The sequence below is a fragment of the Felis catus genome, chromosome B3 (assembly GCF_018350175.1).
Source record: "Felis catus isolate Fca126 chromosome B3, F.catus_Fca126_mat1.0, whole genome shotgun sequence".
Taxonomy (NCBI): domain Eukaryota; kingdom Metazoa; phylum Chordata; class Mammalia; order Carnivora; family Felidae; genus Felis; species Felis catus.
The window spans coordinates 14,729,665-14,801,753 of NC_058373.1; the positions used below are offsets into that span (position 1 = coordinate 14,729,665).

Below are 72,089 nucleotides of genomic sequence, written 5' to 3' on the forward strand. Positions count from 1 at the left end.
CTTGCTTCCGATTCAGAGAACAGCTTCCACAAGGTGACGGAAACCTAGCTCCCCTAAGGAAGGGCTACTTTGGGATCAGCTAGAAATTACCCGGACAACCCCGGTTCTTAGCTGTCATTCTTTCTTGCAATGTGTCCTCTAATATCTCTGCAAAACCCCCTTCTCTGTAAAGAGGATCATGTCTTTAGGGGCCGGTCTGTCTTGTTTGCTGGGTGTTTACCATGGCAGTCTCTGTGCTTTATATTTCTTTGTGGTTTTTTAATGTTTGTTTCTGTCTGAGAGAGAGAGAGAGAGAGAGAGCACAGGCGCTAATGGAGGAGGGGCAGAGAGAGGGGGAGAGAGAGGATCCAAAGGGGGGCTCCACAATGACAGCAGTGAGCCCCGTGCGGGGCTCGAACTCAAGAGCCCTCAGAGCCGAAGTTGGACATTTAACCGACTGAGCCACCCAGGCGCCCCAGAGTGCTTTAAATTTCTAACTGGAAAGTCTGGGAATTTGGTCTTAGAGTGGAAAAGAATATTGGAACCCTTTCCTGTCCCAGAAAATCTGATACTTCTAAGTACTCTTTGCATTTAGTTTAAGTAAGTGTATTTTTTTTCAACGTTTATTTATTTTTGGGAGAGAGAGAGACAGAGCATGAACGGGAGAGGGGCAGAGAGAGAGGGAGACACAGAATCCGAAACAGGCTCCAGGCTCTGAGCCATCAGCCCAGAGCCCGACGCGGGGCTGGAACTCACGGACCGCGAGATCGTGACCTGGCTGAAGTCGGACGCTCAACCGACTGTGCCACCCAGGCACCCCTAAGTAAGTGTATTTAATGCAATGAAGAAATCGATGATGTTGCTGGAGGTAATGATGATGAGTGGCCCAGTTTCTTTAGCTGCGAAATGAGGAAACATCTATTTTACAGGGTTTTGGGGGAGAAGATAATGAGATGATTCCCTATAAAGCCCACGGCAGCGTCTGGCAATGACTTATTTATTTATGTATTTATTTACTTACTTCCTTATTTTAGAGCAAGCCCGCAGGCACGAGAGTGGGGGGCAGAGGAAGGACAGGGGGACAGGGAGAGAGAGAATCTTAAGCAGGCTCCGTGCCAAGCACAGAGACTAAGGCAGGGCCCGATCCCAAGACCCTGGGTTCGTGACCTGAGCGGAAATCAAGAGTCGGAGGCGTAACCGACCGAGCCACCCGGGCAACGAGTAATTTTTTAAGGGTGTTTTCCGTTGCAGTAGCTGGTCCCTGGAAAATAGATGGTTTGAAAGGAAGAAAGCACTAGAAGGCACTGTCACCACAGTGCCCCTGGAATCACAGAGGGGGCAGCATAATAAAGACCGCGTGGCTTTGCCTGTCTTCAGTGGGCCGTATTACTTAATTTCTCCGCCCCTCACTTTCCCCCCCATGTAAAGTGGAGTTGATAACAGGGCCTGCTTCACAGGGTTATCATGAGGTTGAGGCCAAGTTTTGAGGGGAATGCCTGGCGAACGGTCATCACTGGAGGTAACTGCTAAGGGAAGTCTCTTCCTATTGTGACTTGTTGCACACGTGAAATTGCTTACGGGGAGGCGGTCCCCGTTCTGTGAGGTTTGCTTGGATGCCCAGGGTCACGAGCCCCTCTGCTCTGCACCCCCTTCACCCACAGAGGTTTCTTAGGTATGCGTTCCTTTCCTCCGTCCTTCCATAACTAATCAAGTTCCTGACTGGGCCTTATTCATTCCCGCGGCCCCCGAACTAGCACCCTATTTGTCTACACTGAATGTTGAATGCCAGTAGGAATAGACTAGAACACCTACGGAGTCTGGACAATGGATTTTGCGAATGTTAGGCTGTCTTATCTCCCTCTGTCCCCCCGCCCCACCCCCACACACATATACTTTATTCTTTAGGGGAATTTTGGAAGAGAAGACACATTTCACCTCACGCATTGAAAGGTATTAATAAATCTGTATTCAGACTCCTTTTTAATAAAATTCACATAAGACTGTTAGAGTCCTGGCAATTAAAACGATATCACTGACTCGAATTACTTCACTCTGCCTAATTAGAGAGATAGCTGCATTATTCCAACTTGAACTGCTAAGAAAAACCTCAGGCAGAAGACACTTAACCAGTTACTTGTGTGCGGCTAAGAACAAAAACAAATTTCCAACGACAGGCTCACACAAAACTTCCTGGGTAGACACAGCAGGGCTCCCGTGTGAACACGGCAAAAAGTAGGTTGGACTTCAGGCCTGGGGACTTGGATTCTGGCTCAGGTGACCCTGGGGAAGTCACCGCACCTCTCCGGATCTGATTTCCTTCTTTGCATAGCGAGAGGGCTGACAAACCGGTCTGGAATTCAGGCTCAGGTGGAAAGGCAAATACTGGGGAATAACTTCGCCCTGCTTGGAGGATTGGGGGGGGGGAGGAGGGGGGGGAAGCGATGGGAGCAAATAGCAAGGAGGGCATGAGGAGACGCCTTTCATTAAGTGAGTAACTAAAGTGTCTTTCGCTTGAAATTTCTGGACGAAGTTTCTAGATGCTTCCCAAACCGTGCTTTCTATCTGGATTTTCCCGCACGGCTCCGGGGCATCCTTCAACTGTGCAGCGGACGTTCCCAGGCAAAGCCTTTCAAGCCCTTGGGCTCGCCTACCGCTGCCCTTCTCATATCAAAGGGGGCTTCCTGCTGAGTTTGTTTACACCATTAAATTTCCTCACATGTAAAGCCGGGAGAATTTTTCCAGGTGTTCAAATTCCTGGAGGGTGGGGAAAGTGCCGAGGCCTATATTAGATCAATACCACGCTAGAGTGGAACACAAAGAACCTTTTTCACGGTGTGGCCCCCTCTGGAGATCTCTATTTTGGAGGCTGCCTTGGCAGGGCCCGAGGCCGTCTGTCACTCTCCTGTGACACCGACGGCCCGACCAGGGCGGTCGCGGGGCTCTAGTTAGTGCGGGCGGGGGGGGGGGGGGGGGGGGTGGGCGGGAAGGCGCAGAGTCCCGGCACCGCCTCGATCCGACCTGCGCCACGTGCAAGGTGGCCCCACAAGACTCACCTGTGGGGCGCGCCTGGTACCTCTGGATCGATCGCTGCGGGTCGCCCGAGGCGGCGACGGAGCGCGAGGGATCAAGGGATCGGACCGCACCCCCGCGGTTGAAATCGGAAGGGGAGGCCGTTGCGTCCGCCCCGAGCCACAGGTAGAAATCAGAGCACGATCCCGGGCTTCCCCGAACCAGGTGAAGAGAGCCGGGAAGGTCACCCACTCAGTCACCAGGTGGTGCATTTAATTTAAAAGGACTGTTAACCTTGTTTATACAAAATAACACCAATATGCAGAGAAGCAGTAAATCCATTGTCGTTAAACAGCGGGGAGCCGCTGGCGCTGGCAGCCTGCCCACCGGCGACGTGAACTCGGCTGGCACCGGGCGGGGGGAGCGGCGCGGGCCGGGCGCGCACGAGAAGGCCCGAGCCGTGCCCTCGGCGCCCTCCAGATGACTCTCCGCATTCTTGTCACATATATTTAGAACAAGAGGTGTCCGCTTAAAGAGAAACATTTGCGAATCACTTAAACGCAGGCGCTTGGGAGCCTGCCAGTTTGCACCTTGGGAAGTATGTGGGCTCGGTTTCCAGCCAAGCCGGGAACTCGTGTGCACCTTCTCTTTTCCCTCCGTGTCCCCTCGAGTTGACCCAAGGTGAATGTCCCTAGCACCTTATTAATTTTCTACGCCGGCGGGCTTTCCGGAGTCCAGGCCAGGCTCGCCTGCGAACGCTGACGGAGATAAATGAATGATGCACGGCTACAGAGAGAGAAAGAGAGTGGTGTTTCTTTAAGCAAGGGACAGATTAAAGTTGAATTCCTGTTGACGGAGGCGCTGGTGTCCACATCCTCCTTGTTTACCAGCAGCTGTCCCCGTTAATGACACTCTGATAAGTTGCGGAGGCTGCCCAGCGGTAGGGGGTGACGCAGATAAAGGGGCCTCTGTTTAAATAGCCCAGTCCTCGACCCCGCTCCTTGTAACTTGCCTTCATTTAACAATCGCCGAGACTGTTCGGAAAAGGCAAACCCCGGGTGCAGAGGCTTTTACGCTCTGACTCGCGAGTTCACAGCGTTAAAACCCGCGGCTGCGGCGGCCAGCCCTCTCCCCCCCCACCTCCCCCGGGAGGGGGAGGTGGGGGGGGGGAGGGGCGATGAGGAGTGGGGTCCCCGGCAGGGGCGCGGGGAGGGGGAGAGGCGGCAGGTGGGCGAGGTGAGGGGGTCAGCGCTAGGTGTCTGGAAGAACTCTTCATTTTGTCCGAAAACTACGGACACTTCCCCACCCCCAACAAGTCTTGGAAACTGACCCGTCAGGGACAAGGTTAGCCAGTTACTGTTCTTTTTTTGAGGGCCCATTCAGCATGAGGGTTAGCCGCCCGGGGGGAAATGGCTTTTCGTACTTGGAACAATCTCCCTCTTCAGATTGTAATGTTGAAGGGGACCTTGCCCGGCACCCAAGCTGACAGCTGAGAAAGCAGGTGCCCAGGATACTAAGGGGCTTGGCTGAAGTCCGCTGGTGAGGTGAGCCTGAGATGGGGGCTGGAACCCAGTTCCCCATCAGACAGAGGTATACAAAATAATACACATATTTTATGACATATATCTGTACAACATAGTCCTATAATATATCCTATCTACATCAGCATAGGAAGAGGAAATTTAAATACTATATATATTTAATGCATATATGCATTATATATTATATATATATATATATTTATATAAAATAGGCACAGATCTTTAAATTTCCTCTTCCTCTTCTGCCCAGGCAGACAGCAGCTCTACAGTGCGCTCTGCACTGAGAGGCAGCCAAAACCCTCACCTGGCTCCGATCCCATCCTGGTAGATCTCTGGGCTTCCCTCAAGACCCACCCCCCCACCCTGATTATTTCATGAATACAATCCATCCAAAGATCAACAGTCCTGGAATCCCCTAATCTTTTTCATGTCCTAACTAGTCAAGCAGACGTACCTCCAATAAAGCGAATGCGGAGAACAAATTTATTTCTGCTTTTAGGAAATGAAGATGATGTGAACCAAATGGTCACGTGATGGCTCAGATGATTGAACCAATTTCTGTTCACCTCCGTGTTGTCATCTACGGGATGTTCCCGAACCAACCCAAGAGATTTTGAGGCGGGGGGGAGGGAGTAATTAAAAGCCAGACAAAGTATTTTGAGATGCTCAGAAGGAAGATGTTAACGGTTTTATGTATGTGATTGCTTCAGGAAAGTTCTTTTCTATATCTTTAAGGACAAACCACTCTAATGTATTCTCCAGTGGCAACAATAATGAGATTTCTCACTCGTATTTCCAAACTGTAGACTCCACAATTTTCTCTTTATAATAAGGTATTATAAAATTATTCTTTCTTTTTTAAGAATGCTTATTTATTTTAAGAGAGAGAGGGATAGAGAATGAGCAGGGGAGGGGACGAGAGAGGGAGAGAAATAATCCCAAGCAGGCCCCACGGTGTCAGCATGGAGCCCGACATGGGGCTCAAGCTTACCAACCATGAGATGACCTGAGTGGAAACCAAGAGTCGGACACTTAACCGACTGAGCCACCCAGGCGCCCAATAAAATTATTGTTTCTACAGAATCTAAATGTAGCTTATAATCTCTTTATGGCATTTTTTAAATTATCGGCTGTGATGTGTAGAACCGTGTGCCCCCTAGATGAACATGTTGAAGCCCCAATGGCAGGTACCTCAAAATGGGACTTTATTTGGGGAGGGTCTTTATGGAGGTAAATCAAGTTAAAAGGAGTTCTTCAGGGTGGACCCTAATCCAAGATGACCGGGGTCCTCATACAAAAGGGAAATTTAGACACAGAGATGCATACAGGACAGAAGATGCCTCCCAATGCCCTAGGAGAAGGGCCTGGAACAGATCCTTCCTCTCAGCCCTCAAAAGGAACCAGAGCTGCCTACACCTTGATCTTGGACTTCCAGCCTCCAGAGCGATGAGACAATAAACGTCTGTGGTTTAAGCCACCCAGTCCGTGGTGCTCTGTTACAGAGCCTTGCAAAACTAATACACCAACCAATTTTAGCCATCTCAGTAACTTGAAAAGTCCCCTATCATCAATAGTTTAATTTTTTTTAATTATAAAACAATTCAAATGGCTTAAAATTATTTTTACAGTGTTGCATGTAAGGAAGTCAAACAGAACTGAGAGTTATTATACTCAACTGTATCTTGAGCAGGATTTGGGGAACTTTATATATTTTTGTTCCCTTTAATTGTTTAACCGTGGTTTCCGTGATAAAACTATAATTCAATCGAAGCACAATTTTTATAGTAACCACATTTACAGTAAACATGAGTAATTTAAATGAATACCAATTATAGGGATTGTCCCTCGCTTAGCATATTTCATCAAATTACATATCATAGAAGGTAGAATCTTCTCTACCTTATGAGCAGTGCTATTTGCTGAATTCTTCTCCATCATTTCACCCACATTTTTGATGTATAATATAATTGATGGTTGAGCGGTTTATAGTAGGTTTTATCAAGGACCCAATTGTGAACAGAGATTATAGAAAAGCACAGTCAGTCAAGAAGGTTTGTCAAGTAGGTATTCTGTCTGTATAAAGTCCTAGAAGGAGAGAAAGATGCAGAGGGGGGGCGCCCGGGTGGCTCAGTCGGTTAAGTGTCCGACTTCGGCTCAGGTCGTGATCTCGCAATTTGTGAGTTCGAGCCCCGCGTCGGGCTCTGTGCTGACAGCTCAGAGCCTGGAGCCTGCTTCAGATTCTGTGTCTCCTTCTCTCTCTGTCCTTCTCCCTGCTCATGCTCATGCTCTGTCACTGTCTCTCTCTTGAAAATAAACATTAAAATTAAAAAAAAAAAGCCGCAGAGGGGGTACTTCCTATCTTTGGGTAGCTAAGACTCTAATTGGTGAAAAAGGCCTAAAAGCAAGTCAAGAAAGCAAATTAAAATTACACTTACCAACAGTACCTCATCAATCCAAAAGAAAACAAATTCAAGATAGGGGACCGCAAGTCTCATATACCTTCAATACTAAGTCCCAGATTACACCTGCTACCTAAACTTCATTGTGAAGAGTGCCACCTTTCACTCCCGGAAGTGTTCAGCTTTGATTGAAAAAAGCCTGCAGTCACCCTACCTCAGAGTTTCTCAACCTCAGGGTCTTTAACAGTTTAAGCTAGCTAATTTTTGTCACGGGGAGCAGCCCTGTGCACCTACTGTTCTCTCCCCACTAGATGCCGTTAGCAGTGCCCTCACCCAGTTGTGACGACCAGAACGGTCTCCAGATATTTGCGAACGTCCCCTGGGTGGGCAGCAAAATACCCCCCCAGCTGAGAATCACTGGCCTAGCCCAAGATTATATGAAGGTTAGAAAAGGGCATGTGTAGGAATGATGATTAAAGCATGGAAAACTATCTTGAGAAAGTTCAATTCCAACATCTGTAGATAAGGAACGTGAATGGGCTGAAGACTGAGCAGGACATTCTGCATAGAAAGGGATGAAAATAGAAAAGAACAAGTTGAAAGTCAAAAGTACAGGAGAAGGCAGTAACCAGGAATATAGATTGGGGCATTAAACCAATTAACCAACCAATTTACCAAGCTACAGCTATATCCAGGTACCTGTCAAGAATATTTAAAAGATAACATGTTGCTAAAACCTCTCAGTTGGTGGGCATTCGCAATTCTTGGTATAGTGCACCAGAATTAGGCTGGTTACATCACTGGGCATCTTCAATACAAATAGAGGGGAAGGGTTTGTGCCCGGGTGGCTCAGTCGGTCAGGCATCCAACTCTTGATTTTGTCTGAGGTCATGATCTCATGGTTCCTGGGATCGAGCCCGACATCGGGCTATGCATTGTCAGCACGGAGCCTGCTTGGGTTTCTCTCTCTCCCTCACTCTGCCCCGTTCCCCACGCTCACAAATAAATAAATAAATTTAAAAACAAAGAAACAGGCTTCCTCAAGCTCTTCCTGAGAGGAGAAGAGCAGTGTAGAGCACGAAAACAGAACATGGAGAAAACCTTATTTATTTCGTGTCTCCTGTATCTCAGATGTTTTTCAGAAATGATCTGGTTTAACCCCCCACCATGCTGGCCGGGACAGCATTAGCTTCCCTGGGGCTCAGTTTCCTAAACGGCGGAGTGAAGGAAGGCGGTGTTACACATTTCTCAAGTGGCCAGGCAACGACTCGAATCTGATCCTGCTACACCAAGCCCTGATACGGGACTACCTGAAGCCCCACGTCGCAGGCAAGACAGCAAGCAGAGGAACTTCTGAGTGCAAAGAGAACCCAGCCAACCTAAGAATATAGGAAAAGAGGTACCTGGGTGGCTCAGTTACTTGAGCCCCTGACATCGACTCAGGTCATGATCTTGTAATTCGTGACTTCCAGCCCCGCGTAGGGCTCACGCTTCAGATCCTCTGTCCCCCTCTCTGCCCCTCACCCACTCCTGATTTCTCAAAAATGAAAGAAAAAAATTAAAAGAGAATTAAAAAAAAAGAATATAGGAAAAATGACCTTTTTTTTTTTCATACTGAGAATCTGAAAAAATGGGGAATGGGGTTGAGACTTGCTTCTCTGTACTTGAAATTAATCTTTAATTATCGTGGGTCTCTTCGTCGACATGGAGAGATCTTCATCTGGTTTCTTTCATTTGGATTAGGGGGTTTCTAGACTGGTTGATGTTTAATAGAGGCATACCAGCATGATTCTCAATATTGGCTATGGTGAAATCCCTCAAAAGGAAGACTTACGCTTTAATTTTTTTTTAATCTTTTCTTATTTTTTTAAATTTTTTAATGTTTATTTATTTTTGAGAGAAAGAGACAGAGCATGAGTGGGAGAGGGGCAGAGAGGGAGGGAGACACAGAATCGGAAGCAGGCTCCAGGCTCCGAGCTGTGAGCACAGAGCCCGATGCAAGGCTTGAACCCACTAGGGGTGAGATCATGACCTGGGCCGAAGTCGGACGCCCAACCAATGGAACCACCCAGACGCCCCAACCTTTTCTTATTTCTGAGAGACAGAGAGAGAGACAGAATGTGCGCGAGGGAGGCACAGAGCGAGAGAGGGAGACACGGAATCGGAAGCAGGCTCCAGGTTCTGAGCTGTCAGCACAGAGCCCGACGCGGGGCTCGAACTCACGGACCGTGAGGTCATGACCTGAGCCAAAGTTGAAAGCTTAACCGACTGAGCCGCCCAGTCACCCCTGAAGACTTACACCTTAGATTTCTGTGTAAGACTCTCCCAGGCAAGGATATTCAATATCAAGAGGCAGGCTTTCTTCCCATCTCATTTCATCCTTCCTTCTTCGCTGACTAGGTCACACATGCGGCTAGAGGGAAGTTATCTGGTTACAAGGAGATCGCCATGAAGACACGAGTGGTATCAGTTATTACCATTGCTTGCTTTTCTTGGCCCTCGACCTCCCTCGGCCAACTGGGGGAAAACAAAATCCTCACAGCTCTGGGCTTGTGGGACAGAACTTTCATTTTCACGTACCCATGTGTTATTTGTACTAAGGAGAATTAATACGTCCGCAGACATAGGATACAAGCTGGGCCAGAAACTGTGCTTTCTGCCTGTCCAGGGTGGACCAGCATGGTGCCTTGCATCTACCATTTCGCTGCATCAATCCCCAAAGCCCAGAGGGAGGAGACGTTTTGTAACCCCGTTACGTAGGTGAAAAAAAGGGAAAGAAGATCGTAGAGAAAATAAACAATGGGCTCAAGGTCACATGACTAGGAAGTAATATGGCTACAGCCCATCCCCGGCCGGGTCCACCTGACTTCGGGGTATGTATTCTTTCCACTAACACAAGCGATTCAAAGAGAATTTAGCTATTTAGCTTAAGAAAATGAAGAGACCACCCTCCCAGCTTACCCCAGCGAAGAGAGAAGGTGAACCCCAGGTCAAAGAAGAGGTACCAAGGCTTCCTGGTTCCCAGGCTGTGGCTCGCGTCCACACCCTGCGGTGCACTAAATGACATCCCTCCTAGAGGAGCAGTGGTTGAACATTACCTCGTCGTCTGAAAGACTTAATGACTCTGATTCCAACCCTCAGGATGTCAACATGATGCTAGACCGTGGCTTTAAAGGATCATTTCCAGCATAGGTGATATTGCAGAAAGTTCAAGGAGAAGCAGACGACTTCGCCGGAATCTGAGCACAGTTTTTTTCTTTTTTTCTCTCGCTCACCCCTTCCATTCATGTCATCTACAGAGCCCCTCGGAGAGGGAGACAGCCAGCTCTCCCCAGCCGGACACACTGTTATTCCTGGATGGGACACCTGTCCACAGCCTCGTGGAAGGTCCCAGGAGAGCCATGTGCAAGGGAAGGAGGAGGTTGGAGGGTGTCACATGCTTCCCCCCTGCCCCCCGCTCATCCAGTGCTCTGGGAGAGGGCTTGCGGTGGGAAGGAAGGCGTGCCCCGTCTGTTTCCACCGAAAAACGCGAATGTGAGGGAGTACTTAAATCATGTGAAGGGGGCCCATAAACACGTGAATGGATGCAGGTATCTGCGTATTGCTTCAACAAATACGTATCTACTGTCACCCGAGTGACAGATGGCCTTCTAGGAACAGGGGTTATGGTTGTGAACATAGCACAGTGCCCCCTGCACCTTCTATTTTGTAGGGCCACGAGAGGATCCATATAAGGTCTTTCCAAGGAGGCGACATGAGAGCAGAAAACCAGATAAAGCACAGGAACCACCAGCCATAAGGGCATCTGGGGGAAAGAATGTTCCAGAGAGGGGGGAACCGCCATTACAAATCCCCGTGGAAGGAGGCCATTGGTAGAAAAATGGAGGATGGAGCAGATGAATGGACTACTGGGATAGCTGCAGCATTCATTTTTAACTGCTGTATAGTATTCCTGGTAGGAATAAACCGTGCTCATGAATTTCTCTGCTGACGTACGTTCAGCTTTTTCCAGTTATTCAGTGTCATCAGCTAAGATACGCAGGGTGAAGCTTTCTTTAATGTCATACATCAGGACGTCCAGTTGCTGGCCACCGTGAATGAGATTTTTCTGCTTCATTACCTATTAGGAAACTCTTCTCCACAGTGATTTGCTCTAATTTACCTCCCCTGCCACAGTACATGGAAACCCCCTTTGCCTTTTCCTCACATTTTCTCCACTATTTGGTGCTATCAGATTCCTTCTTTTTTGTTGTTGTTGTTGCCCATCTATTGAGTTTGAAACAATCTGTCTTTGTCATTTTAATCTACATGCCCCTCATCACAAAACAGGAGGAAGGGGTGCGATTTTTTCAAATGTTTCTTGTCGATTCAGGCTTCCTGTTTCACGGTTGCCTTTCATATCCTTTTCCCCATTTTTCTATGGACCATTTCTCTTCGATTAACTTGGAAAACTTTTTTAATGTATCCTTGATAGGAATTGTGAGTATTCAAATCTATACTCTCAGAATGTAGGATTTTAAAAATATTTGCGGATGCCTGTAAACAAAGAGAAGAGTTTTCATAGAAGAGTTTTCACTCCAACCAAATTCAATGATCTTGTTAAGATGTGCTCTTTTCATGGTTTAAAAACTGATTTCCTCTCCTGAGGCCTTAAATATAATCCCTTTCCTTTTTTGTCTAAGGATTCTAAAGCTTTGCTTCCTGCTTTTAGCGTCTGAAGTTTATTTTTGTGTAGGTATATCTATATCTGTTTCCTTTCACAGGAGAACCCATTCTTTGCCGATTGGTGTGTAAAACCATCTCTTAATACTCCCCATATCTGTGTGGGTTTGTTTCAGGGATCTTTATTCTACCACCTGCCTGTACCACCAGAACACTGTTTTGAATACGACAGCTTTAAACTAATTCCATCTCTAACTGGCTGTGTGTTGCTTGTTATTCTCTCTGTTCAAAATCCGAGCTCTTTGGGGGCCATGACTCTTTCGAATGAGTGAACTAATTCCATTTGGACTGACTGTTTCTTGGGTTAAAAAAATATATATATTGAGATTTTTAACGAACATTTTAGGTTCGTTTTGGGATAATTGATCTCTTTAGGAAAATAAATTTTCCCACCTGTGTCACGGATCTCCATTTATTTAAGTCTTTTTGTGTCTTTTCAACACTACCGTACAATAATGTTCACACGTATCGTCCATTTCTTAGATTTATTCTCAGCCCCCTGGTGGGTATTGAACACGGAATCCTGGAAAGATTACATTTCCTGGTTGGCCATTGCTGACACTTAACCACACAATTAATGACACGTATTGATATTTAAATATTGCCCTTGTATCTGTCAAATTCCCACAATTATTTACGTGGTCTATCAAAAAAACTGTACTGTCTGGGGCGCCTGGGTGGCTCAGTCGGTTGAGCGACCGACCTTGTCTCGGGGTCACGATCTCACGGTTTGTGAGTTCGAGCCCTGCATCGGGCTCTGTGCTGATGGCTCAGAGCCTGGAGCCTGCTTCGGATTCTGTGCCTCCCTCTCTCTCTGCCCCTCCTCCACTCATGCTCTGTCCCTCTCTGTCTCAGAAATAAATAAACATTAAAAAAATTAAAAAAAAAAACAACTATACTGTCTGTAATCATGACAACGATTTCATTCCAATAATTTGGTTCATATTTCACTTATTTGTATGATGTGCTGTCGAGGACCTAGTGGCAGTAATAAGTGAACTCATCATCTTATTCCACACTGTGAAGGGGAACATTACTGATATTTTAGCACCACACATGATTTTTTTATTTATTTAAGTGTTTATAGATAAATTTATCAAATTGAGAAAGTTCCTTTTGTTTCCAAAAAACTCAAGGAATTCTGATAATACTTCTGGAACTTCATGTGCCATTGCTGGACTGGTATCAGGCATGTAATGAGTGTGGCCCATTCTCCATCGACAGGACGGTAAACAGTTAACAACGTAAAATGTCTAAATGTTCATAGTGTTTATAGATGATACACTTGCTCATTGCCCTCCTGTGGGCTAATATTTGGGATTTAATGGTGGAAGAATGTAACATTTTCCAGAAAAAGAGTCTCCTTGGGTTTAGAACGGTCTCTTTTGAGCATCATCCCTAGAGAGATGGAATTTTATCTCTTGCCTCACAAAAGCAACGTTGAGAGCTCAAAATGTAGAAAAATTATATATTGGAAAATTTTCACAAGAAGTATGAATCGAGCAGACTATACTAAGTTTAGTTTCAAATCTCTTACTCTGACAGCCGCTCAGAAAAAACTTGGGGGTTCCAGGGGCCTATCAAAGTAACATCCACATTTCTGGATGAATTTACTTTAAATGAGGATATTTTTCAATACATTGGTCGATAAGGCCGAAAATATTTACAAGGCTTTCTTTTACTTAGGTTTTCTTGCGAATCACACCCACTACTCTAAGGGTGAAAAATGACATGTTTTTAAGTAAATATAATTGAAATTGGAAAATGATATAGTAATTTTAAAGCGTTCAAGAAGGCAATATACACCATTTGAAGAAAAGTAAGAAAGAGAGAAAGACCAAATTCCTGGAAATATACTGGGGGAATCCATTGATTCAAAGAAATAACTAACTAAATAATGTGGCTTCAATTGAAGTCAGGAACCGGACCCGTTACCAGAAAAATATTCTGTTTGTCAATGAAAGTGACAACAACAATGACTACAACAACAACCTTAGATATTAAAAAAGGCAGATTAAGGCAATAAAGTATCGTCTTGCCCTTCTTATTTTAGATTACCTTTTGTTTGCTCGATCCAGATATCCATAGGTCAAAGGCAAGTAGGTATTTTGTTAAGTTAGCTAATGGTCCATATGACATCAGAAACATGCAGTCAATTCTTTCATACTTGGGTTCTCAGTGGGAGAAAATATGCCAAAACAGCTGCATGACGGGGATTTTTATTTTTTTCATAATTTTCGCCACTCAGACTGCTTTCAAAGTTTTTGTTTTGTGTACTATGATTCCTACTCGAGATGTCATTACATGTGGTAAGAGCTCAAATCCCAGTTTTATTATTATAACTCAAAGGTATTATGAGTTTTGAAACGGCAGGAAGTTATTAGAAATTTGGATTTTAAAAAACGTTATCACAAACCTCTTTTCATAGCAGTCGTTTAGATTATTACCTTATGGTTTAATTCTGTACTTATTAATGTTTTTGAGAGAATAAATCTTAATATGGAAAAACCTGGGTAGTGGGTCCTGAAGAGTTATATCAAACTGAAAAGAAATATGTCCTTAAAAGCCTTCTCTTCAACCCGTTTCCTGTAAATCAAAATAACCCCAGATACTCCTTGAAGTCATTATCCAGTTAAACTCTGGTAATAGAGATTCCTGGGATTTTTTTTTTTTTTGAGGGATAGAGAGAGAGAGAACAAGCAGGTCAGGGGCAGAGGGAGAGGGAGAGGGAGAGAAAAATCCCAAGCAGGCTCCATGCACAGTGCACAGCCTGATGAGGGGCTCGATCTCGCGATCCAGGAGATCATGATCTGAGCCGAAATCAAGAGCCAGATGCTTAACAGATTGAGTCATCCAGGTGAACTTCCTGAGATTTAAAAATATATCTACTTCTGACTTGAAAAGGGTGTCCTAGATTTAATAGGGTATCATAGGACATAGGCCTGTGGCACCTGTGGTTTTAGCAAAGTTCTTTTTTGCTTATTTATTTAATTTTTTATTTAACTTATTTATTTTATTTTATTTTTATTTTTTTAATGTTTTTTAAAAATTTATTTTTGAGAGAGAGAGTGGGGGGGGGGGCGGTGGAGCAGAGAGAGAGGGAGACACAGAATATGAAGCAGGCTCCAGGCTCCGAGCTCTCAGCACAGAGCCCGACGTGGGGCTCGAACTCGTGAACCGGGAGATCATGACCGAAGCCAAAGCCGGACGCTCCACCCACTGAGCCACCCGGGCGCCCCTTCTGTTCAGCAAGGTTCTTTAAGGGACTAGATGTAAATATCAGTACATAAATAATACTACCAACTAGGGCAATGTAGTTGACCTACCGCAGACTACAAAATGACAATAATTATTACAATAACAGATCACCTAGCCTTACAACAATCCGGTTTTTATATACCTGTTTTACAAATGCAAAAGATGCCTGTCCAAGAGCAGCATGCGCACGGCTCCAGGGCCATAGGTTAACAGGTGGCAATGGAGAGATTTAAATTCAAGGCTCACTCCAGAGCTCTATGCTTAATCAGGGAACCTGAGGAAACCAAGGTCCCCTCATGAAATCATTATCAGCCTCAGGCTCTCCCTCCACACTCCTTCTGGACCCCTCTCGTGTCAGAACTTTCAGTGGCCAGACTGCCTCTTCCTATGACCGCCTGTCCCCCCTGATCCTCCACGGTTGCCTACCTTCATGCCTCTAAACACGTGCTGTTGGGGAGAAAGTGGAGAAGAGGAAGGAAGGAAAAGTGTTCTTGCTGGAGGGGAACAGTCTAATCCTGTCCCACCAATTCTGTAAGACTCAGTTCAAACCTTACCTTCTCCCTAAGCCTTCCCGATTGTCTCTCAGGTAGGCACTGGCCAAAGATCTGCCAGGTTCTGGTCGGCAGACAGCTGGAGCCTCTCCATCCGTGGCTCCCAAGTGCCTGTGAATGGTAAGTTTCATCTCCGCCCCCACACTAGACAGCCCCCCGTCAGGACAGTTACAACGCAAGAAACAAACGTTATCTGTGGCCGTAGTTTCATCTAGACCCCGTCAGCAGCGAAGACGTTTCTGATAACAGTTTTTAAACCAACTAGTTATTTGTACGTTTTCAAAGAAGTTGTAGGTTTATTTTTCTGAGTTCCTTAAGTTCAACTGTTGCTATTTATCTTGAAGTGAGACTAAATATTTTTCGATTTGGAATGACAGGCTGATACGGCCCAAATTCTTTTGCCCCGCCAAATTCCAATTTCTTAGAAGGATGCAGTTTGCAAATTTATTTTGGAAAGGCCAGTTGCCTCAGAAGGTCATTCTCAAGCTAAGTGGATTTATAAAGCCTATTTTTTTTTTTAGGCTGTTAATCCTTTTTCCAATTCCCTAATGCTCATAACATAAAAAAAAAAAAAAGGCAGGCCCAAGACATACCAAAAATAATAACTTAAAGTTTCACGTCTTTATAGACTGTCCCTCCTCTCATTGGTGTTTGGAACACATTTTAATGTGAGAAGGAAAAATAATTCTATCACCAGTGATACCTCGAGTGCATGCAGGGACTTTTTTTGGTGAAGTGCTCAAATAGCTTTTCACTTGGTCTCTAGATGAGCAAATAAAATAAACAGATGACAAGAAGAATATCGGCGTGTTTCTCTCTCTGTGTCAGACACTGGACACATATCATCTCATTTAATCCCCAGAGAAATGCAGTTTTAATTGCCTACCCGGGAACAGAGAAAGCGAAATTTGGAGAAAATGGAGAAACGGGTTGCAATGACACAGAGATGATTAGGATTGAAAGCCGGGTGGTACGTCTCTACCCTTGAATACGGTGCTACGGCAATTATGCCAATAGGGCTTATGCTCAGGGCTGTCGTGGGGAGTGCAGCCGGGGGGCAAACCCTCGCTGACCTCACACCATCAAAGGCGAAGGGTCACCAGCTTGCTGCCCATCTGGTTCATGTCTATCCAGCATGGGATTAGGGATGAATTGCTCTTCACGTAAACCTTTCTTTGAATATTAGATCCACCTAGATGGCAATAAACCTATACTCATCCTTTCAGTTTAAGGAATTAGAATCAGAACCTCTTTTGCGAGATGTGAATCGAACATGAAACGCTGTGTCTTGAGGCAAAAGCCGATGGACTCCTCGCAAGGATAATATCTCTTGTCCGTATCCGCTCTAACGTTTTGCTTAATTTGGTCGACATGGAAGCCTAGAATTCGGAGTTTTGAGAAAGACCTCTGAGACTCGTTCCGTTCATTCCAGTGGAAGTGATCCAGCTGGTTAAGAATGTACTATTACCTTTAGAAGATGTTTTCCCACTGGAGTTAAACTGGGTTGTTTTGTTATTTACACCACGATCTGTATCACCAGTGTCGTTCTTAAAGTACACACCAACTCACCGTCTGCAATCAGGTTCTTTTCACGTACGCATCCACTCAATAGTTGTTTATTTCCGCCCGGGACAAAAATGACCCCGTACGTTAGGTGTGTGGTATCCGTATCACAAATGCTTTCAAGTTTGCGCGTTGCCCTGGCTTCGGGCATGAGACACGCTCAGGTGAAATCTTTCCCCTCTGTGTAATCTTGTAAATGAGTGAGAGAATTATCAGCCTCATCTCTAAACACCAGTCTTAGAGTTTAGGCTGGCAGACACCAGCTGTTCCCTAAATACAAGTTTGTTGAAATGATGGAAGCCACCAGTAAATATCCAAATCTACTGTTTCCAAAATATCTTTGGAATGCAACATGTCTTCGGTTTAATAATCATTAAGGAGACTCGTGGACTCGATACCACGTTTGAAGAAATACTTAAGTAGTGACGACAGGCGCCGTAGACCCACAACACAGCCCCGCACCCTGATTTGGCTTTGATGTAGTCATTTTTTTTTTAAAGGCGCTTAACCATCGAGAGCTCAGCTAGGCAGAAAATGTGCACTGCTGGTCATGAATGCTTGCTAAGCAGAAGGTCTAATTTCGGGCCTTGGGTTCTCTCCTACACACCTTGGGGATCTCCTTCAGGATTTTCCAGGGCTCTTCTGCTGGTCTGCACATGTGGAAGGGGGGGGCGGTCACCGGGAACATGCTCTCGGCTGCGGATCCATCAGAGTCCAGATCTCTGGGTTTCTTGCCCAGTACACCATCATTTGTAACAGCGGCCCCTAAGCTGGGGTCCTCACAGCTCTTGAGAACTCCCGAAGGGAGCAGTGGAAGCCCTACAATCTTTTCCTACATTTGGAGACGCCGAAGAAACCCCACATTCATCAATGAAGCCACGCTGTGTAGTTAATAAATGCAGTGGGGGTACTTTTCAATTAAGGGAGTCGGAAGCAGATAACCAAAGAGGCCCTTGCACTTTGGCACAGAATATGCTCTGACGAGCTATGGGAGAATATGAGCTGGCACGCACGTATTTTACACGGCCACGCGGGTGGATATACACACGCACGTGCCAGTTTCACAGAGTGTTAATAACCAATCGCCCTGCAGGTCTGTGTGGCTGCAGCCGCCTCCTTTAGGAGGCGCATGCATTTGACTGAGGTCATGGGCTCTCAGGTTTCCATAAAATGAGCTCAACACAAGTACACAGACAGGGAGGGGAAGAAAAAGAAGGGACAAAGGGAAGTAGGGGCGGGAGGGACCAAAGAAGGTCTAAGAATGATTCAGGCACCTGCTTGTGCCTCTGTAGCTTTAGGACACCTGACCTCACCTGATAATTCGCCAAGATGCAATTGCAAAGTCAAGGCGTTTGCTAGGGCCCCCGCGGAAATGGCTTCCCTACATTGCAAGTGGGGAAGAAAAAAGGAAACCGGTTGATCTTTTTCCAAAAGGACATAGGCAGACGGGGAGGTCTCCGGCACCTCCGAGTCAGCCGGGTCTATACGGGATTCAGGTTCCCGATTCCGGAAGGTAGACGGCCTGGGCACTGGGACACATGATCTGGATGTTAGCGGATCGTGCTTGTGTCTACAGTATCGACAGATGTGATCTCGTGTCATCAGCCCGTGCTCTGACTCAGGGGGCTGCTGCAGGAGAGGGATCCCAGAGCTGACTCGGGCCTCACCCCCAGCACTTACCGGCTCTCCTGCGAGGCCGCCTTCTGTTGGCATGGCGCTCCCAGGCAGATGGGCACGAAAGCATCCCGCCAGGAAAACAGTATGTGCGTCGTGTGAGTAGTTTAGAGGGAGGCTTCCCATCCCAGAATTCCAGCTGAGAAGTTTGGATCATATAGTTCTATGCCTAGAAAAAAAAAAAAAAGTGGCGACTCCCAAATCTTCGCCCCTTTCTATCTTTCCAGGATTTATTCACGGGCAGGAAAAACACCACTTTGGCAGGAAATTGAGATTCGAAATCATTGTTGCTTCAGATTTGAGTTGTTAGGATTTAAGTTTTCAGATCGCTTTTCTCAGGGCCAAAGAATTCGCTTTTTCAAAGGAAATATTCTTCAGATGCTCAGTAGACAGCAAAACGAAACAGCCAGGGAGGTTCACGGAGGGGTGCCCGGTGGAAGGAGAAGGATGTGTCCTCACCCTCCCCCACGGCCTTCTGGGACTTGGAAGAACACCTCTTAAAGGCTACTGAATGACACTGACCCCTATCAAACTGAAAATGTCCCCATTAAGGATACCCGTTTGCATACCCCCCAAGCATTCGTACCTATCGTGAACAAATGCCTAGATAGCGAAGCTTGTGGATATTTCCCTGTGAGCAGGCCCAGCCTTCAGGTTCAGTGTTAACACCATTAACTGAGCCCCTAACAGCACCAGAGACCCTCGAGATCCACCCTTGAAGCCCAGCAGAGACTGATTTCGCTGACAGTATAGCCCTGGCTTCTATGTCAGTCCAGGACCTCACGGAACAAGGAGAAATGGAGAGTCAGATGGCCCGTCATATGACAGCTCCCCCAAATCTGGGCTATTCTTATCAACCCTGAGCAGACTGTATACCTTATGCCCCAGAGGCTGTCCACTGAGCTCAGAAGCTGCCCACAAACGTGCCTTGTTCAGCCCTCGGCAGAGCGTGATATGGCATGACAGGATATATAAAATGAAGTGTACGTATAAAATAAAATGCACACATAAACGAAACATGCGAAATATGTTATAAAATAACATGTGTATTTGGAAATTCTTTTCTTTTTTAGTGTTTATTTATTTTTGAGACAGAGAGAGACAGAGCATGAGCGGGGGAGGGGCAGAGAGAGAGGGAGGCACAGAATCCGAAACAGGCTCCAGGCTCTGAGCCGTCAGCACAGAGCCCGACGCGGGGGCTCGAACTCACGGACCGCGAGATCGTGACCTGAGCCGAAGTCGGACGCTTAACCGACTGAGCCACCCAGGTGCCCCAATAACTTGTATTTGTAAAATAATATGCTTATCTACTCTATGCGTAATGTGTGTATATATGCATATATATCCAACAATTTTTAAATCTAGCAATTCCGTATATTACAATGATAGATAATGTGCCAAGTCAGGACCCCTTTTCCGCACGGAAACAGTGCCGGAGGCATGGCTTCTCCCTCAGATGTGTACACGTTCTGGGGTTTGGCTTACCAGCTCAACTTCACTCACTGCTTTTGGGAGGATTCAATGAAACACTGTATGTAAATAACCTCAAGATGTTCCCGGCACGTAGTAGGGATGCAATAAAATGGTAGCTGCTTTTATTTATTTGTCTAGCCCCATGAGGCGTGTTGAGTTTTCGACCCTGTTTTATACACAGAGTCTTCTAGAAACCACTCGCGAATCTCTATTACCTGCGTAACAAACACCGTACACGGTTGGGTATGTTTAGTGGCGTTAATGTCCAATACAGGAGAGTTTGGTCAAAGAGAAGGTAACGTCAACCTAAACATATATTATTAAAAATGTCTCTGCGTGTGGCTGTTTTTTACAACTTCCCAAGTCAGGCAGTGAGATGAAAACAATTTACGAGTGACGTGTAGATGAGTATAAACACATCCAGTGTTTATTCAATGTACAGGTGTCAGGCATTAAAAACACAAAATGCGGCAGATGCGATAACTGTGCGAAGCCTCAAAGACTCTTCCTGAAGAAGATTCAGTAGTGGTTCTACCTGATGTAGCCCCACAGCTAACGTGAATTTTCCTCATATTCGCCCAAATAGCGGTGAATCCCCCAAACCAATCCTACTGGAGGGCATGAGGGGAGGACAGACATTAAGTGCAGCTTGGGGTGGGGGGTTGGGGGTGGTGGGAGGGGAGAAGGGGACACAATGACAAGGAAGCAGGAAGGAGTTATAAGCTCTCTTAGGGAACTGGGAAGAAAATTCAAGTTGGACTCAACTTCAACCCCTCTTGCCTGGTCCCTTTCCCCTCTCACCTTGGCCTTCCCACCACCCAGCGGATCTGCTGCACCTTCCTTCCTTCCTCCTCCCCCTAAGAACATTAGGTGTCTTCATGGTCTGTTAAACTTTTTCGTGTTACTTACCCCCCACGGCTTCAGCTGAATGCAATCTCATCGTGGTAAACACTGGGAAAGCGGAACCATAGGACCAGGCCATCAATGCCCCTGTGGGAGTTGTCTTTGCTGAGACATCAGGCAACCAGTTGGGGTATTGCGGGTCTAAAGAAGAAAAAGAAAATTTACTGAAGTCCACTGCAAATGTTTACATTTCGGGGCCAATAGATGGTTGAGTCTTCGTTATTTTTGTATCCCCAAATCTGCCTTAGGGCTATGCCACAGTGTGGGCTCAGATAGATGTTTGAGTGATTGAGCAAATATAATTTGGGGGCCGCTGGGTGCCTTCTATTAAAAAGTACAAGAGTACACCTGACTGGCTGCTCCTTCTCAGCCCCCTACTCTATTTTTTTTTAATTTTTTTTCAACGTTTTTATTTTATTTTTGGGGGGGGACAGAGAGAGACAGAGCATGAACGGGGGAGGGGCAGAGAGAGAGGGAGACACAGAATCAGAAACAGGCTCCAGGCTCCGAGCCATCAGCCCAGAGCCTGACGCGGGGCTCGAACTCACGGACCGTGAGATCGTGACCTGGCTGAAGTCGGACGCTTAACCGACTGCGCCACCCAGGCGCCCCAATTTTTTTTAAGGTTTATTCATTTCTCAGAGACAGAGAGACAGAGCGTGAGTGGGGGAGGGGCAGAGCGAGAGAGAGGGAGGGGCACAGAATCTGAAACAGGTTCCAGGCTCTGAGCTGTCAGCACAGAGCCCGACGCGGGGCTCGAACTCATGGACCTCGAGATCATGACCTGAAGTCGGATGCTTAACCGACTGAGCCACCCAGGTACTCCTCAGCCCCCCGCTTCTAGATCCTCTTCCCCTGTTTCATCCGTAATTGTTGGAATAACTTTGACTCTCATGTCTTCTCTGTATATTTTCATTCGTATTTGATAATCTTATTTCACTTCTTGGCTTTGAATACCATCTGTTCTTGGCTCCCAGAGTTCTATCTCTTGGCACTTGCCTCTCCACGGAGCTCCAGACTCATGAATCCAAGAGCCTACTGGACACCTTTACGTAGATCTTAAATATGTACCTTAAACTTAATGTGGTCAGATCAGATCTCCTGGTTCCTCCATACCTCAGACTTCCATTCTCGCTCCTCTTAATTCAGGGACAGCACACTCCATATATCTATTTAGTATATGACTCTAGCCCCAAACCCACGTGTTCTTGATTCTTTTTTTCCCCATACTGCCAACAGTGGATCCACCAAAGAATCCTTCTGTTTCCATCACCACTTCTTTCTGACTCCGTTGCTATAATCCTGGTCCAAAGCACTCTCATCTCTTGCCTCCTTCCAGCAGCATCTCTTGCTACTTCCATTATTCTAGAACCCATTCTATTTAAGCAATGTCAATAAGACCATGCCACTCCCCAGTTTTAAAACTCTCCCGCAACTTCTTAATGCATTTACCATGAAATCCAAACTTTATCTTGGTTTATCTGGTCCTACATGGTGCTTACCTTGTCTCATGCTGCTCTCTCCCTTTTTCATTATGATCCCAGCTCCACAATTGTTTCTATTTCCTTCTTTCTTTCCTTCCTTCCTCCCTTTCTCTTTCATAGGCTCCAAACCCATTGCGGAGCCCAACGTAGAGCTTGAACTCATGACCCTGAGATCAAGACCTGAGCTGAGATCAAGAGTCAGTTGCTTAACTGACTGAGCCACCCAGGCACCCTATTTCTTTCTTTTTTTTATTTGAGAGAGAGAGAGAGAGAGAGAGCATGAGCAGGGGAGAGTGGCAGAAGGGGAGAGAGAGAGAGAGAGAGAGAGAGAGAGAGAGAATCTCAAGCGGGCTCCACACTGAACACAAAGCAGGGCTCAATCCCATGACCCTGGGATCATGACTTGAGCTGAAATCAAGAGCCAGACGTTCAACTAACTAGCCACCCAGGCACCCTCAGGTGCCCCATTTCTGTGTTCTTTAAACACAACAACTTTACTTCCACCTTAAGGTCCTAGAACCTGCTGCTACCTCTGCTTGGAATGTCCCCATGCTTTCACACCAGCTATTTTATATAACCCAGGTTTCAGGTCAAACATCCATCCCATCCTCAGAGATACCTTCCTGACTGTCAAAATAATACGCCGCACCTCCCTGCAAATATCTATGTTACCACCCAGGGATTTTTCCTTTATAATTACCAAACTCTTACCACTGTCTGACATTACCTTGTTCTTTCTTTGCATTCTTATTTATTTCACACCATTCCCCTTTAGAATATGGGCTTCCAATTCTAGAGGATCCTAACCCATCTCATTTACCGGTGTGTCCTCACAGCCCAGCACAATGTCTGTCCTCGACCAGGTGGTCTGTTGAATGAATACTCTGCATATCATCATGACATTGATCCTGACCTGAAGACAACACCAATGGTAGAGGCAACTTAAGCTCTCGCTCTGCTCTTCATGATCTGCTTGACCTTGGGCAAGTTATTTGACTTTTTCAGACCATAAACTGGGAGTTTAGGAAGGAGACTACATCTAGCATCTTTGATGAGGTTGGAAAAAAAAAACTCTTCAAATGGAAGAAAGAGCAGAAATAGAAGACAAGGGCCTGGAATGTTGGTTAGGAGGAAGGTGGGAGAGAGTGAGGTCTAATATCTTGGGAGGAAATGTATTGGTGTATAGGTGATGGAAAAGATCTGTGATAAGGAAAGCCATTATCACCTAAGGAATGGTAGAACTTGCAGTTATCCTATGAGATGAGATTTACCCCTGATATTTGGAATTTTTTTAAGTTTATTTATTTATTTTTAAGAAAGAGAGAGAAAGCATGAGCATGAGTGGGGTGGGGCAGAGAGAGAGAGCAAGAGAGAGAGAATCCCAAGCAGGCTCCCCACCATCAGCACGGAGCCTGATGTGGGGCTCGAACTCACAAACGATGAGATCATGACCTGAGATTAAATCAAGAGTTGGAAGCTTAACCAACTGAGCCACCCAGGCGCCCCTGGAAATGTTTTTTGTGTCCCTGTGTCTTCCATCAGAATGAACTACCCTTGCCTACCACATCAATGAAGTGGAACACAATGACCTAGCCCACAGTCTGCACCAGAAAATCATGTTTTGTCTGTATCCGTTGTCTTGAGAGTAGGGAAAATGGCCCCACGGGGTGAACAGTAACAGAATATTAGAACTGTTAATGAATACTGATTTTGTGTCATTCTTTTCATTACGATTTTGCCTATGTTTAACGCGCATAACATTTTATTAGAGTAATGCGTGTCAAACACCTATAAGAGCATGTACCCAAAGCAAGTCTCCATACAGCTGTAACTTCCTCTTTTGCCTTCCTGATAAGAGTTTTTGGTCAAACTTTTAGATGTGACTAGTTTTCATGGTGCCTATAACTCCGTATTCCCCCTTACATTTCAATTCTATTTTTAAAATGTAAAGATAACGTTTCTACAACTAGATTAATGTATTCGTTAAGAAGACAGCCCCGGGGCGCCTGGGTGGCTCAGTTCGGTTAAGCGTCGCCTTGAGCTCGGGTCACGATCTCACAGTCCGTGAGTTCGAGCCCCGCGTCGGGCTCTGTGCCGACAGCTCGGAGCCTGGAGCCTGCTTCGGATTCTGTGTCTCCCTCTCTCTCTGCCCCTCCCCTGCTCATGCTCTGTCTCTCTCTGTCTCAAAAATTAAAAAAAAAATTAAAATTAAAAGAAGACAGCCCCTGTCTCACACATCCACCATCAGCCTGTTTTCCACAGACACCAGCCGAGTATCTTACAGTATGACCCCCCCCCCAGGACTCCATGAGCTCTTGTTGACTGATGGACGGAGATTAGAAGAGACCACCACCTCAGAGACCACACTGTGAGAGGGAGAAGGCTAGAGCGTTTGTTCTGTATGACCTTCCTTCAAGAAAAGTGGAAGAGAGGGGTGCCTGGGTGACTCCGTTGGTGAATCCGACTCTTGATTTAGGCTCAGGTCGTGATCCCAGAGTTGTGGGATCGAGCCCAGTATCAGGCTGTGCACTGAGCATGGAACCTGCTTGAGAGTCTCTCCCTTTCTCTGTCTCTCTCTGTCTCTCTCTCTCTCTTTCTGCCGCTCTTCCCCTCGCATGCTCTGTCTTTCTCTCTCTCTCTCTTTCTCTTTCTCTCTCTCTCAAATAAAAATTAAGAAAAAAAGGAAGAAAAAGAAAAGTGGAGGAGTGCCCTTTCTTAAGTCGAGATTTAGATATGCTTCACTATTGCAAAAATCTCCTGAAGAAATTGTATGATTTTGGTCAAGGAAACCAAGAACGAGTCCCAAAGGAACTAAAATGTTTGCCATCTATAAAATCTCATCATCATCACTGTCGTATGTATATGTGTGCATGTATATATGTTGGTTTTATTCAACATGCATATCCATTTTTCTATATATACCTTGTAGTTATATATATGTACATATACACACATACATATATGTGTTATAATAACACGCGTCTCTCCCACATGTGAGACATACACATGTATTACACACACACAGACACACACACAGACACACATACTACTGTCAGTTTGGGTATCTTTCAGAGTCACGATGATGCGTCATTTTTTAAGTCAACACCAAGGCACCTGTGATGTCACTATAGCTTTGATATTATAAAATATCCTATGAAAGCTTTTTTACCTACCTTCATTTGTGCTCCAAGTGTTACTAATTTAATTGCTGGAAATGTAAATAGAAATTAATGAATACTTTTTTCCAATTGTCATTTTATGGATTGGAAAATGGTAAGCATTTCTTTTGCACATCTATAATTATTTAATGATATCTACATAAAGGCTTTTAATTATATGGGAATAGTGATAATAATTATAAAGGCCCGCACTCAGCTGATAAAATATATATTGCTCAAGAAAAATTATTATGTCCATTAAAAATGAATTATTTCTGCCAGTGAATGGCTCACATGACATTTTTCAACATTTAAAACATAGGCAGTGTTCCGTTTTTACACTGATTGAAGACAAAAATTGCTGGTTGGTGAAATCTGAAATTTTTTTTTTTGGCTCATTTTTTTAACCCCTCCTAAGATTTTTATTTATTTTCTTATTCTTTTGGTATCAGGTATATGCTTACCCGATCTATAAAGGATGGTCCACCGAAAACCTGGGGTTGGTTTTCCATGTTGAACTTTAGTTTAAAATTGCTAATGTGGAATAGGGGAATCGGGTGTTACTACCCTTGTGTGTGTGTGTGTGTGTGTGTGTGTGTGTGTGTGTTTACCAGCAACCGAACTACAGCTACCGGTGGAGAAAGTTTTGTCCCATCTTTTCCCTCTAAACCGCGATGTGGACATCCAGATTTCCATAACTTTCGTATATATTCACCAATATCTGTAGCATCAAGATGAATCAAAAATCTAGTATGTATGCGTTTGATAACTTCTAAAATAGTGTTTTCTTCGGATATACAGCTTGCACTAAAATCGCAATAAATAATTCAACAGAGGAGACCATTATGGTTTAAAAATGACTTAAAATGGAGAATTTCGTGTCCTGAGGTGAGGCTGGCAGTTCACCGAGCCACATGAAAAGACATGATTGCAGGTGTCACTAGCATAGTCTTACTACAATTTTCTTTGTTTCTGCGAACTTACAAAGGAACCATTTATTTTTACAAAGCCATTTACCTTGTTTGGCCTACTGCAAAGAAATACTACTGAAATAACCTCCTGAAATGAGAATGTTTCTATACTGCATTTCAAAATTGGGGTTCGAGGAGTGGGGAAATGAAGAAATTAGGCTGGTCAATGCGATTCGTGTTTCAAAAATAAAAGAGAGAGAGAGAGAGAGAGTCCAATTAGAAGTATCCTGGGGTTATTAGCGATAACCGTGCTCATATCCAATTAAGATGAAAAGCATTTTACCAGCTTAATGTGCCACCTCTGGCAGTGTGGGTTTATTAGTTTTATCAGACTTGAGAACTGAAACTTGAAATGATACGTATGCAGGGTACCAAAGAGACACCGTTAAGACTTCGAGAGATAATTGGAATGAAATGAGATGCCTCAAAAGTTGTTGATTAACAAGTAGTGTGGATTTGGGGCTGGGGAAGAGATGGGTCACTCAGACAGTGCTTGAAAGGACCGGACTCACTGGGTTGTACAATGACATTCTGAAGACGAGAAGGTTCTTCGACGTCCAAAAATGTGCTAATATCCGTACAGGACGAGACATTTTTCAAAACCCATGATGCACCTTCTCCGCAAGAATTCGAGTGCACAAAAGCCATTGTTTGTGATGAATGTCAGGCTTCTTGTTTTCCCTTCCAGATTAAAGGATATAATAACTAATGATTGGTATTAATATTTAATAAGAAAATCTCTTGTATTATTCTAGAGCTTTCCAAGATGGGCTACACCACCAGTACAACTTATTTTGTTAATTAAGTTTTATTCCTTTATGTTTTCAAACAATCACATGAGCCTTTCAAGAACATTATCTTTACATTTCTATACCACCCATCGGAGTGTCACAGAATGATTAAAAGCAAACAAAGACGTACACAATAAAGCTTTCCACTTAAGCAGCAATAAAATCACTGTTGCATTGCTTCAATAGACATCTCCTTGACTAATAAAATTCTTGTCACTCATTTCTGAAGCTGGTGGGGGAGAGCCTTTATCGTGCAGGCATAGTGTTCTGGATGCTTGTCTTTAGTAAAATATTCAGTGCACGGTCAGGAATGTGTAATGGAAATTGTCGGTGAGATGGGGCCCGTGGCAAGTCCTGCCCTGGTGACCCGTGGTCTGATGCGAGCAGTTCTTCTGAGAAACACAACAGTATTCCTCTGCTGAAGTGTTTGAGTCCCCTTGTAAAAGACCTCTTCCATGATACTAAGGAAGAAACAAGAGAGGCTGGGGGCAGGTGTGGCCCATCCTGGGAGAGAGAGGGTAGCACGATCAAGGAACGAAACACGGGCCACCTCCGCTAGATCAGGAGATAAACGGAATGTTCAGGAGGTGAACCATGTTTTGATGGTTTCTTGAGGAGGTAATTTCTAATCACGTCTGTTTCTTGGGAGTCTTTCAGCTTCATAGAGGAAGGTACGTACTACAACGTTGGCCGCATGGATGTTTGTTTCTGCCAACTAGAAAGCCAGGGGCTCTGAATATACCTCGTGTTGGCACTGGTCACACGTAACCACATAAAACTCTTCTAGAAAACAAAGTAAACCTTAAGATTAAAAAAAGGTCATGAACTTTTCTCATATGTGCATATATACACACACTTCTCCCAGACTTTTTCAATCGATGTAGCTTAGGGCCAAAAGCAATGGTTACCAGTTGGTAGTTTTCAAAGGGCAACATTTATGTGGCTTGATGAATAGCATGTATTTTAAGTATTTCCGAAGCTATATGTACTTTTTAGGTGCGGTCGTAGGGTAGCCAACTTGCTTAACTAGCATTGGTCACCTTCTAGGCTAACGTTATGATCAAGATGGTGTAAGAAGTAGTGAAAACAAGGCTTAACGAATCGATGGGGTAACCATATGTGTACATAGTTTCATTTATAAAAAAGAATCTTACATGTTTGGGTTTTCCATTATTTAACAGTTAAAATTTGACTTCCAGAAAAATCCTAGGGGACAGATATGTGTTTCAGATGATAGAAGAATTGAGATAACTATAGGATAAAGGAGGAATAGCATTGGAGACAATGCACATTAATTGTCAGAATCATTTGATGTCATCAAGAAATTTAAGCTTTATCAATGTTCAAGTGGATCCCTACGAAGTTCCATAAGACCTAGTAGGAGAGTGTGGTTTGATATTCCTGCCTTTTCCTCCTCTCAAATGAAATGCAGAGAGGTGGGGGAAAATGGAACTGAATTTATTCATTATAAAAAAAAAAGGTGCCATACTGAGAAGCATTTCATACAACCACCCTTGAGACAATGAAGATAAGCCTGGAAGTTGGGATTGGAATTTATTTTAAGTCCTATAGGTAACAGTCTCAATTCAACTCAAGCTATGAACATAATAAAAGCCTTGAAACATTCATTTTGGGATATATCCATTGCATCAAATCAAGAAAACTCAGATAGCTTATTTTTGCTTACCTGCTTTTACTCCATCCAAAGGAAAAAAAAATAGCATTATCATAAATATTCTTCCAAAAAATTTTCTACTTGAAAAAGAAAAACCTAACCCAAAAAGCAAAGGCAATAAAAGCAAAAACAACAACAACAATAAAAACTGGTGAGACTACCTCGAATTTAAAAAGCTTCTGGGGATGCCTAGCTGGCTCAGTTGATAGATCATGAGACTCTTGATCGCAAGGTCATGAGTTCAAGCCCCATGTGGCATGGAGACTACTTGAAAATAAATAAATTAATTAACTTAAAAAAATTCAAAGCTTCTGCACATCAGAGGAAACCATCCATAAAATAAAAAGCTAGCCTATAGAATGGGAGAAAATGTTTGCAAATAATGTGTCTGACTGGGGGTTAATATTCAAAAAGTATATATCAAGAACTCATAGAACTCAATAACAACAACAACAGAAACCCAATCTGTTTTAAGAATGGGCAGAGGAACTAAATAGACATTTTTTCCAAAGAAGACATACGCAAAGAAGACAGGTATATGAAAAGGGGCTCAACATCACTAAGCATCAGGTAAATGCAACCCCAAACCACAATAAGATGCCACCTCACACCTGTTAGGAAGGTCATCCCCAAACAGACAAAAGACAGCCAGTGTTGGTGAGGGTTTGGAGAAAAGGGAACCCTTGTGCACTGGTGGTGAGAAGGTAAATTGGTTCGATTATGGAAGTTCCTCAAAAAATTAAAAATAGAACTACTCTATGATCCAGAAATCTCACTTAGGGGCATATATTCAAAGTAAGTGAACACAGGGTCTTGAAGAGATGCACTCTTGTATTTATTGCAACATTATTCACAATAGCCAAGATACGGGAACAAACTAAGTGTCCATCAATGGATGAATGGATAAAGGGGATATCGTTTATCCATATATATGGATATATATATAACCAAATAGTGTCTTGTGTGTTTGCATCTGTCTGCTTTAGTTACCCATTGCTGCATAACAAATGCCCACCAACCTAGCAGTTTAAACAATACATATTTATATCTATTATCTCTTGTCTGTGGGTTAGGAATATGGACACACCTTAGCTGAGTCCCCTGCTTCAGGATCTCTCACAAGGCTGCAATCTCGATCTCGTATTACCTGAAAGTTCATCTCATCCGAAGGTTCGATTGGGAAGGAGTTACTTCAAAGGTCACTTATGCGGTTGTCGGCATCGTTCAATTTCTTTCGGGCTGTTGGATTAAAAGAATTAGTTCCGACCGGGCTGTTGGCCAAAGGCTGTTCTCAGCATTTCGCCACAGAGATCTCTGCAACGTGGCGCTTTGCGTCCTCAAAGCCCGCGAGGGAGAGTTGGCTTGCCAGATAGAAGTTACCAACTTACATAATATAATCACAGAAATGATATTCCATCACCTTTGCTCTATCCTTATTGATTAGAAGTAGGACTCGGGCCCACACGCAAGGGGAGGGGACTATGCAAGAATATGAATACCAGCAGCCAAGGATCACTGGGGACCATCTTCTACTCTTCTCACTGTGGGTCTGTGGTTGGAGGTGTGAAAATAATCTGACAAACGTTGGTAAGGTGTATTTACATAGAAAAGGCATTTCTGGACATGACAGGAGATATTTAATCTGCAAGGTTATAGAAAAAACAGTTCACTTTTAATAACTCTTGGCTTTAAATAGCTTTTTATTTACAGAAACTTATCTGATTTGGATATTTCTGTAATTATCAAAAAATATTTAAATTTGTTAGATGTTAAAAACAATCGTTGTGCTGTCCCTCATGGCTTTCATAAGTCCAAATTTAATCGAATTTACAGCATCTTACTGATGTAATGTGTACATAGTTTAACCAACCACCATATAATTTTCTTTGGAAAATAAAAAATCTATTAAAATATGGATTTTACTGCATTTCACCTTTACATCTGCCTCACAATATACATGTGAACAACAGTAATTATGTGATAGAAATGTTCTATTACTGGTAATAAAGAGTTTTTATTTGAAAAATGTCCCTATTCATCTCTTTCAAGAATGCATTTAAAATGAGCATTGCTTAATGTATAGAATTGTCAAATTACTATGTCATACACCTGAAACTGATACAACATTGTATGTCAACGATACTTCAATGGTAAAAAATTTTTTGACTTATTTATTTTTGAGAGAGAGAGAGAGAGGGAGACAGAGTGTGAGCGGAGGAGGGGCAGAGAGAGAGGGAGGCACAGAATCGGAAGCAGGCTCCAGGCTCTGAGCTGTCCGCACAGAACCCGATGCGAGGCTCAAACCCATGAACCTCGAGATCATGACCAGAGCTGAAGCTGGAGGCTTAACTGACTGAGCCACTCAGACTCCTCAGTGATTAAAAAAAAAAAAAGTTGTTTTAATAAAATAATTAAGATCAAATGCACGTATAAAAACGTGGAATTGCGAGGAAGAGAGACTGATAACAAAAGACACAGTAGGCGGTCAGTTTTCTGATGACTGTCAATGCCCCAGTTTGCTAATATCTGCCCAGAAGTTTCCCCAGTTCACTAATGCTTTTGGGTTCCCAGCAAAAAGTCCGTTCTCATGGCTGAATGGGGACGGGACCCAGGGTTCCACCTTCCCCCAGGCTGGACCTTAATTTGCCACAATCAGCAGCTTGAATTACAGGTTCAGCTGACGGAAAAGTGTTCTGTCTTCTGGCCAATAAGAGGCTTCTTTCCATTACACCTCCCCCCCCCCCCCGCCCTCCTTTTCTAGACGAGAGGAGAAGAGGGCAAGAAATTAATGCCTTTTTAAATGGGCTGACCACAAACTGAAACATTTGTGAATAAAATGGAACTTAACGATAAAGCACCGGACTGCCCAGCTTTATTCTCATTAAAGAGGAAAGTATTTATGTGTCCCGTAAAGGTTTAAAAATAACGAAGCAGCTAAGCAGCACCAACTTAAAGTTGGAGAAATAATGAATCTGCAAATCATTATTGATTAAGCGGTGAATTCCAGATCCCTCAGCCTAAGAAAAGGTCTTGACCCTTACTTTTTTTTTTTTTTTTTAATTTTATTTTGTCAAACGAATTCAATTCAATCAGTAGTACTGAGCACTTATCCGATCCACGGTACTCTAGGAAGGTGGGATCATACTCAGATTCCGTCTGTGGCCTGCTTGCCAGGAACATAGTTTGTCTAAGTGATGTCAGGGCTTTCTTCCAATCCAGCCCGACTTGCTCCTCAAGGCAGAAGTCTAGGTCATTCACTTACAGAGCATTTTGTCCTATGGCAGTGCGTGTACATGTTTAGCCCCTAGCAGGAATATCTTGGTTCCATCGGGGAAGCCGACTTCCTCCAGAGAGTGAAGAAGGAGGCGTAGTTTCCACGTACGCAGGATGGGTAGAGTCCTCAGCTCTAGGCCCCTGGACGCAGTTTTAATCCGTTTCTTCATCTACCGAAATAAAACCCGAGACCCTATTTGACATAAATCTTGAGAGGATTAAGTGAGGTAACACTAGGTACATGTACACTGTATATAAATCCTGCCTCATTTTCATAGTAAATGGCAGATCGATCGATATACAATGAAGAGAGACGAGTTCGCATTGATTAATCTACTTCTGAAATCGTCTCAATAAAGTTCAGCTGCAGGTATACGGGCTAGGAAAAATACTTGGGCCATAAGATCAGAATCCTTAGTGACAACTGCATTCCTCGAATTAACCCTATACACGTTACTTTAAAGCGTGCAAGCGTATATTTACAAGGAAGAGCGTCTAATTTTTCTCACGGGTTTTCTCTGTGTTTGCGATAGGAACTTCTGCAGTATATCCTCTGGTGGCTTTGGCTGTGCTTAATTCAGGGCTTATGATGAGCCAGGCACGGAGTCATTTGTGGACCATACGATCTTCGTGGCAACTCCGTGCGTTGGTACCGTTCTTCACAGATGAACAAACTCTGATGCAGGAAGACGAGGGACTCCGCCCCAAGTCATAGAGTGAGTGCACCCGGAGCCTGCCAAAGGCCAGGCGTCTGTTTGGTGTGGTTTGGGCTTGGGTTTGTTTGGTTTGTCGCTTTGTTTTGGTTTTGGGGTTTTGCCACCAGTATATTGGGATAGCGCAGGTTTTGAGGCGCTGACCCTGAGAATCTTCAGAGAAACCTCGAGTGCGGGCGTAGCTGTTTTCATTGAATATAAGTAAGAAACGAGAAGCAAGTCGTGCCGTTGATCAGTGCTACAATCCTGACCTCCAAAGTCCTTCCTTTTTCATGACGCTTCTGATGGAAATAAAATATTAATAGCATCCTGTTCGAAATACTAGCTTCTGATATTTCTCCATATAATATAGGTCTTTGGCCACATTTCAAGGGCTTTTCTTTATTTGGCATTCATACTTTCTCCCTTTCAAATTCTTTGTCTTACCAGCGTTTCTGGATGGCTCTTTCAACCCATCCAAATCCCGATGACAGCAACCCTTGCCTCTTTCTCTTCCAGCTCGGTGGTTACCACCCCTCCCAACACAGGCTCAGTCACACCCTTCCAGAACTGTGCTTGGCCACCTTTGGCCCCTCGAGGGCTGTCACCACAGCTCAGGGGCATCAGAGCCCGGATGCCTGGAACACCACCTAGGGACACAAAAGAGTTCACGGAAGACAAAACACATAAACACATGCATGAGTCACAGTTGATTCCACTTCAAACACACTTTATTTTTTTTTAATGTTTTTAATTATTTTTGAGGGAGAGAAAGACAGAGCACGAGTGGAGGAAGGGAAGAGGGAGAGAGAGACAGGGAGAGGGAGACACAGAATCTGAAGCAGGCTCCAAACGCAGAGCCCGATGCGGGGCTGGAACTCACAAACTGTGAGATCATAACCTGAGCCGAAGTCGGAAGCTTAACCGACTAGCCACCCAGGCGCCCCCAAACACGCTTTAAAAAAATCTTGGGGCGCCTGGGTGGCTCAGTCGGTTCAGTGTCTAACTTTGGCTCAGGTCATGATCTCACGGTTCATGAGTTCGAGCCCCACGTTGGGCTCTGTGCTGACAGCTCAGAACCTGGAGCCCGGTTCAGATTCTGTGTCTCCCTCTCTCTCTGACCCTCCCCCACTCGCACTTTCTGTCTCTCTCTCAAAAATAAATAAACGTTAAAAAAAATTTTTTTTAAATCTTTCCTGTTTTTTTTTTTTTTTCAGTTTGGGTAAGGATGAAGAATTCCTTAAAACAAATATGCCTAAAAAAATATTGCGCTTACACATTACAAATGGGGGAGGAAAAGGGAAAACAGAAAATATTTCCTATAGCCTGGGCTAGCCAACTTTTGCCATCCTGAGTTACCTAAGATATGGGCTTGTATGAAAGGTTTTTACGGGTGTCCTTTTATTATTTTTGAAACCACCTTCTTACACAATATTTTGAAAGCAACAACAAACAGTAAGTTGTATTACCAATACTATGAAATATACGAAAACATAATAAAAACAAAATTTTAAATCAAGTTTTTAAGATTCATTTGCTTACAAACACTACTTTGGTTATTATATATTAGATATTAGATATCTTCTCATTCATGGGAAATGATTAGGACACTTTGGGAAATAAAATCTGAGACCATAAACTTAAAACATAATGCCTCACAGGATCAAACAGGGACCAGATCACTTCAGCTAGGCTCTTCGGTGAAAAGTTTACAGCGAGTTTTGTACATCATGGTGGGGGGTGCAGTGAATGGAGAGGCAAGGGGCAACTGAGTATGATTTCATCAAAAAATGTGCTTCTGCATGAAATCAAAACCGCCTCCAAATTGTGTGACTGTTGAGTTAAAGCTGTTGTCATCCTCTCCCGAGAGGACACAATTTTTAAAATAATCCAAAATATTAATTCTCCAAGAAAAACTACCCAATGAGGACTTTCATTAATGTGGTAAGATTCCCGCCCCCCCCCACACCCCTGCCCACCGCCTTCCTTCCATCTGAATATTTAACATAAGAGAAAAGTCCTGCTCTATTTTTCTGCTGGAATCACATCAGTTTCTGTTTCTAACCTAGGAAGAATGTGGTTGGGACTGAAAAGCCCCCTGTCCTATTGTTAGACTCCCCAGCACTGATCCTTGCTTTTAACATCATAATGAAGGATGCTCTTTAGTGGATTATCTTGAGAAGGGATTAAGCCCTTCAAGTCTTCTAGGGGGCAAGGTGTTTTGAGCCCTAAATACACACCAATTGCCTGCTTAACTTTTCATCTTATTTTGAAAACTGCCCAGCTGGAATTCAAATTCTTTTCCATAGAGCTGAATTTTATTAGTAGCAAAGTTGGAGTTGGGGAGGGGGGTAGCAGATGCTATATATAAGCACTGTTCTTTTAATCTCGTGGGGCCAAATGTTTCAGATATTCCACTGAGACAGGCACGTCAGGATAAGACTCAATCTAAACTTTGCTGTAGACTTCTGCCCGTGCTTAAATCCTCGCCCCCCGTCTCCCAGGCCCATCACTTAAGCTTTCAAGAAGACCATACTTTTACTAGAACTCTACCTTTAAACTCCGTTTGGTCCACAGGATCCTTGCTTCCTGGCTTTTAACATTATCATCAGTTGTTTTTTTTTTGTTGTTTTTTTTTAAGTCACACTGAAACTTGAATTCAAATACCTAATAAACACACACACACACACACACACACACACACACACTTGAAAAGAGAACTAATTGCTCTATAATTTATAATCAAGTGGTTTCTTTGGCCTCTGCTTCTTATCTTAATAACCATTTATTTCTGTCTGCCTGTTACATTAATACCGAAATCTTGGGTTTGATTTGTATTCACCTTACCCCTTCCCTCATTTCTGTTATTAACGACCCCATTGTGTGATCGTATGATTCGCCAGGAAACCAGAGAGTTTTAAAATCTGTTCTTTCCCCTGCTTCTCGGGTAATTCCAACTTTGTTCCTTAAGAGCTTGTAACTTTTCCTTTGTTCAACCGAGGACTATTCTGGTGGCTGAAAACACTCATTTTCCAAGTGTTAAAATGTGCAAAACTTCCTCTAAAACAGATACACGACAAAACTCTTTCTTGGAACTTCGCCTTTCAACGTGATTTTTTTTTTTTTAATCAAATGGCGATATGTCAAAAAGAAGGTATACATAAATTCAAAAATGCTCTGTTTGTTGTCTACGAAGTTTTACACGCAGGTACAGCAAAAATAACAATGAAAAGATCTTGAGAAAATGAAGTTTCGTGATTTTTTTTTTAAACTCAGGGCAGCCAGGTGCACTTTCCTGTGAACAAAATGGAATGAACCCGTATTCTTTGTTTTATATATATAATAACTGTATTCCAGGGGCTATGCTTTAATTGTAAATAATCCCCCCACATTCTTTCAGTGTAAACTCTTTAAAGAGTCATGAATTTTATTTATACTCTCTCTCTCTTTGAGAGTCTTTTGTTTATTTGCTGTTTCGTTCTTTGTGAAATAACACTCCCAGAGGAAAATCCCCCTCTCTGCTTAAGGAATTAGGCCAGAGACAAAAGCAGGGAATTCTTTAAGCCTTGTTTTGTGCTAAGAGAAATGTTTGACATTTCTGTGGAGAGGTGTTTAGTTTGGATTCATTAGGTCTTAGGGACTCTTTTCTCGCCTTTCAGATTCTGTCACTGTTTTTTTTTTTTTTTTTTCTTCTGTGTTTGGTAGACTGAAGAGAATTTACCAGGGTGTAATTAGGTTTCCTACATTCGAATAGCAAAAATCCAGTTGCTTTAAATGGAAAGACCAAGTGTTCCTTTCGCTCAGCAGGCCCGAACCTGAATCCCACTTTCTGATACCCAGGAAGAACATGGGGCGGAGGACGCTAAGAAGAAAAGAAAGGGCTTGCACAGAAGTCGTTGTCCTGATTGAAATAAATACCTCTCTTGTAAGCATCTTTCAACAGTTACTTGACCATCCGTCCCCTAGTTCCACCCAGGAAGGCTAGGCCATTTGGCCGTCCTGTGCTTTGTCTAGAAACACCAAACAAATTCAGTTCTAACCTAAGTTTCAACACAAAAGGAAATTTTAAAGTACCTGCTTTTTATTTTACAACACGTTGGCTGGGCTCCGTTCCCTCCCAAGTTCATCTAAAGGATATCTACCGCCTGATACGTTTTTGCCACATCATTTGCCTTCTGCTGAACAACAGAGATATTTTGCTAGGTTATGAGCGTCATTTCCTGAATTAACAGAAGCTCCAATATGTGGTAAGTCCCCAAATCCTAAAGCCAGAAATAGCGCTCGGTCGTCTTTTTGCCTTTTCTTCTTGGATGTGACATTCTAGACTCGACCACGGTGAGTTGCTCTCTTCTTTTCACTCTCGTTGGTATCAAAGCAGGGAAGGAGGGGAGCCAAGGAAACCTTGAAGGCTCCCCGCTCAAGAACCATTCAGAGATTAGCGAGCACGAACCACACAGACTGTATACGAGCTCTTTTCCAACGAAATGCCGACTGATGTTCCAAAGCTTGCCAGTCTCAGCCCAAAGGCCCCCACTTTCGGCTTAAGAAACATGCCCTCCAGTCACCATTGGGTTTTACCTTCTACATTCACACCACACCTCGGAGAGTGATGAAGTTACCAAGGCGGCCGAAGAGCCCCAAGGCCAAACCCTCACCGGTGACATCTTATTGGGACACAAGCTTTCTCTGGCTGGCTGACGATAACCCTTTGGCAGATCTGGCTGAGGAAGCATTAACCAAAAACAAAAGACAGAAACACTATAGAAAGGTCTAGTGGCCGTGATTATATGGGAGAGAGACCAGATAACAGCATCATTTCAACTAGTGGATTGCACCCTTATCAAGGGTGTCTCTCCAGCCCTCCCCCACACACCCCAAAAAGCACCGATTTGTCTTTACTGAAATTGTGGGGACCCTGTCAGCCAGGTCAGTCTAGCCCCATAAAGAAAGATGTACATAAAGCGCTAACTCTCTTCAGCTTACTTTGTCGAGGGACACTGTCACCTCGTGTCCCAATGGATCCTTTTCCACCGGACGTTGAACTCGACCATGTTTGTTAAAATTTATTCGAATCTTAATATTATGTAGTAGACTGAAAAACTCAGACTGTTATCGCCCCTTCTTTTGGAAAACCTGGGTTGTAAATTTCAGTTCAGTTTCCATGGGGATCTGGAGGTGTGGATCGCAGTGCCCTATGATTTAGAAGCCTCTGAGAAATACATACATGTGTGTGTATACACACACACACACATACACACACACACACACACATATATATATATATATAATTTAATAAAAGTAATGGTCGGAATCACTGATTCTCTAAGAATGGTAAAAGGTAAATCCCTCAGACTTTGTTCACTGAAGGGATAGCAAGATAAACATCTGTCAAAAGACATGAATATCAACAAATAAAAGAAATTATGTAGGACATTAGGAGAAAGATTTAATAAGCCAAGGATAACCTTAGGTTGAAATTGAAAAGTTTCTTTTCTAGGGGCACCTGGGTGGCTTAGTCGGTTAAGCGTCCGACTCTTGTTTTCAGCTCAGGTCATGATCTCGCGGTTTCTTCAGTTCGAGCCCCGCATAGGGCTCTGCGCTCACAGTGTGGAGCCTGCTTGGGATTCTCTCTCTCCCTCTTTCCTGCCCACCCCCCCCCCAGTAAGTAAATAAACTGCCCCTCCCACTCGTGCTCTCTCAAAATAAATAAATAAACTTAAAAAAAAAAGTTTCCTCTCCAAAAAGAAAGAACATAATGGTCTCTGGGCAGGAAAGGGGATCGGAAGGAAAAGCCAAAATGCCAAAAAGTGTAGCAAATTCAAGCCTAGACACTACAGTCACCCAAATGTCTTTCTTTGACTCGAGTACTGGAAAACTCGTCAAGCAGGTGTTTGGCAATAATGGAAAATGTCCCCAGACCCTGAGATAAGAATGGCATTTCACTGATCATTCCCCTTGGGTAAAACCTATCAATCTCGTCCCCTGCCATAACCCTAAAGTAATAGGAGAGGCAGGAGCGGGAGCCAGTAAGGGAGTTTCAACTTCCAGCTGAGAGAGCAGGGAGAATGAAAACATATGTCCTAGACCTCAAAGTATGCTCCTTTGGGCAACAACACAGGTCAATACACTTGCGGGGGAGCAACGCAATTCTTGACTCTTCATAGAAAATAAATTTGAGTTGCCCAGGTATATTTACCTGATTGTATTTATCATGTTCCCTCCTGTTAAAAAACTCAAAGGCGGGAGAGAGAAGCCAAACTCTTCTTGAGTACCAAAAAGAAGCCACAAGTTGCATAAAATACGCTTTGGCATGTTAATTATTCAGTGGCGACTAGATTGGGCTGTTTCCCCCTGGAATGCCACGAAGCGAAAGACTAACAATAAGGATGTAACAATGATGAAATTTACTCTGCAACTATGCCTCTATTCAATTGCTATGACTCCCACAGGACTTTTTTGCCCCTAAATCTACCCAATATGACACATTCTAACAGGCAAAGAATGATACAGAGGGCAGTCACTACCTTAACCCTGAAGCCCTTGGTCCTGAGCACCCCAACTTGAAGATGCAGGGTCTTTGTCAATTGTCATTAATTAGAACCAAACGTGTTTCCATATTTAAAATCTTTGTGTCAATATACTCCCTGTATTCTAAACAAAAACAGCCACTCCCCGCCCCCCCGCCCCGCACAGCATTTCTGTTACTTGTACCTCGCTGCCCAGATAGTAACTTCAAATAAACATGATCCTTAAACTCCTTAATAAAGACAAATTGCCTTCTTTAGTCATTGTAAAAAGCGGTATATTTTGCGATCGGAGGCTGGTTTGTAGTTTGGGGATATTGTAAAAGCTAGCATTGCTTTTCAGCGGTAGCTTTTATTTTTCTTATAGGGTCCAAACCACATCTCATCCTCCCTTGCTTATCATCCCTTGCTTACTTGCAGATAAGGCAGAATACTTGAGCCATTAGAGAGATGTGATTACATCCAGTTGATTACCAACCGTTTTCTCTGTATGAGGCCTAAGATGGTCAGGTCGCTGTTTACACACACACACACACACACACACGCACGCACACACACACACACACACATATATATATATGACTTCTTTTTTTATAATTTTTTTAATGTTTATTTATTTTTGAGAGAGACAGAGACAGAATGCGAGTGGGTGAGTGGGTTAGGGGCAGACAGAGAGGGAGAACAGAAGCAGAAGCAGGCTCCAGGCTCCCAGCCGTCAGCACAGAGCCCGACGCGGGTCTCGAACTCACGAGCCGTGAGATCATGGCCTGAGCCGAAGTCGGACGCTCAACCAACGGAGCCACCCGGGCGCCCCAATATATACGACTGATCTCTGAAGGGAATGGTTGAAACAAAAAGAGATGCATTGTTGGAGATAGTATGTTGGGGGACCATTTTTAGAAACAAGCGAGCAACCTCAGAAAACTGTTCTAAGTCTATACTGGTTCTTTACAGAATGAATTTCACTTAGATTTTTCAGGGCTTTATGTTGTACCGTGTAACAAAACGAGGTGAACGTTCACGGTACCTTTCCAACAACCGGAAACGTTAACTTCTGTTTCACACAATACCAGCACATGATGCCTCACCATCCGGGGAGATTTCTAAAGAAACTTATTTTTCTCCTCCATCTGGGTTAAACGGAAAAATCCAGTGTTTTGCTTACGGGCACTAAAGGGAAGTTTGGGTACAGCATTAACCAGACACGTGTCCAACGTAACAAGACCACGTGCTATATTTGACGTGTATTGTAAGGGTTCTTTTGCGGATATTGGTTCCAGTGTGATTATCTGGCCTCCTTTTTTTTTTTTTTTATTGTTACAAAATAAAGACTTTTTCCCTTAGGTTACCCGTCACTTTTGAAATGGGAAACATGATGAATTATGGGACATTCGCCTTGCTGTGCTTTATCAAGCTCATTAGAGATGATGCATGATCTGAACTTTACAGAAGGAAAAAAAAATACATAGGCACCCTCTTTCTTAGCTTCTCTGTTTACCTCTGCAATTGTGCTATTTCACTTGTTGTACCAATTGACCACCTATTAAGAAAAAAAAAAAAGTCTTGTCTGTAAAACTCATGCCTTCCCTCTAGAATAGCCCTGCACTTCATCTGTGAATTCTCTAGAAGTGGTATCTCTGAACTTCTAGCTCAGAATGCTTGGTTTTATTTTCTCTGTCGTCATGCTGAGCCAACAGACAACTTCATATGCGTGTATAGCTTTGACAGGAAATGTTATTTTTACCTCAGTTTTCTCATGAGATGGTCTCATGAGAAAAGTCTTCCGTGAGGGAACTTCAGTTTAATAGAAGCAACTTTCATCCATACGTTTAAACAGATCTTCTTCTGCCTTAAAAATCTCATGGTTTTACTGAGTATTCACTTTTAAGGAAAGATTGAAGACTGAGTTTTAAACTGATTTGTGCCAAATAAGCTTTAAATAAGTCTTGATAACCCAAAAATTACTTCAGAGCTCAAAAGCCGTATCTTCTTGCCTCTGTCTACAGTACTTTGAAAACTCGATTCGCGCTAAAACCTAGACAGGTCCACCGTGATGAAGGTCATCAGATAAAAAAAAAAATGTTTCTGCAAGTTTAATCCAATGCTTATCAGCTAGAACAATTCCTCTCGAATCCTTCAGATGTTAACTACTGTTGAGATCTAAAATGCAAATATTATTTTTAAATGTGAAATACAGGGTTTGGAAAAGCATTTGGCTTCAAAATAAGAAAGGTGACTATTTGGACAGCAAATATACATATTATTGGAATTTCATTTTCATTGAAGCATCTTCTACTTCCGGTATTTGTGATTGATGAGTTTCCTTGGTAATAGAAAGAACACTCAGGCACTTAACATTACAAATTCCAAGATCGTGGAGAAGTGCACTACAAATCCTTCACATATCTCCCGGAAGACTCATCCAGGCGGCCCATGGGTCCAGCTCTACTCGTGAGGCTGTTTTCAAAAAGGTCTATGGGGCACCTGGGTGGCTCAGTCAGTTGAGCGTCCGACTTCAGCTCAGGTCACGATCTCACGATCTCGAGGTCCATGAGTTCAAGCCCCGCGTCGGGCTCTGGGCTGATGGCTCAGAGCCTGGAGCCTGCTTCCGATTCTGTCTCCCTCTCTCTCTGCTCCTCCCCCGTTCATGCTCTGTCTCTCTCTCTCTCTATCTCAAAAATAAATAAAAACGTTAAAAAAAAATTTTCAAAAAGAAGGTCTACACTCATGCTTCTGTAGTTAATCAGTTCACACACACGAAGTTTCCGATGGGCTATCTCCGGCATCATCTTGTTCCCTCCCTTCCGTCACTTCGAACGCATTCTGTGCGATGCACTCTGCTGGGTTCTGGAGGATTGACCCTGCCCTGGTGGAGATAACCGTCTGGAGGAAAGATCAATCTTAATCCAATATCATGTCATTTAGATACAGAATGAAGGTATTTCTGACTGAGGTGAGTCCTTGAAGAAGGATGCAGGGGGCTTGGCCAACACATGGCAGGGGTTCCTGACCTGGCACGGGATGTCAGAGGGCCCTTACTGAGAGCAGGATGTCAGAGAGGAGGGGAGAGACCTAGTACCTGATGTCAGAGGGGCTGGACCTAATATGGGATACAAGGAAGGGGCGAAGATCTAGCTCAGGATGTCCTTGACATCCCTCTTTAAGGAGGAATGCTGAGGTGAATTCAAGCTTCTAAAAGAAAGCCAGTCGGGCAGAAAGGAAGTTATAATCAAGGAGCGTTGTCAGAGAGAGGAACCCGGCAAGGGAAAGAAAGAGGGTCAAATCATGCCAGGCCTTGAAGTCATGGTAAGAATGTGCAGTTTGTTCAAAGACTTGTGGGAAGCCATCAGGAGATTCAGAAACAAACTTCAGTGCAAGGAGAATGACACAACCTGGCTTGTGTGTTTTTTAAATTTTTTTTTCAACGTTTATTTATTTTTGGGACAGAGAGAGACAGAGCATGAACGGGGGAAGAGCAGAGAGAGAGGGAGACACAGAATCGGAAACAGGCTCCAGGCTCTGAGCCATCAGCCCAGAGCCCGACGCGGGGCTCGAACTCACGGACCGCGAGATCGTGACCTGGCTGAAGTCGGACGCTTAACCGACTGCGCCACCCAGGCGCCCCAGTGGCTTGTGTGTTTTATAGACGATCAACAGAGACACCCTACGAGGTAGACAAAGTAAGTGTGATCAACCCCTCTGAACAAATGCAGAAACCACGATCCTACAATTGGGCTTCTTGCCAAAGGAGGAACGGACAGCCAGCGGCTGGGGTATGCCCTTGCCCGCACTCATGGTATATGTCTTTCTGTGCACAATTCTGTTATTTCTATATCCATCAGAGGTCTCTGTCCCCCACTGCACATATTCAAAATCAAGGCCATGTTTCTCATTACTTTTCGGTGATATTTCACTTTAAGGCCGAGTGGGAAAAATACAAGTTAGGTAGTTTGTGAACTAGAAGAATCTAAGAGAAAAGTGTTTTGTTGTTGTTGTTTTGTTTTGTTTTGTTTTTTAAGTAAGCATCAGGCCCAGTGGGGAGCCCGACGCGGGGCTTGAACTTAGTATCCTGAGATCAAGACCTGAGCTGAAATCAAGAGTCTGTCGCTTAACTGGCTGAGCCACCCAGGCGCCCTGAGAAGTTGTTTTTGATAATGGATTTCTCTTTGGTGTGAATCTATTGGTTGCATCAAGAATTGACTCGCTACATTATTTTTTGTATCATTTTAGAATCATTTCAGCTTAAGGACTGGAATGGCATTTACATGGTAACAATACTATCTACTCTTAAAAGCGTATTAAATAGAATATTACAGCTACATCGTTAGTTCAATTATTTGTACTAAATAATAATTATAAGTAGATTTCTAACGTTGAAGTAGGATACACATGAGATCTAAGAAAAATACGGTTTATGATATTCTACTTAATTCTGACAAGTGGGGAGACACCACATGAAGGAAAAAAGCCAGTCATGGTTTATACTAAAGTAGAGAGGAACACCTCTCTCTGCTGCTTTTTCTGTTCCCTGGAAAATGCCAGATAAGAGACCAGCTCTGGGCATTCTTCCCCAAGGCCTCAGTATATGAAGAGTTTGTCCAGGGCTGCCTGAGTGGCTTAGTCGGCTAAGCGTCTGACTCTTGATTTCCGCTCAGGTCATGATCTCAAGGTTTGTGAGTTCAAGCCCCACATTGGGCTCTATGCTGTGAGTGTGGATCCTGCTTGGGATTCTCTCTCTGTCTCCCTCTTTCTCTGGCCCTCCCCCACTTGTACTTTCCCTCTCAAAGTAAATAAACTTAAAAAAAAAAATAAAATAAATAAAGAGTTTGTACATTGCCAGGAACCAGAGGGAAACATTTGGACTTGGAACTTCTCCTTCCAAGGACGGAAGAATAAAGAAGTCACAGCAGGAACATTTCCGTTTTGCAAGGTGGAATTGTTGAAAATCGCAACAGAGGATCCTAACCTCCGTAGCGGTTGTCGAACAGCCGGCAATTTCTGCTTTGTCATATGAATTTAACCAAAAGTGCCTTCAAATTAATTGCCTAACAATTCCGCAGCAGACAGAAGCTGTAATGCTTATAGCCACATTTGCACACTGACTGTGTCTTAGTTGGGGGCTGCTATAAATAGATACTACAGACTGGGCAGCTTAAACAAAAACATTCACGTCTCCCAATTCTGGAGGGTTGGAGGTCCAAGATCAAGGTGCTGGCATCATCAGGTTCTCTGGAAGACCTTCTTCCTGGCTTGCAGAGGGCTGTCTTTTTGTAGTTTCCTCACATGGCAGGAGAGGAACAGAGACCTTCTGTCTCTTTCTCATTCTAAAAATGTGTTAATCCTACCATGGGGACACCACTGTCATGACCGAATCTAATCCTGATTACCTACTGAAGTCCCCACTTTCCAAATGCTATCACAGAGGGGATGAGAGTTTTAAGATATGAATTTAAGGGAGACACATTCAGTCCATAATAGACTGGTTTGCTTATAAAGACCAAATTACCCCCCTCCCTGCCAAGAAGTGTGCTGAGCCCCCACCTCACAGGACAGAGTGACAGAGAAAACCCTACCATCAACTTGGGGCACTCTCGTCATCTTGGGTCTTCAGGCGGCATTCAGACAGTTGGATGAAACAGTGTAGAAGTCAAGGCAATGGACTCTAGACAAATATACAGACGCGGAAGCCAGCAAAGAGAATATAAGAGAAGCCAAGAGCCGAATGTAAGGCTCTGGGGAACATTAACTCCCGTCACACTGCCTGAGCCCTTCTCTGTGTTGCATAATTTGGCATCAAACGATACATCTCATGTGATTCTAATTCCTCTTCTAGACAACTCTCGTCTTGTCAGCTAAACTGTTAGATGCCTGAGGTCAGGAGGACGTAATGAGATGCTCTATGGCCAATCATTCACCCAAAATAGAAGCCAGGAATTTAGGAAACTATCGAAATCCTACCACCAAAAGCCACCCAACCAAGCAGCATTGGATTAAATATTCCATTACACTTCCTGATTGCTTCACTTTGGTTTATTGCCTAAGCTGCCTGGGCCATCATCTACTTCTTAAAGTAGGTGAGGCCAGTGATTCTTCATTGGGGTACGGGTGAGGCAAAGAGGGGGGGGTAGCAGGTGAGAAAAGAATCTCTCTTGGACGTTCAGGTTCCCAAACACGATGAGCTAAGTGGGCGAAAAGTGTCCCTTCCAAGACGTTAGGAATCACTACATGTTTGAGAAACTTCTGAAAGCGTGAACCCCCTGAGAGCAGAGCATCTTTCTTCTGTCACCTCGTACAGCAAGATGGCCTTCTGTGATCGGTGCTGAAACCTAATTTTAGTTGTGCTTCCGGATACGAAAAATTGTATTTACAAGGCCAACTTCAAGTTCTGGTTATATTTGTTCTCTCAATCCTATTTTTTTTTTTCTGTTGGAAACTAAAAATAAGATTAGCTTAATAGGTGCCCGAGGCTGTGTGGGTTGCCTCCCCACCAAAGAAAAATTCATATTCAGTCCCAGCCCTCATGGTATGGTATTTGGAGATGGGTGGTTATTAGGTGTAGATGATGTCATGAAGGTTTAGATGATCCCCCTGATGGGATTAATGTCATTGAAAGAAGTGACAGCAAGAAGAGCTTGTCCTCCCTCTGTGAGGACACAATGAGAAGGCCGCTGTGTGTAAGCCAGGAAAAGAGTCCTCACTGAGGAATCAAATTGCCTGGTGCCTTGATCTTGGACTTCCCAGGCCCCAACTGTGAGAAATGAACTTCTTTAATTGAAGCCACCCAGACTAAGATATCTTGTTACCGCAGCCCAAGCAGACAAATACAATGTGTATGTCCAAGAGGAGAGCAAAACATTTCTGCAAAACAAAGGAAGTTGACTTTATACATGTAAAGTATAATAAGAGAAATTGATGAGAATGTCTAACACAGGACTTTTAAACTCTTGGATCATTTGGAGCGATTTTAGAAGGCGATGTAATTGAAGAATATATTCCATTTAACCATAGTCACTAGGTGTTTGGGGGGTCGCAGAGCCCCATTTTGAAGATAATATTTTATAGCTCATTTGAAAAACTTGCATCTGATATAAATATATCTATTTATCTAATTAAACCAAGTACAACGAGAGAGTTCAGTTTTGTGCCAAGAATATCATATGGTAGCATACCTTCTCGATTAAAAAAATAAATAAATAAACGTTTCCAATTTGGAAGAAGAAATTTTAGTAAATTCTTGAAATTTCAAAGTTGATTTCATGTCCGGATTCTCAGCGGGGCACCTGGTGTGTTCCCCTGAAGCCTATCTATCTAGGTGTATCGGTACAACCATTAGATTAATACATCTGCTGTGAAACAGAGAAGAAGCATGCTGTTCAAAAGCTGGCAAAAGGTGATGGCCAGCCATGAAATGAAAAAAAAAAAAAAAAAGTCGAGTTTCATTTTGGAAAACAAGCCCCTTCTCAGTTTTGACTGAAGCGTATTAAGCAGGATAGAGAGACCATCTCTTGTAATTGTCAGCAGATTGGCAGTCTGACATACGATTCTGGCAAACCTGTATTTAATTGCTAAAATATGACTTCCTAGCAACTACAAGTCTGTTCTGCCAATGTCAAGTTATCCCAAACCACATGACTTGACTTCTGCTTTAGAATTAAAATTGAAGATTTATCCCAGGTTGAAGCTGTGCCTCGTGCATTCTGCAGGAATTCTATGCACTGCACACAGGAAAACGGGATACCGTTAAAGCACTGCAGTGCCCCAGGGGTCAATGTCAGATACAATCTAATTTAACATCTTTATTAAGGATCTCGAAGAGGGAGTAAGCCACATATTAATGAAATGTGCAAATGATATTAAACTGGGAGCTGGTGCAACCACCAGTAAGGACAAAGAAATAATAGAAATGCACCAAAAGAGGTTAAAACTATGAGCAGAAAATTATTACATGAAAATCACCTTCTTGGGATTGATAGTTTGGAGATGAGCACTGGGAGTCAGAAATCTCAGAGTTTGGGGCGGTATGCAATTGGGAATGAAGAAGAAGAAAAAGAGGGCAACCTTTAGCCAGTATCTAATTTAGACACCAACGTAAACACTTTACATTACATTATGTAAATTTAGACGGTCTTTAAAATCAGAAAGATCACCAACTCTAAAATTTAGCTACAAGCCAAGCCAAATGGGGTAGCTTCACTAAATACGGCACACGTAGCTATTAAAATGACCAGTACATGGATTATATCGACGTGCAGAAGATATGAAAGAGCGTGAAGTGGAAAAAAAAAAAAAGACAGGGGCTCCTGGGTGGCTCAGTCGGTCGAGCGTCTGACTTCGGCTCAGGTCATGATCTCACGGTTTGTGGGTTCGAGCCCAGCGTCAGGCTCTGTGCTGATAGCATAGAGCCTGGAGCCTGCTTCGAATTCTATGTCTCCCTCTCTCTCTGCTCCTCCCCCGCTGATGCTCTGTCTCTCTCTCTCCTTCAAAAAATAAATTAAAAAAAAGACAGAACATAATACAATGTGCATAAGGATAAAATATAACCTAACACAACATAAAATATATGTATACTCATTCAGCCAGCTCCAGAGGTCTTCACCAAGAAACTACTTTTCTTTTTATTTTTTTTAACGTTTATTTACTTTTTGAGAGGCAGAGACACAGTGCGCGCAGGGGAGGGGCAGAGAGAGAGGAAGACACAGAATCCGAAGCAGGCTCCAGGCTCTGAGCCATCAGCCCAGAGCCTGACGCGGGGCTCGAACTCATGGACCGCGAGATCGTGACCTGGCTGAAGTCGGACGCTTAACCGACTGCGCCACCCAGGCGCCCCGTTTATTTACTTTTTGAGAGGCAGAGACACAGTGCATGCAGGGGAGGGGCAGAGAGAGAGGGAGACACAGAATCCGAAGCAGGCTCCAGGCTCCGAGCCGTCAGCACAGAGCCTGACCCGGGGCTCGAGCTCATGGACGGTGAGATCGTGACCTAAGATAAAGTCAGACGCTTAACCGCCTGAGCCACCCAGGCGCCCCAGAAACTACTTTTCTAATACACACTAATTTGAAAACACAAATAAATGTGTCTTTTGTTTTAAAAAAAAAAATCACAAAACAGGAGCGCCTGGGTGGCTCAGTCAGTAAGTGTCTGACTCTCGATTTGGGCTCAAGTCATGACCTGGGTGTTGTGGGATCGAGTTCTGCTCAGGCTCCGTGCAAGGGTGTGGAGGCTGCTTAAGATTCTCTCCCTCCCTCTCCTCTGTCCCTCCTCTGCTTGCACTCTCCCTCTCTCTCAAAACAAATTTAAAATAAATAAAAATAAATAAAAAATCACAAAACAGCTTAGAAGCTTTGACCTTTTAGCCTCTGTATCTCCATGCCTCCCATATCCCACCCAAACAGCAGATGAGGCGACTCTAAAAATGACATGGCCAGAGTTGTTGCTAAAATAGAATGCCCTTGAGGCAGCATCTGACAACCTTTCAGTCTTCAGTAGGAATCCTTGACTGCCTATAATCTCCTGAATTCACTCTTTCTGCCTTTTCTACCCGTGTGTCCACTCCCACGCCAGCAACCTTGGTCACTCCGAGGTACCCAGTCATTGTGACAAGAACTTTTAAGCAAGCAAACACCCTGAAGCAATGGTGTGCATGTTAGGACTCCTTCCCTTCTTCCTCCCTTAGAATTCCTCACGCAACTTGTCTTACTTGAACTACACGCAAGGGCATACCCACCGCAAGGAGCCGGAAAGGGCGTCCTTTCAAAACCATGGCATTCTTGAAATATTTGACTTCACCACTCGATCTTTGGTGTCTACTCAAAAAAAAGGTAGCTTCCACTTGCCTTCTACATTCTTCCGTGACCCCTTATCTGCTTTCAGGATCCAGGAGGGAAAATAAAGAAGGAAAATTCCCTGGTGCCCTCAGATATACCGAAAGGGAACTCATTTGACCTAGCATGGAAACCAAAAGAATGGCTCTTTCTGAAGAGCAGGACATCAGTAGCAAATGATCCAAAATGCAGGTGTAGGCGAATGCAAAGAGTTGAAGATGCTGAGGTTCTAAAGTAGTAGGAGAAAAAAGAAACCACTATTTTGTTTGTGCTTCACACAAAGAACCTAACCGACGTCACGTAACAGTGGGGTTTACTGCTTCTGTATCCGAATGATTCAGATACATTGGTGGGTGGCCAGAAGCTTGTAGAAATGGGGCAATGAACACATGAGGAAGATCATAAATACCAAACAAAGATCGTAGCTAATAGAGGGGGACGTGCTGAAAACGTACCAAGGATATTCTTGCCAATGAGGAAGAGGAATTATTTTAAATATACTAGAAGGACTTACTGGTCCTATGGGAATAAAATTCAAGGAGCAAACAAGTATGTGAAATCTTAAGAATTTTATTATAGCTTAGCCTTTTCATGGATTTAAGACACTTAGAGGTAAATTTAACAAACATCGGAAACGCACAGCTTTATTAGTGATTCTGCAATTATACTGAATTAGACTAAGCTTCTCTACCTGGAGTGTCAAGTTTCCTTTAGTTCATTACCTGAGTTCATTTACCAAGTAGAATTTCCTTGTAATCTCCTCACTATTTCAAGCGCAAACGAATTCCACCTCACCCCACCCGAAGTTAAAAAATGTTTTCAAGAAATTATTTAGTGTTCTACTTCAGCTTGCCTTCCTGTAGGATGAGAAAACACATCAGAAGTTCAACTATAGAGGCTGCAGGGTGGCTTATTCTGTTAAGCCTCTGACTCTCGATTTCGACTCAGGTCACAATCTCCCGGTTCTTGAGTTCGACCCTCATGCCGGGCTCCATATTGATGGTGTGGAGCCTGCTTGGGGGCTTGGGATTCTCTCTGCCTCTCTCTCTCTCTCTCTCTCTCTCTCTCTCTCAAAATAAATAGATAAGCTGAAAAAGAAGTTCAACTATAGAAATTTTCTAAACTCTACTATGATAAAATAGGTGGGGTTTTTTTTGTTTTTGTTTTTGTTTTTTTTTGCATTAAAGAAAATAATGCGTTACCTATGTCTTCTTCCGGGCATACATGAAGTAGAAATCGTTCATGCCACGAGGCCTGGGGAGACATTTAGGCTCACTGTACAACAGCCAGTCCCGTTGTGGGAATGCAGAAAACAATCAGACCTAGTCCCTACCCCTAACATTTTCACCATCAGTTGACGGAGGTTAACCAATAAAGAGTTCTCTATCGTAGGCTTAATTTAAGCAATGACATTAGGACTAGTAAGTCTTCCAGGAATGCCCCAAATAATAAATAACGTGGTTTGCAAATATTAAGGTGCACCTTCGTTATACGGAAATAGGTGATTTTTTTAAATTTTTTTAATGTTTATTTATTTCTGAGACAGAGACAGAGCATGAGTGGGGGAAGGGCAGAGAGGGGGAGAGAGGGAGGGGGACACAGAATCCGAAGCAGGCTCCAGGCTCTGAGCTGTCAGCACAGAGCCCGACACGGGGCTCGAACTCACAACTGCGAGATCAGGACCTGAGCTGAAGCCGGACGCTCAACCAACTGAGCCACCCAGGCGCCCCATAGGTGATTTAAAAAAAAAGAAAAAAACGGTAACTTTCAAAGACCATCAGAAAAGCCTGGGACAAATATTAAATTGTTCACTGATATTTAATTCCCCTCTTCTGGGCACATGAAAGGAGTTTCATTCCCTGTTCCCCTGAAATGAGGCTTGGCCATGTGATTTGCTTTAGTTAATGTCATAAGAGTTGAAGAAAAGAGTGGGACTTCCCTGTAAAAGTTTTTAATTGGCCAGCAGGTGGATTTTTTCTGGTTCTGCCTTTGCAGTCCCTGACATGCATGTGCATAGGAAGGTAAAGTTCAGAGCGGTCCCCTGGAGGAGAACTCTGAGAGTCACTTAGATCCCTGATGAACTTTGCAGGAGCCAGAATTAAATCTATGTTGTTAAAGTCACTGATACTTAGAGATGTTTGTTACTGCAGCACAACGTTGCTTATCCTAACTGATCACACATTAAACTTATGAACAAATATGGTGGCTTCACTACAAAACAAGTGTTGCTCAAAGAAATGTATTAATTCTAAATGAGCTAATTGTCAGTTGGTCAAGGAGCATTTATCGCGCGTCCACAAGGCTTAGAATAGTTTAACCGAGGGCACCTGGGTGGCTCGACCGGTTGAGCGGCCGACTTTGGCTCAGGTCACGTCTCAAGGTTCATGCTTTCGAGCCCCACGTCGGGCTCTGTGCTGACAGCTCGGAGCCTGGAGCCTGCTTCGGATTCTGTGTCTCCTTCTCTCTCTGCCCCTCCCCCCACTCGCACTCTGTCTCCCTCAAAAATAACCATTAAAAAATTTTTAAAGAATAGTTTAACCAGCCATTAGTCAGGATTTTAATTTTGTAGAATATTTTGAGGCTATAACTTTTCCCAGCTCACCACTATCCATGGATAGTGACAATAAAGGGACCTGATGCAGAGCAGGTGAGTTTCAAGCGGGCCTTTCTCTTCCATCCCACGGGTAGTTTGTGGGTCCGAATCCATACACACCTAAAAGAAGCATTTTAAGATCCTCTAATGAAGGCAAGATAGTTTTACCGTTTTCATTGTCAGACACTTAAAAGACGTCTGACAAGGGGGAAAAAATACAAGTGATCAAGAAACTGTTCTTCAAATTGACTATAGAGTGATAATGATGGGCAAAAATAAAAATAAATATGTCTAATCACAGAATGGTTTATCATGTGAAATCAAACGAACGCTCTTCTGCATTGAAGATCATTCTCTTGTATCTAATTTGGAGAGATACTTAACAAATAGTGTAACAAAGGCTCTCTTTCTATTATAATAAGTAATTGATGTCGACTTAACCATTTTGCCTGATGGATTTCAGAGCCGAAGAGTGACAGTTGCCTACTGTACCATCACTGAAAAGCTGCATTCTAGATGATTTGATTTTTTTAAGACATGTGTATGCTCCTTGAAATGGGAAAACATCCTAACCATGAAAGAGCGCTGTCATCAAAGTACCACGTGCAGAATTTCAAAACAACACCGGAGCTCTAGCATATCAGGCCATTGAGAATGACCTCGTAAGCGGTCTGGACTTTCAGTCGGGGAACTGTTTTCCTGGTCCCTGGACTCAGGTCTCTTTTGCATCCAAACCTCTTAATACTCAGCCACCAGAGCTAATCTTCTAAATATAAAGCTGACCTCGTTCCTTCTACTTGAACAACCTCCAAAGCTTCTCAGTTGCCTTGGGCATAAAGTTCAAATTTCTTAGCCCACTCCTCTGTCCAAATTACCCTGTGCTCCTGTCATGCCAAGTGGGTCTCTCTCCCCAGACTTATCGTGCTGTTCCGTTCTTTCATCTGGGACATGTGTCTCCAACTCCTTTTTCTGGACTGGTAAACTCCATCATATGTTATGCTTGCTCTACGTAGATTTTTTATAGTTATTCAGTTGTCTAAGTGGACTAATCCAATCTCTTCCATCGCAAAAAGATGTATTTCTATTTAACTTTGTGTCATCTCCCCCCACCCCCACCCCGCCGCCTTTCAAATAAGCTCGAGTACCTGACGTACTCGCGTGGGTGAATTTTGCGTGAATGAGTGAATGAATGAATAAATGAACGCGGAAATGAAGGAATCAGACCTGAGTTTAGCCCATGACGTTACCAACAAGCTCCTGGGTGACCTTGGCCTTGTCTATTTATTTCTTTGTGCCCCAGAATCCTGAGGTGAGAAAGGGGATCATAATTGCTACCTGCCATAGAGGGATGCCGTGAGGATTAATGAAATAATTTTGGTAAAGCAGTTTGAGCTCCCTGGAAGAAAAGCACTATGTAAGAACAAAGTGTTATTATAATTATTATGTAGCACCTTTCATCTTAGAATCTCAAAGCACTTCACAAAACATTAACTCATTAATCTTTCCAATGTTCCTGCAAGAGAATTCCATTATCTCCCTTTTAGAAAAGGGCAACATGCAGACAGCCAAAGGTTAAATACCTAGTCCATGATGCTATCCCTGTTGAATGCCAAATCCAAGAGCAAGACTTCAGGACCCCCAGCACAGAGACAGCCCTTTGAACCTCCACACGCCGCACCTTCCCCCCCCCCCCCCCCCGCCTTTTTCCTGTACAGAGAAGCCATTGAGCAGCCTGGGCTGGATGGCAAAGATCCAGTTGGAATGGGAGCCCTGGGTTAATACCTTCCACAGAAGAAGGGGTGGGATGCGGCCGCGAGGATTGTGGTCATCACAATTCTTCCCTCTTCTGTAACAGTAAGAAGCGAACGTAAGCAATGCCTGCCATCAATCGCTCACCTTCCTCCAAGGGCTCGGCCTCAGATCTTTTCATCAGCCCTCTTTTAACTCGACACCTTTCTGGGATGTCTGTCTCCCAGCCAGAAAACGTCTCATCACCTTTGAATACAAAGGTAGCAGTTTAGCCACCAAAGAAATAATCCTAAAACACTGCATTCAAAAGAGCTTTCCTCCCCTAATACTGTTTTTCCTGCTGAATCCCATGAATGTTAGCTGAGACAGGTGGTGCTAATCCGCCTTCTAAAAGGAAGAGGAAGAATGTTAGCTATTCTGCATACACTTAGGGCAGGAAAAAAGCCATAGTTTGGATAAAGATGCGTTACATCAGGATCATCTAGCGACGCGGAGCCGGGTCTATTCATAGCGAACCAGAGAGGCGGCATTTGAGCCTTTCTCACAAATGTTGAGTTCCTTCTTCCTGGAGGTTGTGGTCAAGATTACCGACCCAAGAATGTGGGCAGATCTGCGACAAACGTCCACGGCATGTGTGTCTCAACATCCCGGAAATAACAGGATTGTGCCTAGAGGTCAGGTGACTCCGGCAACCATCGCTCCAATTACGACTCTTTCGTAGCACCCATTTCTGGGCGACATATTGCAGTTGGTCTTGATTCTAAATCCCGACCGGCATAATTAGTTCACTGTGATGGGCTTTCTGCTGACAGCTCCCCTGACTGTCCCTCCACTTCCTTCACGCTTGTGACCTTCCTGTCCATGCCAGTCATTAGCGGGCCCTACCTCTGAGGTCAGCGTAAAGATCTGAAACTCCCGGCCAGCTCTGCCTGGACACGGACCCATTCACCTTTCTAACCTCCTCACGCCTCCTCCGAAGCCACCCGTAGTCGCAGAAAGAGAATGAGCTTGGGGACCTAACCAAACTGGCAGTTAATCCTAGGGCCTGCCACTTCCTCGTTGTGTGACCTTGGGCAAGCTTCTCGATCCCTGTGAGCCTTCTTTTGTGCCCCCAAAAATAAGGATTATAAGTCTATATCGCAAGCCGCCTGAAAGATAACGGGCATACGTAAGAGTTCTCAGCAAAGATTGGTGCCTGGGCTGATAGGACCTCCAAGTGCTGATCAGAAGATTAAGTCTAAGCTCCTATAATGAGCACTGGAAGACCATAGATTAGATGTAGGCAAGGCACTGACAATGGAAATCCAATAGGTGGAACCAAGCAGCCCATTGGTGGGGGTCGAGGGGGACAGGGAGAACAGACCAAGGTCAAGGCCTAAACTGGCCGGTAGCAATTGCCAGGAAAATCTGCAAATGAAGGGCCAGAAAATCACAAGGACCAGAGTTTTGTGATCCTAGCCCCGGTGGGAAACTCAGACAAGGAGGAGTCAAGGAATTAGGGAATAGGATTAGGAATTAGGCTAGGATTTAAGCAAGAACGTCTGAGCCAAATGCCTCTAGGCAATGAGACGTGGGAAGTATACGAAGAACCACCTCCAAGGAGCTGACTTTACAACCTCTCCTCCCTCCCCACCTCCCGGGCACACATCAGCTTCCATGGTTCTGAACCCTCTCAAATCAACGTCTTTCTTCCCCTCTACCATCTGGTCGTATAGGGGCTTGGATATTGAGCCTGAACGAACTGTTTCATCTACGACGGACTCAGAAGCCTCATTAGATACTAGAGTGGTGTTTGCTCCCGGGCATAGTAGATATCACGTGCTCGGTCACCACGGTCACTCAGGTGCCCTGGGCACCGCTTAGCAGTTTCCCAGCCACTGGCCACTCTCCATGAAGAGGAACATCAGGCAAGAATGGGAATGAATTACTGGGATTCCAGTATGGAACACTATGCCACCGCAGGGAGAACAAGAGAATGCACAATGGCACTGGCGTGGACAATCACGTCCATTCCTCCTGAGGAGATAGAATCCAGACTCTTGGGATGCTGAATCCGCAGGTGGGAGGCCGGTCGTTCCTCTGTGGAGCTTGGCAGATCATCGCCCCAACCATCTACCCGCTGACACTCTGCCGGTGACTTCTGCTGACCTCGTGGCTTCAGGTCCTGCCCCTGAAAACATGGCTTCCCCAATGTCCATCTCTCAACTCTAGCTTTCCTCTACTAGAGCTGCAGGCCCACGTTGCAAAAGGCTGGCGGGCATTTCACCTAAGTACCCGAAGGACATCTCAAATCCATTAGTGTCCCTCTCCACTTTTTATTAGGGGTATCAGCTATCTCCCACATACCAGAGTCAACGATGCTTTTACTGTCCAAGTTGGGGATTCAACAGCCTCACACCCAGACCTCAGAGCCAGTGGGAATAGGGTCTCACTGTGCGTGAGCAGGGCCGGAAGATACTTTTGTGCTTCGACCCGAGACGCTCCTGCAGTGCATCCAACCATGGCAGAGGCCTTCACTCAAAGATCAGATGGAACAAATCTCGAGAGGCATCTGCGAGAGCTAGAGTCCCCGCCCATGAATATAAACAGTGTGTCCCAAGGGCTCCCTCGCACACAGACTGAGGGCATTCGAAGTGACAGAATAGAGCAGAAGTGACTAAGTTAGCCTTAAGACGTTCAAGTGGATTCAAAAATTTAACCATCATACCCACTCTCTATAGCTCCTCAGTGGAGTGAGTTCAATGATACAGAAGGAAGAAAATTAGTAGTAGTGACTATAATTTCTACATCCACTCTCAATACATCCCCCCCAGGGTCCAGCACATGTTAAGTAATTACATATTTACTGGAAAAAAGAATGCATCTTTGATGTTTAGATCTAGCCTTTATTTCTTTTTTTTAAAGATTTTTTTTTTCAACGTTTATTTATTTTTGGGACAGAGAGAGACAGAGCATGAACGGGGGAGGGGCAGAGAGAGAGGGAGACACAGAATCGGAAACAGGCTCCAGGCTCTGAGCCATCAGCCCAGAGCCCGACGCGGGGCTCGAACTCACGGACCGCGAGATCGTGACCTGGCCGAAGTCGGACGCTCAACCGACTGCGCCACCCAGGCGCCCCTAGCCTTTATTTCTTTGATGTATCTTGTTACCCGTGAGCTCTTGCTTTCTGGGTTGTTATCTTTCCCCGTCACTACTTAGAATTCCGAGCAGCACTTGACTTTCCACGTGGAAAGTACATTCTACCCAGTGACCCAGGGCTACGAACCAGTTGGCACCGTGCAAGCACTTACTTAAAGGATGGATTGGTACGGGGCAGCCCATGTCTCAACAGAAGAATTAGAATCACCTCAGGTGAAGCAGGTCAAATGCGTCCCAGATGAGTCTGCCAACAGAGAGTGGTAATGACACTCGCTTCCGTTTATCCGCCTTTTAGGATGGGCCAAGCCCTGTGCTAAGCCTTTCACAGACTCTAATTTTCACACCACAAGAAAGAAGACCATATGATTTTATGAGTAACGAGTAAGTGGCCGAGCTTGGATCTAAACGCGGGTCTCTCTGCTCCGCGAATGGGGTTCCTCCCATCATACAATTCACACCCCAAGGGGGGTATTTGTAATTCCGTCAGCCTTCTCGGGTGCGAACCTTGGTGGGATCCTTGCCAACGTTCCCACGGTTCTCAAAAATGTCACGTCCAACTCAGGCTCAGCAGAAGATGCATGTTCTGTGGTAATTGACAAATCCTAAAAATAGAAATTGGAAGTCTGTGTATCAGAGAGGGGAATGAAAGAAGGAGTCCTCCTGGCTCGGACAGAGGAACCTGAGAGAAACAACCAAACAAAAACAAAAACAAATCAAAACAAAACAAAAAACCACCACCACCAAAAAAGAACACGCCTTTTTTGGCCTTCCCATGGGTTCCGTAAACATGAAATTTACTCAACCAGGATGAACATGTCAAAATAAAGAAGTCTCCATAGTGCAGATTTGGAGATTCGGAATGTCGTTGAAAATTAAGATGTTTTTGAATGAAATCACTCTTCTGGTAAGTTATGTCTGAACATGACCACTGGAATTTCAGAATTGACTATAGGGAGATAAAAGATGTAAATGAGCTCTGCCTGGAGGATCCCAGGCTGCAGGGTTTTCTGGAAACAGTGATAGGAAGTTGAATAGCTATGGTTTCATCCCAAGTAAATTAACCTTGCATTAAGGGCCAGACTTCTTATTCATGCCAAAAAGTGCCCCCAGATGTTTCTATGACTCAACCATTTCCAAAGAGTGGGATTTTACTTAGGAGGGAAAAAATGCCGTGTAACATTTCCCTGTTGCCACCCATGTGGCTAGGTTAATTAGCATGTTCTTCAACACTGCCCTTTTTAGATTGACAGCTTTCTTTCCAAAACTGAGGACAAGAACGATTACTGGAACATCCAGACCCTGCAGTGTTTTCTGCGCTCGACAACATTTATGGGCCTTTGAAATTCTCACCTCCATTTAGGGACAGTTTTAATTGGACCCTTGATCACTCCGTCACTTTCACACCTCCGGTTCCAGAAGATTGAAGGGAGGCTCGGGATCCAGATTTCTTCAGCGGGATGACGGGCAGGTGTTTGAAAGGACAGGCCTGCTGTGCTTCCTTGACTTTCCAGGCTTAGAGTTATTGCTTTCGTTCTATAGCGACCCACTGCTGCTGGTGTCATTACATCGGATCGAAATTACGCCGGGAGCCAGGAAAGCCCTACACCGGGGGCCAAATGAGGCCAGGAAGAGAGCAAGACAGAGCAAAAGGCCGGGAGGGAAAGTGAATTCTTAGCTCACACTGAGCCAGAAAGGGAAAGGTCCAGATTGCAATAGCAGCCAGATGTGAGGGCTCTAGGATGTCCTATGATCCCTAGACTCTGAAGGGGGTGGAGCTTTCCATCTGCCAGATCTCTTACCTTTGCATGCATGACAATCACTTATTTGTCTGTACTCCCTACTAAAATCTTTTAAGCGCAGGAAATGGCTCCGTTTCCTTCACCAACACATCCCCGAAGCGCATAGCATGATGTCTAGCAAAGGGTGGGCACGAAAAACAGTTTTTGAATGTAAGATGTCACCCAGTGAGCTGTTTTTGTCTTCTGGACAATACTCACTCATTTTACAAATAAATATTAAGTTGCCATCTATGTCAGTAGGATGAGGTTAAGGATACCTGAGTTCCTTTTTTTTTTTAATTTTTTTTTTTAATTTTTTTTTTCGACGTTTATTTATTTTTGGGACAGAGAGAGACAGAGCATGAACGGGGGAGGGGCAGAGAGAGAGGGAGACACAGAATCGGAAACAGGCTCCAGGCTCCGAGCCATCAGCCCAGAGCCTGACGCGGGGCTCGAACTCACGGACCGCGAGATTGTGACCTGGCTGAAGTCGGACGCTTACCCGACTGCGCCACCCAGGCGCCCCAATATTTATTTATTTCTGAGGGAGAGAGAGAGAGCGCACGTGCAAGCAAGGGAGGGGCAGAGAGGGAGACACAGAATCCAAAGCAGGATCCAAGCTCTGAACTGTCAGCACAGAGCCCAAGGCGGGGCTCAAACTCGTGAACTTCGAGATCGTGACCTGAGCCGAAGTCGGACACTTAACGGACTGAGCCACCCAAGCGCCCCTAAGGACACCTGAGTTCTAACGCGTCAGGCTAGACGGTTGCCAAACTCCCACCACAGAGCCAGTGGTCCCGGCTTGGAGTGAGGAGCCTCAGCTTCGAGATGCAGCGAGGCGAGGAAGGAACCATTAGATCCTAGGCAAGAGAGGTAGTCACACAAGGAGGAAGGAGGAAACAAGGGGCTGACACCCAGGTGGTTTGGGGACTTCCTCTCCCCGCGCTCAGCTCTGGTTTCCTGCCTGGGTCTGAGCCTGGAAAGACCGTGGCCGACAGGTGCACCGGCTCCCGGGTGGGGGGGGCTCTACAGGTGTTCACCGTTCTTGAGCTCAGGGCCAACCGAAAGCTGTGTCCTTGGGGAGTTGGGGAGTTCTCGCAGCCCCAACAGCTGATTCCTTGTCATTACCCACCGGGTCAGCATCGAGCAGACAGCTGCTCCGTGCATGTAACCCTTTGTCAACCTCCGCACTGAAGGGGCGAGCCCTACTCACTGAAGGCCACACCGGTCCCGGGGCTGCAAAGCCTTGGTTGAGGCTCATGCCATCATTTACGAGTTCGGCGACTTAGGAAGACCCCCTCCCTGAACCTCTCTCCTTCATCTGTACAACGGAGAGAGCGATTCCTGCCCTTCCTTGCCCCCTAAGCTTCTTGAGGATGAAAAGACACGCAGCGATCGTAGAGAAAAGTGAAACGTAACGTGGTGGCTGAGAAAGAGGAGGATGTGAGTAAAAGTGGTTCCCCCACCCTCACCCCCCGCCCCCCGTAATGTCATCCAAATGCAGTCAGGGGTAAAAATAATGGAGACGGTGGTAAATCGCTGAGTATATTCATTCAAAAGGATAGAACTGATGTATTTCTGTTTTCGTTCAGCAAATTATTAAGTACTTGGTACATCGCTGCTCCATTTATCTTCAACAGAACTTCCCCTGCTGTTTGATGATGCTTTATCATGATGCAACATTTTTCCCCAGTGAGAAATTCAAGGGAATGGCTGGGGTACCAATAAAATCACTCAGAGCGACATAGATGGAGAATTGGTAACTTCTTAAGAAAACGGGTACCTTCGTGGGCAGCGGGCACGTCTTTCTGCCCTATCCACTGAATCTTAAAACCGAAAGGTTGGGGCACCTGGGTGGCTCAGTTGGTTAAGCCACCGACTTCGACTCAGGTCACGATCTCACGCTTCCCGCCGCGTGTCGGGCCCCGTGCTGACAGCTCAGAGCCTGGAGCCTGTGTCAGATTCTGTGTCTCCCTCTCTCTCTGCCCCTCCCCTGCTCACTCTCTCTCTTTCTCTCTTACTGTGTCTCCAAAGTAAATAAACATTAAAAATACTGTGAGTTTGCTGCACAAGTATTTGCAAACTCAAGCATGTGAGAAGAAGTGCAAAACTGAATCTTTTTAAAGCAGTGGTACTCAAAGTGTGGTCCCTGGCCTGGCACCTTCGGCGTCACTAGAGATCTGATCAGAAATGCCAATTCTCAGGGGCAGCTGGGTGGCTCAGTCAGTTAAGCATCCCACTTCGGCTCAGGTCGTGATCTCGCGGTTCATGCGTTCAAGCCCCGCATTGGGTTCTGTGCTGACAGCTCTGAGCTGAAGCCTGCTTCAGATTCTGTGTCTCCCTCTTCTCTCTGTCCCTCCCCCGCTCATGGTCTGTCTCTCAAAAATAAACGTTAAAAAAAAAATAAAAAAAAAAAAAAAAGAAATGTAGATTCTCAGCCCAGCCCAAAGCTGCTGACTCCGAAACTCTGAGGGTGAGATCAGCAACCTATGTATTGACAAGCCTTCCGCGTACTTTTGATGCATCAGGCTGGAGAGCTTTCTAGATAACCACTGAGATGCTTTACTCAAGGAAGCTGAAACTGGGGAAACGCAGCACGAAGCCAAATACCCAGAGATGAATGAAAAACAGGGTTTAATTCCTCATCCTGCAGCAGGGAGAGTTTTTATAAGTGTTTGGAAGCGTTTTACACATAAGCTCAAATAAATCATCGTAAGTATCAAAAGACTATTGTGGCTATTATATTTTTTGTGTGTTTAAAATTAGTGCCGTCCCGCCTGGGTGGCTCAGTTGGTTAAGCGTCCAGCTCTTGATTTTGGCTCAGGTTATGATCTCACAGTTCTTGAGACTGAGGACGGCATTGAGCTCCTCACTGAAGGTAGGATTCCCTCCCTCCTCTGCTCTCTCTCTCTCTCTCTCCCTCTCTCCCTCTTGCGCGCGCGTGCTCAAAACACAAACAAAAAACTTAAAAAAAGCTTTAAAATTAGTGTGGTACCAGAATCTCTGAAAGTGCCCGAACAGGAGCGGGGGAGGTAACTATGTGAAAAGGAAGTTTCTTTTTTGCTTCTCACCTTAATCCTTATTTAAAAAAAATTTTTTTTTACTGTTTATTTTTGAGAGAGACAGAGACAGAATGCGAGTGGGTTAGGGGCAGAGGGAGAAGGAGACAGAATCCAAAGCAGGCTCCAGGCTGCGAGCTGTCAGCACAGAGCCCGACGCGGGGCCTGAACTCACAACGGTGAGATCATGACCTGAGCTGAAGTCAGACGCTCAACCGACCGAGCCACCCAGGCGCCCCAATCCCTATTTTAAAGATGGCCAAAGCATTTTGATGTGAAGTGTTGTTATTAACATTATTAATGAGGAAACAGACATTGAGGGAAGTGAGGTGGGAAAGATACGAACTTTGTTACGTCTACGTTCTTCATTCAATAGCTATCTGTATCTGGTGGCATTCTAATTTTTTTTTTTTGTTTTTTTAAACATCGTAAGTAATCGCCCCAAATCCTAAACTTATTGGCAATGGAAACACAAGCGATAAATAGAACTTTTTCTACGGTGTTAATTACAAATTTCAATAATTAACAACACCCCACCGCCAAAACTCCAATCGAAGCCGAAAAAAAAGCAAGCTAAGATCTGTGGATTTTTTGCACTTCTCATAAAGAGCAGGGTAAAGATGATTTTAAACGAAGTGCCTTCTCGTTATGTTAATCTGTGGCCACAAAGTCACACCCAGGACTCATGCTCACCATCAACTGTGCTGGTGAGAGAAGTCGGAATGTGGTAAGAAAATGCTACTTGGTTTCATGTGGATTTTTGGAAGCATCCAACATGAAGTTGTTCTGAAGTCCTTTTAGCCACCCACTAACCTGTTTCATTTATTTATTAGAAGCTTTTAGTGAGCACAACTGTTCATGGTTTTTTTTTTATAGATCATGATCCATTAACGTAGCTCTTTACCCTATCGCGTTCATATTTAAGAACACGTCACTAAATAGACGCACAGGCAAAACCAAAGAGTGTTAATGCCTCGAATTCGACAGGTGCTAATATGAAAATAATGACAGCCACAAATTAAACAGGTGGCGGGTGCCTGCTCTTGTCCCCCCTCCTTTAATGTGAATACAAACAGATCTGTGCTATGTATAGATTCATATCTAATCAGATGGGGTCTATATAAAACCATCCTTTAGAGCATCTCCAGACATTCACTCCCAGTCTTGGATTCTAAATTCTGTCCCTTCACTTTTCCTCATTTCCACCCACCATATTTTTGTTGGTCATCTGTGACAGGCAACCCTCTATTGCTTTCTGTCTTTCCTAACATTGCATGTAAACAGTCCGTCCCTGGGGATATTAGAAGGGCCAATTAGCTTCGTCCCTAACTGGGCTTGAGAAATTAGCGGAGCGCTGTAGAGTCAACTGGGAAAATTGATACAAGGAATCTTTCCCTACTGGCATCTGAGAAATGAAAGCCTGTTGCTGACCTGTGTCTTTTGTCAGTTAGCACTTTCTGTCTCACAGAAGGCAGGATGAGATTGTAAGCTATCCTAAGAATTTGATACGTCTTCCCATTTAAGGGAGGCAAAGGATAACATCACGCACTGAACTGACCAGTTGTTTCTTTCAATTGACGGAAATAATCAGGTGTTCTCGTATCTTACTATCTGAATCGTCCAAACAACGTGGTCAGAATCGTAGACCCCAAATTCATTTGCTCAAAACAGATTTTTTCCCGTTAATACATGTGTTCTTTCATTGAAATGTGTTTGACATATAACATTGTGTAGATTTAAGGTGTACAACATGTTAATTTGATATATTTACACATCTTCATATGATTTCCATTATGGCAATAATTACCACCTCTCTCACGTTACATAATTTCCTTTTAGTGGTTGGAATGATTAAGTTCTAGTCTCTTAGCAAGTTTGATGATTATAATATAATACGGTATATTCACGAACTGGGCACTAGATCTCTAGGACTTACTATTCATTCCACGCTTGTGCTCTTAAACAATATCTGTCCTATCCCTGCACCCTGCATCCTCTAGTGACCACTATTTTACTCTGTTTTTATACGTTTGGCTTTTGTAGATTCCACATCTAAGTAAGCATACTGTCCTCAAGGTCCAACGACGTTGTTGCAAATGGCAGGCTTTCCTCGTGCCTCATGACGGAACAACATTCCATTGTGTATATAGACCACCTCTTCTTTATCCATTCATCCATTGACGCGTGCTAAGGCCCTTTCCATATGTTGGTTGTTGTGAACAATGTTGCCCTAAGCATGGGAGTGCGTATGTCTCTTCGATACCCTGTTCAAAATAATTTCAGTGCCTGATAAATTTCTCATTCAAAATAAATACCTCTGCCTTAGTACGAGTGAATTATGAGAATATAAAGTTGTGCAAAGTTAACAATAACCTGAATGCCAAAATGGAAGAATAGTTAAATAAAATACAGTCAGCCGTAAATAAAATACCAAACAGGGGTCCCTGGGTGGCTCAGTCGGCTGAACGTCTGATGCTTGACTTTGGCTCAGGTCGTGATCCCAGAGTCGTCGGATCGAGCCCTGCATTGGACTCCACACTGAGCATGGAGTTGGCTTAAGATTCTCTCTCTCTCTCTCTCTCTCTCTCTCTCTCTCTCCTGCTCATGCTCTCTCTCTCTCAAAACTAAAACTAAAACTAAACATAAAAATAAAAGTAAAAAATAGAATAGAACCGAACATATTCACTTTAATTATACAACATGGATGAATGGCATGGAAAGATATCTGGGTTATATTTAAGTTAAAAAAACAGATTACATATTTCAATATGATACAATATTTAAATATTGTATATATATTATTGTATATTATATATATTGTATATATATTGTATAATATAGTATATTATATTATACTATAGTATATATTATATACTATATATATAGTATATATATTGTATATTATATATAGTGTATATATATATAGTATATATATAGTATAGTATATTATATAGTATATATATATATATATATATATATACACACATACTATATATATTGTATACCTATGGTATGTTTATGCATGTTCTCTAAAATATTAGAAAAAGTCATCCATGGCTGTAAGAATTCTATTTCTTTAGTTCGTATTTTTTTCATTTACTTTACTTTTTGTAATAATTCTTCACTATGTGTTGCTATATAATGAGAAGAAAGCAGTACCTGCTGGTTTTATGTTTTTAAGGAGGTACGCTTCTCAGGACATGATTGCAGAAAAGTCTAAATTTTTTGGCTAACCCAAGGAAAATCTCACCAAGAGCGTTCGTTGTGTGGGTCTGTTTCTTGTCGAGAAGCAAGTTCTACGGGTGAAAAACTCCCCATAGAATTCCCTGTATGCTGTCTTCCATTGTCTGTAGCTTCTCTTTCTAGTCACTAAAAAGATGACATAGTTCTCAGGGTGTTGTCCTTATTGCTTCTTGCTCTCTTTAAATGGGATATCAGAATTTCTGCCCGTGGACTTTTACTACCACACAGAGGAAGGGTAATTCTCCATTTGTGAATAGGTAAAGTCCTAAATGTCTGTCACTAAGTTGATGGCTTTGGTGTCAGAATGCATCTTCCCATAAAAACCATGATCCGCCATTGTTCTGTTCCAAGACCCATAACCCATATATCCCTAGAGGCTGTCATTGTTCTGGGAGGGAAAGATCAATCAAAACTTTGCCAGCATGTGTATTGGGCATTCAGAGAATTGACTCGGGCGGCCAGAAATGAGGGATTTCTTTCCTACCTTTTCCTCCTTTGTCTCTACTAAGCATTTGGGAGAGTGGCTTCCTGGTCCCTGGCAGGAACTTCACTGAACTGTGCAGAGCAGGGGCTGGAAAGGGAAGAGTGAGCCCTTTAGGCCAAAGGCAGGGCTCTGAGGGTCCGAGTAAAGCTCCTAGAGCTGGGCCTCAAGGATATGCCTTGGTCTGGGATCAAAAGCTAGGAGGCATTTTGACTCCTGACTCAGCCCCTCCCCAGCTGGGTGAACTTGAAGCCTTAGCTTCCTGAGGCCCACCATGATGGGAACTGCAGGCACCCGGGTATGTTTCTCTTACGCCCCCAACCTGAACTTAGCACACAGCCCTCCTTTGATTTTCTTAGTATTATCACTGATCACAAAACAGGAACAACAGTGATGACAACAGCACCAGTAATAATGTCTCATTGCACTTACGGTTTTTAGGGATTGCAAAACATTTTACAGACATAAACTCACTTCCCATGGAAACTTACAGGAATCGTGTCAGTTTCCAGCTTTTCCTTACTAGCTTTACGACAGGCAAAGTCATAGGCATGTGAAACATGAATCTTGTTCCGATCCTCTGTGTCTTAATTATCCACTTCCGTGGCAAACCATCTTCAGGCTTGACGTGGCACTTTATCCAAAGACGTGGGTCTCTGTAGAGCACGTGGGAGTGGAGAAGAAAAAAAGACACCAAGGATATTTCTGTGATGCCTCTTGAACTGGGACAAGAAGAGAGATGGACAGGGAGGAAAAATTTGTCCTAGAGGATTCCCCCTTCTCATGGGATAGACTTTCCCAAATCAAATATCTGATGGAAGTACCAGAGGAAGAAGGAAAGTCGAAGTGAAGGCCATTTGGCAACTTGACTGGTGGACATCTGTCCAGGTGGCCTTTCAGTATATAAAGGAACGTGGAAATTTTGTGTAGAATGGCCTGTGTTTGCAGTGCTAAGTCACTACGGAACAACTTGCGTTGCATTTAACGAACGTCTCCTTAGAGTTAGCCAGAAGTAAGTCCGCACTGCGTCGAGTCCTGCCAGTGCTTAATGACCGATTTTAGACTGTTCTGCGTCCAGGGTGCTAGTCCCTTTTTAATAACATAGGACGGGTGTCGTCTGCGATCACAAATTTGCTTGTATCATTTACTGATAGTCTAAATTGCGGTAATACTCCTAGCGCTCAAAGCAATCAGGGTAGATGGAGAAATGCTTTCAGAAATGGAGCTCCAGACAATCTGCGAGTGCCTGCAGGTACGCGTTCAGGGGAACGCGTGGAATTCAGAGGTGCTTCAGAAAGCCCAGACAATGGCATATTTGTGTCAGCTATACAGCAAAGATGGAAAACTAAGTCCGAAACATAGACTGGAATGTCGTTTCAAATCTCTACCTCTTTGTGCCTATTAGAGTCAATATCGAATGTTAAAAAGACGTATGCCACTTTGGTAACATGTAAAATATTTAGAAGCAAATATATAAAACTTATTTGAACACTCCTCGATCAGTGGCTCAAGGTACCGTCCGAAGAATTGCCTGCAAGGCTCAGAAAAAGTATCTGGGCTCTCCTTCAAGCCTGAGTTCGGTGCTTTCCAAAAATCTGTGTTGTTAACAAATACCCTGAGGAAACTTTAATGTGCACCAAAATTTGAGAAGTACCGATGCTGGCCATCATTATCAAGAACTTCTAGCAGAGATACCCAATCCCTTACTATTCGTTGCGTAGATTTTTTTCAGTTTATGTTGTGAAATTTTGGCTGACTATTCCAGGCTTCCCAAGTGACAGGTTTTGGTTTTTGGTTTTTTGCTTTTATTATCTTTTTCTTCTTGAAATTTTATGTGTGAAAAAAGATACATTCTTTGGAAACCTATAATGTAAATTCCTTATTCTGTATTATTTATTCTTATTCTTATTACTTATTCTGTTACTTATTACTTAATACTTATTACTTATCCTTATTCTGTATTCTTATTACTATATCCTTATCAATAGATTTCTGCATATTTGCAATGATTTATAATTTAAAATTATAAATTATTCTGTACATTTTAAATTATAAATCATTGCAAATATGCAGAAATCTATTGATAAGAATATAGTAAACACTTCTATACCAACCTTGGTGAATTTCTATTATTGTTGTTATATATATATATATAGAGAGAGAGAGAGAGAGAGAGAGCATGAGCAGGGGAGCATGATAGGGGGAGAGAGAGAGATTCTCGAGCAGGCTTCAAGTTCAGCATGGAGCCTGACATGGGGCTCTATCCCATAAACCTGGGATATTCCTGAACCAAAACCAAGAGTCAGTCACTCAACCAACTGAGCCACCTAGGCGCCCCACCCGCAGTCAATTTCTATATATGAAATTGTCTTTTGTCACTAAGTCAAATTAAACAAAATAAAATCCTGGAGCGCCTGGGTGGCTCAGCCGGTTAACGGTTCGGGTCATGATCACACAGTTCGTGGGTTCCAGCCCTGCATCGGGCTCTGTGCTGACAGCTCAGAGCCTGGAACCTGCTTCGGATTCTGTGTCTCCCTCTCTCTCTGCTCCTCTCCCCCCCTCATGCTCTGTCTCTGTCTCAAAAACAAATAAACATTAAAATAAATAAATATAAATACATACATACATACATACATAAAACCCTTGGGTGCAATGGTGCCCTCTATATTATGCAAGGGGACTTAAAATTTAACAAGGGTGGGGGAGCCTGGGTGGCTCAGCCAGTTCTGTATCTGACTCTTGATTTCTGTTCAGGTCATGATCTCTTGGTTTGTGAGTTCAAGCTCTGAGTCGGGCTCTGCACTGAGAGCGTGAAGCCTACTTGGAATTTTCTCTCTCTCTCTCTCTCTCTCTCTCTCCCTCGCCCCTGCTTGTGCTCTTTCTCTCTCAAAATAAATCAACAACAACAACAAAAGAATTCTCTAATGACAATCTCGAATCCTTTAATTTTCACTGGGAGACCACCCAGTTAGACACATGCATGAAAATACAGCTGAGTACGGATACTTATAGTTGCTGAGATTACGTACCTTCCAAGGTCTGAATAGAGAAAAGGAGATAACTGGGAGGGCCGAAAAGGAAAGAAGAATGAAGCCAAGCGATGGTGAGGTGTCCAGTTTGGAGACTTGGATGACCAAGCACCAGCCTCCCAGAATTTTCTTTTTCTGAATTTCCCACCGGGCCCGTGCAACCAGGCATGGGTCACTTCCATGCATTTCTGAACTTTGGCACCTCGTGCAGATGGTGGCTGAGAATTTTATGCTGAGCTCGAGTTGAACAGCTTCCTGTCACAGCCAGCACAACCCAGGCCAGTGTCTCCTGTCTGTGCCATGTCTTTGATCGTTATTTCTACTGGGCTCCCTTGGTTTTTCGCTCTTAAAATGGTGGAGTTATCTTGCTCATCTGCTAGTTAACAACTTGGACGGAGAAGGGATGACAGTGCCTGATGAAGCATTTGGAAGGACAGAGCCATTAACATGACAGCATGCTGATGCCAGATGTTGGGCAAAAACAAACGTTGTCTGTAAACTTACCCAATGACTGACACACAAAAGAATATTGAGTTATTTATTTGTAGAACACTTACTACATATTTGGGCTCCATATGCACTATTCGAAATTCTCATCATGGGGGTGCATGGGTGGCTCAGTCGGTTAAGTGTCGGACCCTTGGTTTCGGCTCAGGTCATGATTTCACTGTTCGTGAGTCGGAGCCCCACATCGGGCTCTGGGCTGATAGCTCAGAGCCTGGAGCCTGCTTTGGATTCTGTGTTTCCCTCTCTCTCTGCCCCTCCCCCCCCCAAAATAAATAAATCAACTTAAAAAACAAAGAGAAGCATCCAACTTTGGCTCAGGTCATGATCTCACGGTTCGTGAATTTGAGCCCCTCATCAGGGTCTTCATTGACCGCTCAGTCTGGAGCCTGCCTCGGATTCTGTCTCTCTCTCTCTCTCTCCCCCTCTCCTGCTTGTGCTCTCTCTTGCTCTCTCAAATATAAGTAAATAAACATTTTAAAAATTCAATTAAAATATTAATGGTGAAAAAGAAATTTTCATCATAACCTGGTTAATCAGATAGCATCTCCCTATGAATGACCAGAAAGCTAAGGCCCAGATGAGTTGGAGAACACGCCCACGTTTCCAACGTGGGGGATCTGGGGTTCAAATCCAGATCCAATTGTCACAAAGCTTTGAGCTTCCCTCGATATCTCACTGTTTTTTACAGAAAATATTTAGCACTTGTAGGCACACCAGTTGCCATTTTCCTTAGCAATCAACCTAAACTCTCTGCCCAAACTCGGCCACTGCCCCTCTAACTGATTGGCTGGTCTGCCAGGGGGGTAGCCATAATCTCTTCTTTTCTACTACGCTCTATAAATTATTTCATCAAATATTTATTGAGCCCTTCTCATATGCCGCACACTGTGTCTCGAGTGTAGGGGTGGGCCACCGGCTTACGAATACAAATTTTTTGAAGAACTCTGTAGTCTGTCTGTTCCATTCATCACAAAACGTAGACGGACTGTAATTATTAAGTGACTCTTTTACAAACAGTGGGTCACGGCTTCCTATTAGAGACATCATTTCTGTGGTTTGCAAATAGCCTTTATCTTTAAAGTGAGACAGAATACAATTGGGAGTATCTGTGTGCACTGTGGGTAGTAAAGGACCCATTACATTGGCAAGTTTTGTCTGTTATACACATACATTCCCATGGGTGTGGCTATATAAAATATAATCTTTTTTTTTAAGTCCCTTTATATATTTTGAGAGAGACAGAGACAGCGCGAGTCGGGGGTGGGGCAGAAAGAGGGAGCCAGAGAACCCCAAGCAGGCTCTGCACGGTCAGCACGGAGCCCTACTCGGGACCCGAACCCACAAACCATGGGTCTCAGCCAAGATAGTTTGAAAAACATTTATCTACACGAAAGTCTCTTGAGAGCAGTAGGGATGTCTTTCATTTTTCTATCTCCAAATGAGCACGTCGCCGCTGCTCCTGTGGGTGGGTTATTCTCTCTAATTTTGAGAGAAAGTTCATAGCTTGTTGATTCTGAACGCCGACTTTGAGAATTGCAAATGATGTCCTGACGTTCTTAATGTGATTGTCTATTCCTTCATTTATCAACGCAGCATCAGACGGTAGGCTGTCTGGATAGCATAATTCAGCGACTTTTTGTAAAGGAAAAAAAATCTTTCATTAGTAATGCACTCATTTATTCTTTTCCAAAACACTTTTCATCATGTGGACATGGTCTTAGCACCTTGAATGTTAATTCTCCACTCAGATGATACTAGATATTCCTGTGGGGAAAATATATTTGATGAGTTAGTCTGGGGGGAAGAAAAGTTCGGAAGCATATCTCTTCAGTATGATTTGTGCAAGGCCAATTTTGGACGGTCGCCTGGGATAGGAAACTCCAGGCCAAACCCCAGATTTGTTGCGAAGCTGGACAAAGTTTTGTAAAATAAACTCAAGGACAGGTTAAAAAAAATTATGAATTTTGTCAAATCATAATTTGGTGACCCAGAAACAAAAATATGGTGTAAAATATGGAAACCACACCCACCTTCCACAATGTATATCCAAGGCATTTCATTGTCAAGCTCACACGTCTGTCCAGTGGAGACTGACTTTGAAGTCAGAAAAACTCGGGATTGTTTGGAGTTGGGATAGAAGGGGAGAAGACTTTGTAAGTGAGAAAGGAAACCACAGTTTCAAGAGGAAATTGGTGCTAGAAATTGGGGCATCGTTATTCCCCAGGGTTAAAGGCAGAATGTTAAAGATTAGATAAGGGATAAAAATTCATTGTCTCCTCTGGGTGACGAGACATCCCCTCGGTGCTGGTAAATTAAAAAATCAACTTGGTTTTTGCCTGCTACAAGATGTTTTGGCCCGGAATGGAATCAAACAGTGTGGATGAAAAGAAAAATGCCAAATATTCAGTTTGCTTGGAAGTACTTGTCTCCTCCCCATGGGTAGAGCCTGAACTTGCTTGGGTTGGTCAACACTCAACATTTTCTTTTGCCTCACCAATCTTTCTTTCTTTCTTTTTTTTTTTTTTTGAGAAATCTTTGCAAGTCTCAATTGAGAAGTATGCATGGATTACAAATTGTTGGACTAGAATTTGTGATCAGAAAGGAAAACGAGGCTTTTGCGTTGCATGAACTGAGTCCTTTCTGACATTGTGATTGCCTGCGACACTAAATTTGCAATTAAAAGTATGATTAGAGGAGTGCCTGGGTGGCTCAGTCGGTTAAGCATCTGACTCTTAATTTTGGCTCAGGTCATAATCTCACAGTTCCTGAGATTGAGCCCCCAGTCGGGCTCTGCAGTAACAGCTCGGAGCCTGCTTGGGATTCTCTCTCTCTCCCCCCCACCTCTCTCTCTGCCCTTCTCCTGCTCCCTCTCTCTCCTTCTCTCTCTGTCTCTCAAAATAAATAAATAAACTTTAAAAAAAAACCATGATCAGATTGACGGCAGAAATACCAATGAAAAGTACAATGACCTGTTCCGAAATCTCACAGGATCATACGCTCGAAGTGGCCTATGTAAGTGCAGAATTTTAAGGCGGTCAATAGCGATTCCCA

The 72,089-nt window shown here is 43.9% G+C and overlaps 1 long non-coding RNA gene across 3 annotated transcripts; it reads right to left on the reverse strand.

Annotated features, from left to right (window-relative positions):
- Positions 1-27,482: 27,482 nt before the first annotated feature.
- LOC109500533 lies at positions 27,483-45,405 on the reverse strand. Of its 3 annotated transcripts, none has more exons than XR_002158137.2 (4): positions 45,214-45,401; positions 32,414-33,766; positions 30,239-30,390; positions 27,483-28,259 (listed from the first exon to the last, which is right to left on the reverse strand). It is a non-coding gene; the product is annotated as an uncharacterized LOC109500533 (long non-coding RNA). The 3 variants fall into 3 exon arrangements; XR_002158135.2 differs by having other exon boundaries at positions 30,299-30,390; positions 45,214-45,400; XR_002158136.2 differs by lacking the exons at positions 27,483-28,259; positions 30,239-30,390 and having other exon boundaries at positions 32,002-33,766; positions 45,214-45,405.
- Between the last annotated feature and the right edge of the window lie 26,684 nt (positions 45,406-72,089).